This window comes from Rhododendron vialii, chromosome 8a (assembly GCF_030253575.1).
Source record: "Rhododendron vialii isolate Sample 1 chromosome 8a, ASM3025357v1".
In the NCBI taxonomy this organism is placed as follows: Eukaryota; Viridiplantae; Streptophyta; class Magnoliopsida; order Ericales; family Ericaceae; genus Rhododendron; species Rhododendron vialii.
Genome location: NC_080564.1, coordinates 26,034,383 through 26,099,869, shown reverse-complemented (window position 1 = coordinate 26,099,869; position 65,487 = coordinate 26,034,383). Strand labels below are relative to the sequence as shown.

At 36.8% G+C, this 65,487-nt stretch overlaps 9 protein-coding genes across 17 annotated transcripts in view; 6 read left to right on the top strand and 3 right to left on the bottom strand.

Annotated features, from left to right (window-relative positions):
- Positions 1 to 8,240: 8,240 nt before the first annotated feature.
- On the top strand, positions 8,241 to 12,750 carry LOC131336260 (hypersensitive-induced reaction 1 protein). Of its 2 annotated transcripts, none has more exons than XM_058372047.1 (6): positions 8,241 to 8,522; positions 9,765 to 9,958; positions 10,537 to 10,657; positions 10,790 to 10,881; positions 10,976 to 11,072; positions 12,064 to 12,750. In XM_058372047.1, the coding sequence occupies exons 2-6, from the start codon at positions 9,770 to 9,772 to the stop codon at positions 12,426 to 12,428; spliced, it is 864 nt and encodes a 287-aa protein (XP_058228030.1). In that variant the 5' UTR covers positions 8,241 to 8,522; positions 9,765 to 9,769; the 3' UTR covers positions 12,429 to 12,750. The 2 variants fall into 2 exon arrangements, with proteins under 2 accessions (XP_058228030.1, XP_058228031.1); XM_058372048.1 differs by lacking the exon at positions 8,241 to 8,522 and adding an exon at positions 8,523 to 8,613.
- Positions 12,751 to 13,025: 275 nt separating this feature from the next.
- On the bottom strand, positions 13,026 to 15,019 carry LOC131336259 (mitochondrial outer membrane protein porin of 36 kDa-like). 2 transcript variants are annotated; one of them, XM_058372045.1, is made up of 5 exons: positions 14,716 to 15,016; positions 14,394 to 14,483; positions 14,160 to 14,227; positions 13,707 to 13,915; positions 13,026 to 13,623 (listed from the first exon to the last, which is right to left on the bottom strand). In XM_058372045.1, exons 1-5 carry the CDS (start codon positions 14,762 to 14,764, stop codon positions 13,305 to 13,307), a joined length of 735 nt encoding a protein of 244 aa, XP_058228028.1. In that variant the 5' UTR covers positions 14,765 to 15,016; the 3' UTR covers positions 13,026 to 13,304. The 2 variants fall into 2 exon arrangements, with proteins under 2 accessions (XP_058228028.1, XP_058228029.1); XM_058372046.1 differs by lacking the exon at positions 14,160 to 14,227 and having other exon boundaries at positions 14,716 to 15,019.
- A 1,236-nt stretch (positions 15,020 to 16,255) lies between these two features.
- Positions 16,256 to 17,200, bottom strand: LOC131336437 (protein PXR1). Its single transcript, XM_058372284.1, has 2 exons — positions 17,057 to 17,200; positions 16,256 to 16,964 (listed from the first exon to the last, which is right to left on the bottom strand). Exon 2 carries the CDS (start codon positions 16,917 to 16,919, stop codon positions 16,560 to 16,562), a length of 360 nt encoding a protein of 119 aa, XP_058228267.1. The 5' UTR covers positions 16,920 to 16,964; positions 17,057 to 17,200; the 3' UTR covers positions 16,256 to 16,559.
- A 2,011-nt stretch (positions 17,201 to 19,211) lies between these two features.
- Positions 19,212 to 22,688, top strand: LOC131336435 (pectate lyase-like). Its single transcript, XM_058372282.1, has 4 exons — positions 19,212 to 19,568; positions 19,843 to 20,494; positions 21,443 to 21,685; positions 22,255 to 22,688. The coding sequence occupies exons 1-4, from the start codon at positions 19,363 to 19,365 to the stop codon at positions 22,471 to 22,473; spliced, it is 1,320 nt and encodes a 439-aa protein (XP_058228265.1). The 5' UTR covers positions 19,212 to 19,362; the 3' UTR covers positions 22,474 to 22,688.
- Positions 22,689 to 23,205: 517 nt separating this feature from the next.
- LOC131336433 (isochorismate synthase 2, chloroplastic) lies at positions 23,206 to 34,532 on the bottom strand. Of its 5 annotated transcripts, none has more exons than XM_058372280.1 (16): positions 34,099 to 34,532; positions 33,813 to 34,001; positions 30,417 to 30,661; positions 28,901 to 29,018; positions 28,677 to 28,793; positions 28,404 to 28,550; positions 28,171 to 28,245; positions 28,013 to 28,081; positions 27,459 to 27,577; positions 27,296 to 27,353; positions 26,656 to 26,766; positions 26,080 to 26,164; positions 25,453 to 25,550; positions 24,954 to 25,046; positions 24,659 to 24,734; positions 23,206 to 23,583 (listed from the first exon to the last, which is right to left on the bottom strand). In XM_058372280.1, exons 1-15 carry the CDS (start codon positions 34,222 to 34,224, stop codon positions 24,663 to 24,665), a joined length of 1,722 nt encoding a protein of 573 aa, XP_058228263.1. In that variant the 5' UTR covers positions 34,225 to 34,532; the 3' UTR covers positions 23,206 to 23,583; positions 24,659 to 24,662. The 5 variants fall into 5 exon arrangements, 4 of the variants coding, with proteins under 4 accessions (XP_058228263.1, XP_058228261.1, XP_058228262.1 ...); XM_058372278.1 differs by having other exon boundaries at positions 23,206 to 23,512; XM_058372279.1 differs by having other exon boundaries at positions 23,206 to 23,491.
- Positions 34,533 to 39,898: 5,366 nt separating this feature from the next.
- On the top strand, positions 39,899 to 43,913 carry LOC131298709 (E3 ubiquitin-protein ligase RZF1-like). The gene is made up of 2 exons (XM_058324185.1): positions 39,899 to 40,412; positions 43,840 to 43,913. Exons 1-2 carry the CDS (start codon positions 39,899 to 39,901, stop codon positions 43,911 to 43,913), a joined length of 588 nt encoding a protein of 195 aa, XP_058180168.1.
- On the top strand, positions 43,820 to 44,629 carry LOC131335966 (uncharacterized). The gene has a single exon (XM_058371543.1). It carries the CDS (start codon positions 43,933 to 43,935, stop codon positions 44,251 to 44,253), a length of 321 nt encoding a protein of 106 aa, XP_058227526.1. The 5' UTR covers positions 43,820 to 43,932; the 3' UTR covers positions 44,254 to 44,629.
- An 8,646-nt stretch (positions 44,630 to 53,275) lies between these two features.
- LOC131298708 (uncharacterized) lies at positions 53,276 to 54,201 on the top strand. Its single transcript, XM_058324184.1, has one exon. The coding sequence runs from the start codon at positions 53,413 to 53,415 to the stop codon at positions 54,199 to 54,201; it is 789 nt and encodes a 262-aa protein (XP_058180167.1). The 5' UTR covers positions 53,276 to 53,412.
- An 8,399-nt stretch (positions 54,202 to 62,600) lies between these two features.
- LOC131335965 (tRNase Z TRZ1) overlaps positions 62,601 to 65,487 on the top strand; it is a 4,596-nt gene continuing 1,709 nt past the window's right edge. For 2 of the 3 annotated variants that reach the window (XM_058371541.1, XM_058371539.1), the window contains exons 1-5: positions 62,604 to 62,951; positions 63,552 to 63,714; positions 63,807 to 63,877; positions 63,992 to 64,087; positions 65,061 to 65,174. In XM_058371541.1, coding sequence (XP_058227524.1) covers positions 62,697 to 62,951; positions 63,552 to 63,714; positions 63,807 to 63,877; positions 63,992 to 64,087; positions 65,061 to 65,174 — 699 coding nt within the window. In that variant the 5' untranslated portion in view covers positions 62,604 to 62,696. Of the gene's footprint in view, positions 62,952 to 63,551; positions 63,715 to 63,806; positions 63,878 to 63,991; positions 64,088 to 65,060; positions 65,175 to 65,487 lie in introns of all 3 variants that reach the window. The other variant, XM_058371542.1, reaches the window with a different exon arrangement.

Below are 65,487 nucleotides of genomic sequence, written 5' to 3'. Positions count from 1 at the left end.
GTTGTTGAAAATCATACATAACATTTCGGTAAATAGCTGTTGAAAACAAGATTATCTTTCGGTAACTACATGTCGAAAATATGTTCAACTTTCAGTAAACAACTGCCGAACATACATTTTCAGTAAATAGCTGTTGAAAAAAATATTATATTTCGATAATTGAATGCTGAAAATATATCTCAATTTCGATAACTAACTGTAGAGTATAATTGAAAATTTTTAACGGACTATGGGAGAAAATAAAGTGCTGGGAATAGCAGTGCCCTTTCTTTAGGCAACGGTCAAAGTCCGAAAAAATTATGTTAAAGAATATTAATATATTTAATTACGCATAGAAAGTTTATTAACATTAATTAGAAATATCGTAAACATGACTGTTTACTAAAAGGCAATCTTATGACCTCCGAAATAGCAAGTGGAGAGGAGTGGAGTTGGTGCTCCCATTATACTCCCATGCATATAAGTAGGGTTTGATTCCAGTAAACACCCATCTCCTCCCTAAGTTTCCTCCAAAATAGTATTAGACTGGCTAGGATATTTTTAACACTGAATGAAGTATTTTGATAAACTATGTAAAAACAAAGTACTTCATTCTGGCCATGTTCGGTTTGGGTCTCTTCTTTCTGGGCACGGTCTTCAAAAACTTTTATCCTTAATTATTACTCTAATTTCTCTTTTTATCTCTCTCCTCCCAAATCCCAATCCAAAATTCCAACCCAAACTACTGGAGTACTATTTTAGTTTAATCATAATGTAGTTTTTTTCTATCTGATTATATAGTTCTATAAATTAATATATGGGTCTTGCCCTATAAAGTAATCCAACATACATAATTACTCATCTCCCTGGCATAACATTCTCTACTATTGTACTGCTAGCGATGTGCTCGCATGTTGTTTTGTGCTCATTACTGTTTCTATTGCTCATTGGATCTCTCACAATTCACCTTAAAACTTATTTTCAACTGGCTTAAACTCTCACATTCTTTCTTCACCATTGGATCTAGAATAAGAATCAGAATTAGAATCAAATCCTTCGTTGATTATCAGTTTCTCTCTCTCTCAATATCTCACAAGATCTCACACGATTTTCTCAAGATTCTTGCCGAGAGAATCACCCTGTGGGTTAGGGAAGGAGCAACGTCAGACGTGAAATACAATGGATTTGGCAAATAAACCCCCTGCAGAAGACAATAGCAAGAAAGGAAGAAGGAAAAAGGAACACAGAGAAATCTTGAAAAGTCCAAAAATCCACTAAAGTAAATTTTTAAAAACTTGATGCAGTACATGAACAGTCTCCGTGGGCAACCACCCAAAAGTTGCGGAATGACAAAATGCCCCTTTCAATCCTCCCTCAGGACAAACCACTGAGAAGGCAACTGCTAAGGAGGCTTTTTCGGGAGAACCTAACCAGAAAGGCTTGTGGAGTTGTGGTCGCTTACATGCCAAAACAAGGCTAATTCTCCTTTAGGTAGGCAAGCATGGATTATTGTACCCGAGTCTTGAATCATGACCAAAAGAATACAAAAATAAGTACCATCTACTGTTAATATCTCTTTATATAAGACATACCTTTAGAGTATCCGAAATGGTACTAATCAAAATCAATAATCAAAATGTGCCACGTCAGCATTTGATTATCCATTTAGTCCATAATCAAACTTAACAACCTTTACCTCCACATTGGTTATTTTTGTATCCCTAACCAAAAAAAAATCCCACAATACACAATGCATATTTGTCCAATCGCAAACGAGTTTTAATCACACACCCAATCACACCAAATTATTCGTCTCGATGAGACAATTCCAATATGGTGTGTTTTTGAGTAATTGAGTTTTGAGTTTAATTGTTGAGTTTGGTTATTGAGTTTTGGTTATTGGTAAAAATTGTTAAGTTTAGTTATGGAATGGGTGGAATTTGGTTATTTACTAAAAGACTTGTAACTTTGGTTATTACAATGTGAGGTATATTTTGAGTATTGTTGTTAAATTTGCTTATTCACATCTATTTGCTTATTACAATGCGGATGCTCTTACAATCGTTATATCTATACCAATCCATATAGGGGACCCGGGTCTTCTAGTTCTTGAGGCACAACAGGCGCTATTGTTTTGCATTCCAATTGTTCGTTCTACTGGACTCGTCGAGTTTATTGCATATGTTGTTCGTTCTATTGGACTCGTCGAGTTTACTGTATATGCAAAAGAGTCATATTAATCAAACATCGGAAGCGATATGAACAAAACACATTTATATTGAGAAAATAACTTTGACGGCTACCATGAAATTGAGGTATAAATTCATGACAAATGCGACTGAATCATGTCACTTCAAATACCGATCAATGTCATTTTTCTGATGACCGAGAAACTCAAAGAGATAAATAAAATGAACACATTGAATCACCTTTTTAGATTCGGAATTACCATAACTACGGGCATTTCTATTGGGCATCACTAGTTTCATGCGTTATATGACAAAAAACAGTTAACTAAAACTTTTGCTTCTAGTGAACGCTAAGTACTTGGTTAACTCTAAAGGGGTGTTTTTGGTAGTGAAAAATTTGTAAATTTTTATTTGTGGTTGAGAAGTTGTCAGGTGTTTTCGATAGTGAATAAGTTGTTGAGATATGCCAAGTTATTGATGAGTTTGTGAGTAGAGTTATTGTAGTAAAAAAAAAATTTGTTGACAACTTTTTTATTAGTAGAAACGAAATAGTAAAATGCTGAAATTTTTTTGTTAATAAAAATAAGATGATAAAATACGTTAATTTTTTAGTGTTTTTTTAAAGGGGTGGTGCTAATGCCACGAGGCTTTCTTTTCCTGCCACGTAGGGGTGTTATTCGGTCGGTTCGGTTCGGTTCGGGGTGGATTTGCCGCACCCCGATCGGGTTCGGGGTACATAGTCCGGAGACCGATCCCGACCGGTATTAATTTCGGTTCGGTTCGGTTCGGGGTGGGTTCGGTTCGGTCGGGGCGTTCGGGGCGTTCGGTCCGCCCGAAATGGGCCTTAGTTGGGCCATTCTAAATACTAACAATAGACTACGGGCTATATTTGGGCCATTTTTTCACCCATATTTGGGCCATTTTCACATGTTTCTCACCCATATTTGGGCAATTTTCAACCTTAAGTCAATCACCCATGTTTGGGCCATTTTTTCACCCATATTTGGGCCATTGTACGGTTTGTACCTTCTTTCTTTTTTTTCAAACACCAATTGAAAAAAAAATTAACATACAACAACAGGGAGAGTATAAAAAGAAGTGCTACAATACTAACATCCATTTGTTTTTCCAACCTTCAGAAAGCTTACTGGTATCGTATGGAGTAGCCATGGGAGATATTTTTTTTTTTTTTGCTTAACTCGTTGGAATTGAAAGACCTAGGAAAATAAAAGGCACTTGAAACTTGAAAAGAAAGCATAGAAGAGTAAAAGGGTCATCTAACTAGAAACAAAATTTTCTCCTAGTTCAATAGTGCATAACCTATTTAATACCTGTGCAAGTTCCTATTTAAGTGGTCAACAAGTATGCTCAAACAATTACAACTTTCACAAGTACTCTTTCACCTTTTTTTTTCAATCGATTGGAAATATCTTCTACACTACTATATATAACTTGGAGGAGTTAAAGTAATTTAGAACAGAGAGAGTAATCGATTGGAAAATTTTGCAAAAACGTCCCCATCTTCGCCCAACTCCGCTTTATTCAAAAGGAAAAGAAAAAGCCACGGTTATTTAAGGTGTAAAATTGAGCCAATGTGTGGAACAGCATTCCCAATCCAGGCAGAAGAAATTGGATTGGTAAGTAATATCACCCCTAGGCCCCCTCTTTCAAGTCAAGTCCTAAAAACTATACTTGATCTGACCAATGAGAGTAACAAAGTAAATAAATCAAGCAATGAAATTCCAAAAAAAAAAAGTAAGAGCCAAAAGTTAATCATTCAAAATTTTGTTGGAAGTTAACAATTTAAAACAATAAGAGCCAGAAAATTAAAATAATTTATATAAATATATAAAATATATAGTTCGGTCGGTTCGGTCGGTTCGGTCCTCGGTCGGTTCGGTCGGTTCGGTCCGCATTCGGTTCGGTTCGGTTCGGTCGGTATAGATTTCCAGAAAACCGAGACCGAACCGACCTAGGTTCGGTTCGGTTCGGTCCACCCCGAACCGAAAAAAAACTCCCTTGGACCGACCGAAGACCGAACCGATCGGTCGGTTTTTTCGGTCTTTTTCGGTCCGGTCGGGTTCGTAACAGCCCGAGTAGTGCCACGATATTTTGTTTGTACTTACTATTATGCCCCTTCAAGTGTCTATCTTCTGCATTGACTATTCTCCCCTCTTAAAAAGTGCAACCCAATTATCTCTCTCTCTCTGTCTCTCTCTCTCCGTATCTCCCTCTACCAGAACCCAGGGAGCAATGACAATTTCAATTTTAGAATACTAGTTCCCGAACTTCAGTAGATGCCAATCATGCTATCGTCTCTTACAAATGACCATCTCTTCAACCCTAATCTAGCTACACATACAAGTAATAGACAGAGAATTAATGATTATATTCTTATTTTTTGCGTTTCGAAGAGTAACACTCAAAAACCTCTCCCTCAAACAATGGTAAGTCCGGTTAAAAAAAAAGAAACGAGAGGAATTCGAGGAAATGAAGAGCGGAAATCTAGATTGAGAGTTAAAATCAGAACCAGATTCTCCAATGTGCTTTCTATCTTTTCATAGATTTGTTTGATGTTGGATATTCTTTAGATAAAAGCTAGAAATTGAGTGAAGGGTGGGGAGGTGGTGCTCGATTCCACGACCGGCGACAGTCACGAGTGTGCAGAGAGTTTGGATCCAAAGGGCAAAACCAGTAATGGTGTGAAATACTCATCGACAACCAAATCTATCACGTTCCAGTCCTCTCCCTTGGCCGTAGAAGAAGAGGAGGGCTTGAATTTGAGAGGCGAAAAATAGAAAACCAAAGAGGATAATGGGCCTGGCCGCCTGGGCCTGAATTGAGAGAGAGAGAGAAGAGTAGAGGAGTCATAGGTGAACGGATGAGAGCAATAATGTCAAACTTTATTCTATGCCGTAGCGTGGCATTAACGCCACCTTTTTTAAAGGTTTTTTTAAAGTATGTTTGGATAAGTGTGACTTTGGTGTAAGCCAAGAAAAAAGTAACAAAGAGGGTCCAAATTGACGAGAGAGGAGAGAGGAGAGAGAAAGAGAAGATTGAGAGTATCATATAATGGAGAGGAGGGTTGTTTCGGGTAATGGTAATATTTTAGTATACACGTATTTTTCACCGATAATTATATAATCACATATACTTACGCAAATACTTACATTCACATTTTTTGATGGGATTCACACTTTGAAGATGTAAGAGCATGTACACAAGTCTAGCTAAATGGGGTATATCACGTAAAATAAAGAAGGAAACCCGCAAAACCCCTCTACACCAGCATAGGCAAACACAAAGGCAAAATAGATTTGCTTCAATTGCTCGGTAATTCTACCAAGGTATTGTTTACCGCTATTCTTTATTTTATTATTTCTCTCTCTCTCTCTCTCTCTCTCTCTCTCTCTCTCTCTCTCTCTCTCTCTCTCTCTCTCTCTCGGCGTCTTCCAAGCCCAGAAAATGTTCATCCTTTCACTGCCATATCCAGTTCCCGATCTTGGCCCAAACCAAGCAAACTGCCTCCGACATTGATTACATCGCCAACCGCCTCCTCAAGACCACCGGCAAGGCCGCGTGGATCGCCGGCACCACCTTCCTCATCCTCGTCGTCCCCCTTATCATTGAGATGGACCACGAGCAGCAGCCCTGAGAAATCAATTAACTCATCGAGATGGATCGAAGAGAGAGAGAGAGACAGTGGTCCTATACTTCTCCCTCTTTCTTCCCTCTTTTCTTTTACCTCGAGGCCTCTCTCCTTTTTCTAAATACAGTGTGAGCTCGTCAATGGCAGAAGCGTGAGATTACAACCGATGGTAGTGGCGGTGGTTGAGGAGAGAGAGAGAGAGGGAGGATGAGGTTTTGGATCCGGCGACCTCGCTCTGGACGGAGGTCTGCAATTGTATTACAGTATTTTCTAATATTTAATGGATAGAGAGGAAATTATAAAGAGGTTGTTGTGGTGTGAAAGTAAAAAATGGGTAGGTAAATAGATAAGTACCTTTTTGAGTAGGTAAAATTGTTATCCTTGATGTACATGCTCTAATGTATGTGAGCCTCAATGTGAATGCAAATGAATTTGTGTAAATATTAGTGTAAGTGTTTTTGTGATTATAAAATGATTGATTTTCACTACCACACATTTTAACACCAACACTAAACCACCACACATTTTAACACCAACACTAAACCACGTAACACACACTTTACACAATTTTTGGTCGTATGACGAACACTTTTAACACAAAATTAAGGGCAAATTTCACTGACCTCCCTTGAGGTTTTTGAAATATCACTGCCCTCCCCTACTTTTTCTGACATTATCAAGACTCCCCCTTCTGTTAACTTATCGTTAGGTGCCTTGACAGAAATGGATGAGTCATGCTGATGTCATGTTATATGACCTTCAAACTACCACAAATGCCCTTCCAGCTTAGCCTTTCTTATTCTTCTTTTTTATTGCCCATTTAGTCTTTCTTGTTAATATAGAACCCATTGTGTTTGTTTACTATTTTCTACACTACTATTGACTCCTTTTTCTTTCAACTACTATTGACCTTCGGCTACTATATAAAAAAGTTTCAAAAGCAGATAAGGTTTACAAGAAAAAATGGCGATTCAAATTTTAGGGAGAAATCCTACCCCGATCTACAACTACTTCTAGAATTTGCTAAGGCGGGGTAATGAAAAAAAATTGAGCATTTATCAAAGAAGGGGTTTGTGTATTAAGGGAGAACTATTTTTTTTTATAAGCAAGGGGAGCACTGTTTGGTGTTGTGCACTAGCACAGAACACGTGTGGGTGCGCCCATTATCGGAACCCTCTTCGGTTTGTTTATTTGATCTAAGCCATCTGATAGCTAGTTTTCGTCTCTCCGAATAGATATTTTGTGTAAAAATGACTTTGACCAGATAACGAGAACACATTAGTCTTAAAAATTTATTTGATCTAAGCCATCTGGTATCCGATCTAAATTTTTAAATAGAATACCTACTTGGCAAAACAATTTAAGCTTGTAGCTCAATTGGCATCTCCTGGTTCCCTTGGGAGACCATGTTCGAGTCCCGTCGTGGGTGTTTGGGGGTTCAAGGTTATGGACAGTCTCTGAACTCTTTGTGGAATAACTTACTAACCCCCTGCTAACCCTCCCGATGTAAACAAGGCAAAAAATAAAAAAGGTCAAATAATCAAACGTTGGATGGGCCTGAGTGCACAACACATATAGTGTATCGCGCACATAAGAGACATTATTCTTGTGTATTAACATTGTTGTAAGGCCTAGTTTCCCCAAAAAAGCCTGTATTATTTTGTCTTTATTCAATTTTTTTATATTTGTTAGCTTTGTATCAAACTTTTGTAAAATATTAGTTTGCCTCGACAAGAGGAATCAAAAAAGCAAAAAATTATAACTTTTACACATTTTAGCACTTACTTTTAGTCCAGCTAAAAGTGTAAATCTTGGATATTTCTAAAATAAATTGGGTAAAAGTCATGATTTTTAGTTTTTGGATTGCTCTTGTCGAGATAAATTAATAATTTACACACAAAAATTGACGCAAAACAAAAAAATGTGATAAAAATTTGAATAAGGAAAAAAAAAGAGAAGGAAACTAGGCCTAAATTAATCCAACATTAGAAGCTAGAAGTTTTTTTGATTATCGATTATAGCATAAGAATTTGATGTGCTTGAGCAAAATTTTTCCATTGTTCTTATCCTTAGAAGAATAGACCCACCACGAGGGGGAAAAAAGCATGAGCCAAGCCATGAGCAAATTGGATCTGTGATGCACATTGGTATACAATGGTATGGTATTAGGATTCTTGCTGGATTTACACGACAGAGAGATGGAATGGCAAGGTTATCTTTGTCATTTTTTCCACAAAAGCTAACACCGTTCGTGAACAAGTTAACACTTAACAGGAGGGGGAGTCCTGGTAATGTCAGAAAAAATAGGGAAGGGCAGTGATATTTCAGAAATCTCAAAGGAGGTTTCTGCTAGTGACAGAAACCTCAGGGGAGGTTAGTGAAATTTGCCCCAAAATTAAAACTCTCCCACTAGAGATGCCCCTAAGAGCACAAAGCACAGTCAATCACATCAGGCAACTCATGTGCTCCAAGTTCCGCCTTTGAGTCTTTGACTCTCTGCTAGGCCAGAAACTTGCTTTCTTGCTGGTCAGCTATTATCCAAAACAATTTTAAAAATATAATTTTGAGCAATAACTAGGTATTAACTGTTTGGATGTTTCCTAGGAACGGGTTAACTGGGTTCTTGTATAAACCTCCTGGCGCATCAATTTGATTCACCAACTCAGCGCCAACTGTTTTCCCTTGCCTCTATTTTTGATTGGATTGTAAGTCTCTCTCTCTCTCTCTCTCTCTCTCTCTCTCTCACACACACACACACCCACGCACGCACGCACGCATAGTAGCTTGTGGAATTGGGTAATGTTCTTGTTCTGAACTTTGGGTTTTTGGTTGACAAAAAGAAGGCTGGTTTTCTTTTGATTCATACTTTTTGTTTTGATTTTTGTTTTTGTTTTGAATTCTGTTCGTGGGTTTCATCTTTCTTGCTTGGAGTTTTAAAAATTTCGTTCTTTCCCTTTACACATTGCTTACATCACATGTGTGTTTTATACGTAATTTAAAGTCTTTGTTCCAATAGCTTATTGCATACAAAGGTTGCTGGGTTTCACTAAGTCAACTGGGGTTAGAGAGCATCTCTAACCTTCACCCATACTAAAAAAAGCTTCATGTCATTCGAAGCAATGTAAATTTGAGAGAGAGAAATAGGCCTTTTAAAATTGGAGAAAACTTTTGAGTCTCATTTCGAACGAGTATAAGTTTGACTAAAACTCAATTTGGTATGGTACCTGTTTGAGTTAAGGATTGGAGTGAATTTTTTAGGATTTGTTAGGGCTGGAGATGCTCTTATGTGTTGGTGATACCATTTGGAAGAAAAAACACAAATTTTGTGTTCAAACAGAGCTTAACTACGCTCTAATGGCGCATAGACAACAATAATTCTTCACCCCTTTCTCAACTGATGTCCTCTTTCTTACAAGCTTAGTTTTTTTTCTCTAAAACTAACTAATATGCTCCCTGACAGTCCATGTAACAACTTGTAACAATCCCTTCACCAATCAAAAGGGCTACTAAGTCCGATCCTCACCATATGCTAGAACTATTTACTAATCACCGAGTGTGTAATGATCGTCTCCCTTTGTTTACTCATATTCTCCAATATCTTGCCAATTATTAGTTCGAGTCTTGCCATAGGTAAGATCCCCTCACTAAGCTACGACCTCTGATATATGGGGAAGAAAAACAATAGCCTGTGTTTATATGGGGTTTTGGAAAGGTGAGTACTAATGTAGTAATTGTATGTTTTCAGCCTATACTGTTTTTTCCATCTCAAGAGACTATTTTGCAACAAATTCTCCGTTCCTTGGAATTGTATTTTTGCCAGTTATGTTAGATCAATGTTCTGTCCACGATGCAATTACTGAATCTCATAATCTCAGAAAGTAGATGGTTTGTAAGCTTCACAAGTTCCTCAACAAAATGTTGACATCGTGTTTTAATGACTTCTTTAGAGATCATGGGCAATATATTCTGTTGCGTACAAGTCGATCAATCCACAGTTGCTATTAAGGAGAAATTTGGCAAATTTGAGGATGTGCTTGAGCCAGGATGCCATTGCCTACCTTGGCCCCTGGGAAGCCAGCTGGCTGGTCATCTCTCCCTTCGGGTGCAGCAGTTAGATGTTCGTTGTGAGACCAAGACAAAGGTCCATCTCCTTCCCCAACCGTGAACTGGAACTGTGCCAATTTTCTTTATAAAGTGACTCTTTAATATGACGTTATCTGTTTTTGTTGACTGCAAACATGTTGAAACTAAATACTACTCCATAAACTTTGTTTCATCTTTCTATATGGGAATGTCCCAAAAATGCTTGTCCACTTATAAAAGTCAAAGCATAAAACTTTGTAGTTTTCCAACGCTCTCCCATACAACTTGTTATGAAATTTTTTTTCCTGTTTAAATGGAGATGAATATGTAATACTGGAAAATGGAAATCAATAGCTTTTAATTTCGGAATGAGACTAAATTAGGTGAAACTTGGGATGTATGCTTTCTATCGCATGTTTGTAACCACGCTCTTGTCAATTATCCTTGCTTCTTTCCTCTCTTTTTTTTTTTCTGTTGTTCAAGGAAAGCATCAAGCATCTTCTCATCAAGTATGATTCGCACGGATGATGGTTGTATTACCAATGTTGTAATTTCATGGCCACGTGAGTTAATGTTAAGTGTGCCTATGCACTATACGACTTATATGATTGGTTTTTATTGAAATTTCTTCTATAGGACAATGTATTTGTCAATGTCGTAGCATCGATCCAGTACCGTGCCCTTGCTGACAAGGCAAGTGATGCTTTCTACAAACTCACCAACACAAAAAGCCAAATCCAATCCTATGTTTTTGATGGTACGTACCTAAATGCTTGAAACTGTAGACATGATCATACTTAGTTCCCAACATATGTTGCTCTTTGTGTTAATAGTCTACAAATACAAACCTTTATAACAAGTTCTCAGTTTATCTTCCTCATCTATGCAGTAATTAGGGCAAGTGTTCCGAAGCTCAATTTGGATGACGTTTTTGAGCAGAAAAATGACATTGCCAAAGCGGTTGAAGATGAACTTGAGAAGGTAATGTATTTGATTACTTAGGTAGTGAACTATATTTTGGAGCTTGTGTCCCAAACTTCATTGTAATGCCCTTTGCCTTGATAATTTCTCACAGGCAATGTCTGCATATGGATATGAGATTGTCCAGACACTGATTGTTGATATAGAACCAGATGAGCATGTCAAGCGGGCAATGAACGAAATTAATGCTGGTAAATATACAATAAACCTGTTCTAGCTTTGCCAACTATAGAAACTGATACTATTTTCCCAGTCTTATGGCGTGTAGAATTCTCAGTTGTAGCTACCATCCGGTGGCCAATAGTCCTGCCAATAATTTGAGCACATTGCCTCATATAATATTTTGAACCACGGTTCCTTGTAATTAATGCTTCTAAGTCTAAATGAGTCGCCTTTTTCTACAGTTAAATTGTTTGAAGCTAGTTAACCAGTGAAAATCTAGCAACCAGCCTTTCTTGAATACCTCTGCTTGTTCGTGTTGTGGAACTCAATTTTATGTATCCAAATTACAGTTGTTACTATAAGTCAAGAGAAAAAAGGGTTAAAAATAAAGGCACAATTGGTACTATGGTGTGTTTTTGTTGTATTTAATGACCTGTGCATACTAGTTACAACTACTAGGGTGTGTTTGTATTCATTTTCTTCTTTCATAACAAAATAAATTACCCCTTTAGTGGGAAAACCCAAGATATCTCTGGACTAGGACACGATCGAGTAGCACATTTAGACTTCAATAGAATATGTCCGCGCTGAGAGTATTTGTCACGGTTCTTGTAAGAACTTCAGATCCAACCAAAAAGGTGAAGCTTTTAGGTGGAGATGTCCTTCAAGTATATAAAGTGATCTACCCTTTCATACCCGAGTAAGACGGAATTATATTCTCTAACACCCCTTTTCATTTGTAGCCGCTGTTTAGGTCCGTCACGTGGAGCAACTTTTTGGTGTACTATCGTGTAGGCTTTCTCTTGGGGCTGTTATTGTGGGGTGTGTGTCTTTCGAATATAAGATGGAAATGGCCCTGTCAAGAAAGCATGGAGAAGTCTTAGGTCCAATCCAAGAGCTTAAGACTTCATTTCTATTCTTATCTATTATCTAGATGTCTCTAAGCCAAGTATATCAGTTCAATATTTATCGAGCAAAGGTTTTAATCATTATCACTTCCAATTACCTGTAATACTCCAGCTGCAAGGATGAGGTTGGCAGCTAATGAGAAGGCAGAGGCTGAGAAGATTCTACAAATCAAGCGTGCTGAAGGTGAGGCTGAGTCAAAGTACCTTTCAGGGTTGGGTATTGCTCGCCAACGTCAAGCTATAGTGGACGGTTTGAGAGACAGTGTGCTAGGCTTCTCGGTCAATGTTCCAGGAACAACTGCAAAGGATGTCATGGACATGGTCCTAGTCACCCAGTACTTTGACACTATGAAGGAAATTGGTGCTGCTTCCAAGTCCTCTGCTATTTTCATACCCCATGGACCCGGTGCAGTTCGTGAGGTGGCCAATCAGATCCGCGATGGACTTCTTCAAACTTCTCAGCCCTCATTTTCTTAGTCTGCAAAAGCCTTCTAAGAGAAGTTGGGTTCAAGAAAAGGATTTGTTTGTCAAGTCGTTGGACTTGTTTCTGCTTTGATTTCAGGTGATGATCATATGTTCATGTCCATAACTGTAGATAAGACCTTAAAAGGTTGTCAAGAGTGCTAAATGGCAACGTTGCTTATTTTTATTTTCATTTTTTCTGCTTCTGCTTCACTGCAAATGTAGTGCATTTTATGTTATTGCTGTTGTATTTGTCTTTGTCAAAGGAAACTCTCTTTGAAGCACCAGTTGCTATTGCCTTATAGGCACTGTCGTCAAAAACATGAAATTTCTCTCTTATCTGTATTCGGAAACTGCTTCTTTCTTTAGCCTTTCATAATTTTTGCCTGGAAAAGACTGAAATACTATGCTAAGCTTAATTGGTATAATGACTGTTGAAGGTTATCATAGGTATTAGGTTGTGCGGTTTATCAAGGGTGACGATTGGTTTAGGGTTTTACCCAGCCAACCAACCTCTAGGTTGTAAACCAACCTCTAGGTTGCAAGTTCGAGTGTGAGGACAATCCCTCTATGCGTCTAATAGACCCATTAATGGGTACTAACTGGTCGTACTTTGTGACGCAATACGTATCTTAAACATATTATTGTTGAGGAAAAAAATGTTCAAACATAGATGGGACACTAACCATAGACAGAGATAGGGGGTTTTTGACCATCCCTCATCACACATCCTCATATAACTTAACAGATAATACTTCTGCTGCCCACAAATACTTAAATGACACTATTTGGAAGGCTAACCATAAGCGGCAATACGTTAGGTCATGGTCTTATGTATTAGTACTACTTTCCACCATGTTGGAAATGACTCTCTCTTTTTGTGGTTTTGATCTAAGGGCGGAAAGCCAAGGACATCCCAAGTTTAGAAATCGTTGTCACGCTGTTCACGCTGTGTTGCGTATCCACATCTCCAGCAATGGTTAAGAAGAATGAGGGAAACAACTGCTGTTGAATTAAGGCACCTAGTTTCCCATTGCTGCTGGCTCGAGCTTTCACCAATGTGACGGGGAATATCGCATGTTGGGCACCAAATGTGAGTGTAGACTCATTCCTTGAAAATTGATGATCAAGCTCCACCGCGATAGCTGTTTTGGTTAGGGGACTGATTGAGCTATAGCATGAGGCCCTCAACTTGTCACCCATGTCGTTCCTGCATCATCAGTTTGTGAACGTAGTTAGAGTATCAACCACGCTTAGTACAAAGAACTACGGAAGGTTTATCTTAGTAATTACAAGGTTAAGGAAGCGTTAAGGATGGCAATGTTGAAGCTTAGACCGGCGTTATAGTTGTCGAGTTGACGGGTTGCAGGAATGAAGGAGAGGTCAGCACCGATGGAGAGAAGACTGTTTCCTGTTACAACTGAGAAATTTAACAAGGAATTTTCTGCCAAACGGATGCCTGCGGTAATTCCAGCATAGTCATGCGAGTATTGCAGCTCCACCTATTTATTATCCAAATCGCAATATGGCATTACAAGGAAAGAAAGAAGTCTCATTTAAGAATGATAACAAAACAACTAGTAGATGTATGGAAGTGTAAATCAGATATCAAGTTCCAGTTACCAGTCAAATCAAAAGGTTTACTTTCATAGAATTCTATCTCCCCAGGATTCGAAAACGTGGTGTCCTACCGGTGAAACAAAACGACTGTGTGTGGATAGCAAGAAATTGGCAGAATTTTCTCACCTCGTTTTGGTAATGGTAAGGTATGATGAACCTTAAAGCTGTCCTGAGTCCGGGCAAAATGTTGCTAACTGCCACAATTGTGCACGTTGATGAATTATATGAACTTTTAAATCATCAAGACAGACAAGAACAACCTTTTTTTGGATGCATTTCTGTTTGCTACCAACACAAGGGAGTTCAACAGTGGCAAAAGTAACATCAAGCTATTAAGAAAGACTAAGGAGAGATTATTACTTTGGCCGGCCAGGTCAAGACTCCAGGCAAGATTTCCGTAGTTATAGTGAATTGGTGGTTGTTGAGTATAATAATCCTTGTAGAGAAGATCTGGCAAAAATAACCAAGCATCATCATCATCATCCTCATCGAGAGAGAGAGAGAGAGAGAGAGAGAGAGAGAGAGAGAGAGAGATGGGCAACAACTTTCATTTGGTTGCCAAGAAAAAGATCTACCCAACTGAGTCCTTTTAATTCCTCTTCTTTTATGAGCAACAGCAACCAAATGGAATGGCAACAAAAGAGTTGAATGTTTTTGAAGAACAAAAGATGGCATTACGTACCTCTGGCTTTTTTCCCGATGTCATTGTAGATTCCCGGGCATTTGCTCATCTCAATTTTGAGCTAGGTTAACGGATGTCCAAACGTTTCGCTAGGTTTACATTTTTGTAAGTCCAAAATGCAAGGAAATTTAAGTACGTTGGAATGAAGGAGAAGAAATAAAGGAGGAAGTTTCCTCACTAGCTTTCCATTGGAACTTGCAGATAAACCTCTCGACAATAATTCGTATCAAGCCTATTATTATTATTAATGATATAAAAGACAGAGATGAGGCTTTCCTCCAACTCGGTTGGTCGCAGGCAGAGGTGGATCTACACTTGTGGTTCCACCATGGTCAATTGAACACTCCCAAATATTATTATTATTTTTTGCTTAGAATACATGTAAAAATTATTTTGGGTTAACCTTACTTTGAACACCCAACCCAAATGTCAATGAACACCCCCCCATTCAAAACCAATTAAAAACTCAACCACAACCCAATTACAGTCCATCAATCTAGGTAATTCAATACATTTGAACACCCAGCACATTATCTCAAATAAAACTCACAATCATAATGAAAAAAATTAAAAAAAGAAAGAGAAAAAAAAGAATCTATAGGGTTAAGAATTATGCTGTGCGTTCTCTCTCCATCTTTATTGTCGATAGTCTAAATGTGTTAATTTTGCATTCATGACAATAAGTTTTTTTTGGTTTAGTTAGCTTATTTAATTACGGACGACAAAAGTTTTAAAAAAATTCAATTACGTTGCAAAACCCTGTTAACTTCTTGAATTATATTCCTTTGAATTTAAAGACTACGACAAAAAATCTCATCATGTCATCCTAAAAAATAATATATTTTCGAGAAGGTTAGCCCTAATATACTCGCTACAATTTCTTTTAAAAGGGTTTTAGTAGATTAATATGCTCGTTAAAAGTTGACACAAAATATGAGAACTCGTCTAGGACAACTGTAAAATTTTACCTCCTCCATTCTCGAAACACTGTCTAGTACGCAACACGACAACTTTCAAAAAAAAATTAAATTTCTGAAAAAAAAAATATTGTAATATATTTCTCAGTTATATTTTTCAGTTCTCATTTCGCCTCATAGTTAATTCTTTTAAAAATAGAAGTTGTGGTTTTTGACCGCACTATTTATACTAATTGATGAGATTTTGTACATATATCATTGGTTAATAAAACAACTAGTAGAATTAAGTAATTTCTGAACACCCTATCACAAATTTCTAAGCCGTTACTGGTCGCAGTTCACAGTTCGGTTGCCTCCATACGTGGTGCTTTAGAGCTATCCATCTGTCCTAGTGTCATGCAGAGAAAATAATCAAAATTTGAAAAAGATATGTGGGACTTTAGCTTCGATCCCTGATAGCTGCATACTTTGAACTTAGCTGCATACTCTGAACTTTGCACGGTGTGTTGGGCCACTGCGCGCAGCACAACCAAGGGAGACTCTCCCAAAGTGTAGGCTATGGAAGAGTCTCCCGTGGGTTACGCCTTTTTTTACTTTAGTACTAACAATAATCGATATCGTTGATACAGAAAATGGACACACGGAGGACCTCAAAAGAATTCGCATTGAGCAGCAAGAAATTCCTACAATCTGATTTGGAGAAACACGTACCATCGTTCATGAACAGGGAATTCATCTGTCGAAAATGTTGGTCAAGCTTGTTAAAAACTCTTCCCTTCCATGAAATCTGATGTGCTAATTAACATGAAGCATTCAGAAAAGTTCATACATTTACACTAGAGACTAGACATTGTTTGTTTTCATCCTCATTGCTATTTGATTGCACAATGCTACTGTAATCTTCTGCACTTATTCCGAAGGCTATCCTCAAGGGGCTGCTCCACTTGGATTCGCCGCATTCTTCTCAGCTTCGCTAATCATTTTCAAAATCTCGTCTCTCTTCACCGCCATGGCCTGCATCTTGGCATCCATCTTTTCCAGCTTCTGCTTCAGCTTCGCAGGATCCGTCTTATCTTCAGGATTCTTCTTCTTCTTCTCCTCCTTTTCACCACCTTCCTTATCCTTACACTCTTTATCTTTCTTCTTCTTGTCCTTTCCTTTCTCTTCCCCTTTCCCTCCTTCTTTCTCACCCACGTCTGCAAGCTTCTCCTTCTTCTCGTGCTTTTCCTTCTTTTCGACTTTGGTTGCACCGCCATTCTTCTCCTCGTGATCTGCTGTCTCTCCCATGCCTGAACCTGAACGTATTGGCTTAATTTACTCTAAGTCTGATTCCTACAAAACGACGGTTGTGTAAAAACATCGACGAAAGATATAAGAAAAGAAATTGAAAAGGCAAAAGAATCAGATGAAAAAAGACCAGAAACCTGGAATCTCACAATTGTTTGGGCAATTGCATTTCAAACTCAAGAACAGTTTAAATACCAATTTTGTTGGTTAGCCTCTTATTTCTCTAGTCCTCACATACCAAAATGAATTAATCCAAAAGCAATGGCCAGGGCTACAATTTGTTTTAGCTAGAAACGTGATCATCCACACGTAAGATCTCAATTCAAGGAGCCTCTTATATTTAGCAACCAATTTTCTTAATCCAAAAATTCTGCATCTTTAAGTCGCGGCGGTTACGATAGAGATTTATTATCTGGATGCTGTTTATTCATTGTGAAAATATGACTCCAACTCATCATTTCTAAGAAGGAGTTGATCCTGCCTCACCTTCCAGTACGACTACCTTGTTACGACTTCACTTCGGTCACTAGCCCGGCCTGCCTTCAGCATCCCCGTCCGACGCACGATTATGCTATTTACTGGAATAATGTTACGGTCCTTGAGAGTCTTTCCACTAATAGAGACTAATGTCGGAGAGTTTCAAACCATACACCAGAAGTGAAACCAAACCATACAAATTAACGATCTTATGACTATAAACTAATTTTACCTTAGAATCTTATTCCATGCTTAAGTCGACAGTGAAGCTTAGTCTGAAAGATGGTGTTTACTGTTTAGTAAAATAAATTGATTTGCAAGAATAGGAAACCCGTGTATTTTCACTCTCCTGCGACCAACATTTTTTGGATTTTATTTTTTGCCAGATGATAGAATGTTAGTATTTGTTAGATTATTCTGAGGACCGAACTCTTGTCCATAGGAGTCAAACTCTAGACCTAGCGCTACACGACCAATGGACCAAACCCCAAGGCATACATTTTGCAGATTGAAGCAATGGAAAACTAGTCCGTGAGGGGGGGGGGGGGGAGGGGAAGAAACAGCAATGGAAAAATAGACTGCAGAGATGAAAAAGGAAATTAGACCAAGTAATATACGAAAGAAAACCATTACTTATCATTTGGTTTCCTTTTCAAGTTTCAGTGCTTTCCTCTTTTGCATTGTTAGGATTTTCAATTTTCAAATAGCTTTTCTTGTTCAGTCTTGCATTCTCAAGCCCAGGGCCGGCCCAACCCCAAGGCCCAAGAGGCCTGAGCCTTGGGCATCCCAAAAAGGCCAAATTTTAGCGGCACTCCACTAATTTTTTGATTTGGGCTTGAGTAGAAGTCTTTTTTGACCCTATAAAAGGAAAAAACAGGCCCATTCCAATTAAAAACCTGCTGGCTGCTGCGGCCCACATGGATCCAGCCCAAAAAATGCTCGATGGCCTTTTTGTAATTAAGAAATCTAAATTGTCTTTAATTCAAACTCTTTCTCAGTTTCTCTAACAGTCTTACAGCCAAACAAACAAAAAAATATAAACGAAGAAAAAAGGGAAAAAATGAAGAACGAACGGACGATCGATAATCGATTCTCTCACAGTTTTGCCAAAGACGATCGTCGATCGATTCTCTCACGATCGATTCACGTCTGTTGGTGAAATCACTTTTTCACCAAACAAAGGGGGAACTGCAGTCTGCCGATTGCCGAACTGGGAAGGGGCCGAAGGGCACTGAGTCAAGCCTAAGCACTAACTAAGCTCATTTTCAAGCCTAACTCCCGCTTTGGCTATTACCCCTGCATATATGAAATGGGAGACTCTGCATGGGTGTTGGTCCTATCCATTGCCGAGCATGGATGACCCGGATGGGACCAACACCCATGCTACCTCTTAGGGCTACATATATGCCCTATATCTATTGTAAAAATATAGTAAGCTTTTAATAATTTAATAAATAAATTGGCAACCCCATGAAGCCCAAACCCCATATACGCAGTACAGTAAGATTCTTGGTTGAACTTTCAATTTTCTGCACCTCTTGTTTAAAAATTCTGGTTCGGGCACAAGTAGGCATATATCTGAATACATTGCAGATACAATTTAACTATAACTAACATGAGCAGCAACACTAACTAGAAAATACCAATCCCAAAATAGGTGTCCCAATTAGCATGCAAATTAAAGGGAAGGAAATAAATGGAAACATGTGACCGTTAAATGGGCAGTGGTTCCCCACTCTTCCCTCCCTACTTCCCATTTTTCTCATTTCCATTGTTGGATTCAGATTTTTCTTCTTGCAGTATTTATACTAATCTCCACTGTCCTCAAACATTTTAATTTCCAGCACAAAAAGGCAAAATTGCCTAGAAACAACATGGTGACTGCCCTCCTGCACCTGTAGAGGTTGGTTTTATGGATTAGCTAGTTGTATACGTCTTGAGAAATAGAACAAAAACATCTTCCAAAATGGAAACAAAAACAATGGAAGCTGTTAAGCTCAGGGGGTTGTTTTTAGTTTTAGTTTTCGTAACGGTTTCAACCATTGAAGCCCATATCGTCAATTTCGATGAGGTCTGGAAGCAGCGCTCCGAGGAAGCCAAGAAGGCCGCTCACCGGGCCTATCACCCCAATCCTTTGAAAGTCACAGATCATTTCAACAAGCATGTCCACAAGTCTCTCTCTCTCTCTCTCTCTCTCTCTCTCTCTCTCTCTCTCTCTCTCTCTGTGTGTGTAGCATGGCCATTATTGCAAGTGATCTAGCTTGCTAGCCTTGACAACGGTTATGCATGGTGAAAGGAGTAATGCAATACAAACAGAAAAAAGAACATGAAAACAAAAAATATGGACCTACCTCTTTGTCACATCATTTTTTATGGCAGATTTGTTGCATAGTAATTCGGAAAGATTAGCTTTTTGCTAATGAAAGTGCATGTGTTTATGTTGAAGAATGACGGAGGGCGACAACAGCACAAGAAGGGAATTGCGCAGATACAAAGGCCCATGCATTGCCACGAACCCGATAGATCGGTGTTGGAGGTGCCGAAAGAACTGGGAGCATCACCGCATGAAGCTAGCGGATTGTGCCCTGGGATTCGGCCGCCACACCACGGGAGGCAAGGGAGGGAAGATTTACGTAGTAACCGACCCCTCTGACAATGACCTAGTAAACCCAAAACCGGGAACGCTGCGGTTCGCAGTGATTCAACCGGAGCCACTCTGGATCATATTCGCGCGTAGCATGGTGATCAGGCTAAGCGAAGAGCTTATATTTACAAGTGACAAGACCATCGATGGACGTGGAGCCAACGTACACATAACCGGCGGTGCTGGGTTCACTTTGCAGTTCGTGAGGAATATCATCATCCATGGCCTTCGAATCCATGGCATCAAAGCTGGAAATGGTGGAATGATAAGAGACTCGGTGAGCCACTACGGTTACCGTTCGAAAAGCGATGGCGACGGTATTTCAATCTTCGGATCCTCACACATTTGGATTGATCACGTCTCCATGTTGAATTGCGATGATGGGCTGATAGATGCTGTTGAGGGTTCCACAGCCATAACCATCTCCAATTGCCATTTCACCAACCACAATGAGGTAGTATCCGCAATAACTTCGTCCTCAATTTAATTGCGGGAATCTTATTGGGAATCTTGACGGGAATGAGAATGCGATTGTGTCCATAGTTTTCATGGTTGTGATTGAAAAAGAGAACCGATTTCCATCGGTTATTTAAGCTGGTACCACATTCTGAAGTTTAAGTGAAATATGATCCTAACTCAACCCCTCCTGCAATAAGCAACTTTTAGTTTTTGGTCCTTCAATAGGAAATTTCTGAGATTCCAGTAACTTTCCCACGCTACTGTTTTTACCTAACAAAAAACTTGTGATGAAAAATACTTTGCAGGAATCTAGTTTCGAAACTAGTCCTCTACACCGCAAAAAGTTACTACTAACTTAACTGTCTTGTAGAGTTCCATAATCAAATGAATGGAGCCTTACGGTTATCCCACACTCCTGAAAAAATGTGAACAGTTGTAGAGTTAGAAAAGTAGTTTGACCTAAAACGCGATCAATTTGGATGGCAAAAATCCTGAGGGAAATAAGAATGTGACGTTGTGTCTATATGATTGTTAAATTTGGAGCCAACTAGAATCTGAATATGACCCTTGATGAGAGATTTAACCTGGAATCATTTTTGCAAACCAAGTAGGAATTTGATCCTTCTCCTCTCACGTGATAATCTCTGGTATCAGGCTTAATCCATAGGAAACAAAATATTGACTTTAATAAATTTCCCCAGAATAATGTATAGATAAGATTTCCAAAGTAATCGAAACATTACTATGAGATTACCTCAGGAATTAAATTACACTATTAGGTGTTTGATTTGCTAATAATCTAAGGCCCCGTTCCAGAAACCTTCTCAAAAAATAAGCAGCTTACAGACATCGAAACACAGCCTTAGGAATTACATAAGGCCAGTGTGAATGTGAGTGAATTTGAATGCGATAGCTGCAAGGAAGTGACAATGCACATGTGCAGGTGATGCTGTTTGGTGCTAGTGATCTCTACTCGGGGGATTCCATAATGCAGATAACAGTGGCTTTCAACCACTTTGGTAAGGGACTAATACAAAGGATGCCAAGGGTCCGGTGGGGGTTCGTCCACGTGGTGAACAACGACTACACTCATTGGCTCATGTACGCCATAGGTGGGAGCCATAACCCTACCATCATTAGCCAGGGTAACCGCTTCATCGCACAATCCAGCCTATTCACTAAAGAGGCAAGTTTTTCCACATCAAATGCTATTTTTGCTCTGTTTGTTTCGACTCAAATGTTTTACATCAAACAATATTTTCATGTTACAGTATAAACTTTGGTATTCCTCTTGTTTTTCGGGTCTGGTTTGGCTGACACCTCAACAAAAGTAGTCAACTGAACAAAAATAAAACACTCCAAAATAACCGAACTGGAAAGAAGCAAAAATTTTCGAAGAGAACTCATCAAATTTGTACTTTTGTAAGCTAATCAAGATGTATTTAGTATATCTACCCGCTTAAGAAACTCAATGGAACTGAGTTGCTGTTTCAAGAAGTTCAACTACAAATCAATTGCACTGGGTTGTAGACTTCCAGACATTTACTCTGTAGCTTGTTTTACCAATATTGATGAAAGATATTTTTCCAAAAAAATTCCTCTTCATTTTTTTGTACTTCAAACTCTGGAAAATACTCGATATATTTCTGGCAAAAACATATTTACATCGAGACAAACAGAGGTTATATGTACAATACCTAATGCATATGAAAAGTGAACTGTATTGAAGAGTTTCCCTGTGTAAATGTTGAGCAGGTGACAAAAAGAGACTACGCACCTGAGAGCGTGTGGAAGAATTGGTTGTGGCGATCGGAGGGAGACCTTATGATGAAGGGAGCCTTTTTCATTCAATCTGGAAACCCAAAGCAGAGCTACCCCAAGAAAGATTTGATTTCCCCCAAGCCAGGATCCTATGTCCCCAGGCTCACACGCTTTTCTGGTGCTCTTAGCTGCATGCCAAATAGACAGTGCTGATGCATTTGTATGTATGTACCTAAGTATGTAGGCCTGAAATGAAGCTCAATCTGAAACACTAGTGAAAATAGGGTCCATCATAGAAAGATATATAAGAAAAATGTCAAATAGATTATGATTTTCTCTCTATGGCTGTGGGAGATAGAGAGGAAAGACAGCCTGACATTCTTTTATTTTTTTGAGAATATTAAATTGATCAATTTTGGTTTCTGCCATGCACCTTTGGATACTAACTCTGAAAATAGAAGGTCATTCTTCGGTCATGATGATTGATCTGAATGAAACGGGGAACACCCGTTGTTGCATTGTTAGATAACTTCAGCAATAACAGCATCAGTACATCAGCAGAAAGGCTTACAAGTTACAACACCAGTAAAAAGGATGAAGAACTTGTAAATGTTCTGTGTTTCTGTCTGAAGCTCGAAACCTCAAAATGGATACAGATCTTGAAGAATAATAGTAACAAAGTTAAAAAAAAAAGAAAAGAAAAAGAGAAATAGATAGGTAACTTGCTTGTTACACCAGAACTGAGCACTGTACCTGAAAAATCGGGTCAAGGCGGGGAACAACTGACAAATGCATTTGATTTTGGATTTTTCCATGTTTCTGCTGTGAGTTTAAAATACTGTGACGTCACGGTATGGTTAATCATTATGCAAGGAAAATACAGGTCCTTACCCATTCATTGAATATCAGGATCCAGACATAAAAGAAGGATGGATAATCACAACAGCACAAAAAATAATTTTTTCACATATGAGCATATCAATCAGATCCCAAATATCAAATGTTTTGATTTTCATACAACCATGAAAACAAAAGAGAAATCTTGATGAATGAAGAATCTGTACAAGCCAATTATCAATGAAGATGGTGAAAAGACAAGGTTGGTGGTTTTGCTCCAAAAGTAACAATTCAAGATCTCTAACTTGATGCTGAAATTGTAGAAGACACATCTGATTGAACGGGCTAGGATAATCTCTATCTTCAAGAATCTCATCATGTCTCCAGCATGCATCTGTTGCCATATAACCATCACCTTCAAATTGTCAAACAACACTAACATTAACCTTCTAGCTTTGCTACTTGGGCTTTGGTTAAGCGAGGGCTCTGTGAAATCAACATAATTACATAACCACAATAGGGCCCTAAGGATATTATGAAAGTTCCACTTGAGGCAAATTATTGCTTGCTCTGGGGCATTGCTCCACAGTCAACACCAATTACTAATTGAGACGCCCCATGTTGGGGAAAACACAAACACACAGAAAAGGGTCTCACAGTGTGCACAGTTACATTCCAATAGCCGCACCAAGTGGTAATACCTCGAGAGCATCCAATAAATTTAGCCAGTGGAGATGTTATCGAGATTAAATTGAGCTGCTAGTATATGGCACAATAAAATCTGGAAACCAAATTAGAGACTTGTCTACTTAGGCTGGTTTTAATACTAGTTTTCTGGAGCTGCAATAAATGAAGCTTTATAAGAGTCCCCAACTGGTCTCCAGACCCTTGTCCAACCTACTACCAAAATGCCCTTGTTTTGGGGTCAGTGGGAGGTCTAGGAAAAAAATTTGTTAAGACTTGCATGTTTGACCCATGAATTATTCCTACCAACTTCAAGTTTAGAAACATCCAAAATAAAAATGACAAAAATGGGAATATAACTGCAAAATCTTTTTCATCATAAGAAGATTTTCGTGAATCAGTATTGCATGTGCTAGAGACTTTGGGCTGCGATTCTTGTATGGTGGGCATGTCGTAGGTTTTTCTAGCGACAGGGGAAGAGCTTATTCAAGAATGGTAGAGTGGGGAGAAGAAGAAGGAAGTCATGTATTTTGGTTCCACTATGCTTGATGTGGCTTATTAAGAGAGAGCAGAACAAAAGGTATTTTTGATCGGAAGGAGAGGTAGCTGTTCAAAATTAGGAGTCTTCTCCTTTCTATTTTGTATGGTTGGGAGCCGAGGGAGGGCAATCCATCCCTTAACCAATTCCTTGGCATGATAGAGGATTTTTGGGGTTTAGAGTAGTGTATAAGCCCATTTACTTTACATGTTTCTTTGTGGTGTTTGATGTTAGGGCCTTTATGTTCTTAGCATTCTTTTGTAAATGGGAGGCATCCCCTTGATACATTTTCTATAGATCTATTACTCATCAACAGAAAATATTTTACGAACCAAGTACCTCTTCAGTTGATAATAGTGACACTGCCCTTTGTTGTTATTTGGAGAGGAACCTCGAGTTTCATCAACTTCATGAACTGCAGGTCACAGCAAAAGCATAGGAAAATTTCTTTACCACCTCTTCGTATTCCGATAAGAATCATAAGATGCATGGTGATAGACACTTAACACCATACTTCACACAACCCCAAATCCATACAAACATACCAAAAGCTGGGTTACAATTGTAAATTCTAGCATGTTTAAATATGCCGACATATGCATAACTGTCAATGCGCACACCCACACCCACAAACCTGAGATGTCTTCAGTTCCAGTTCCTCCCATTCTAAAGACGAATTACTTCCATCAACTATGCCCGTTCCAGCATATATCAATGCACCAAGACCCTATTCAATTAGTCACAATCATTATCTCTGGAGTGGAATCACTATCTTCGAGGGCAGTGAGAGAAACTTTTAAACAAAAATAAATCCACAAAGTATAACCCCATAACTGTTACTTGTTCCTGCCAATCTTTCAAACAGTTCTTTCCGTAGAGAGCTAGAACAATGACAATTTTTCACACAGGTCTTTCGATAGAGAGCTAGAAAAATGACAATTTTTCAAACAGTTCCTTCAAAGGAGAGAGAGAGAGAGAGAGAGAGAGAGAGAGAGAGAGAGAGAGAGAGAGAGAGAGAGAGAGAGAAGCAGAAATTGTTTTTTGAGCATACTGTCAAAGATCGGTTTTTTTATGACACCTTATATAGATTTTGGGAAAGAACTGTGCATGCAATAAGTCAATAAGTAGCTTACCCTTTCCACCAAGGCTGACCTTATCCCAACCGCGAACTCACTTTCTCCTCCTCCAAACCAACCTACCGGCCCAGCATACATTCCTCGGTCAAACATTTCTGAACGACATAATTGAAAGATGCTTCACTTAGAAAGGGTGCGATCAAAAGAATACCCCTCTCAGGACTACTCAAGTCAAAATTACCTTGATCAACATTATACCTCAATAACAAACAGCAGAGGTAATATGATGTCGCAGAAAAGGTATCCAATAATCAGTAGCCGAACAAAAGACCATAAGTTCAAACTTTCAAAGAAGCATTGAACAAGTATTAAAACTCCATGTTATTATCATTTCCATCAGCATAAGCTCAGTTTAGACAAAGCTGTGAAACCATGCTTTACAGAATACTATAGATCTTGATATATTTTCCATGCAGGCAAGATTACGTCGTACTCTTTTTTTGTTTTTATAAGTTTTAAGTTTGTACTTGCTTAGGTCATGGATTCGTATATGCAACAATTATCAAGTAAAATTATTCAATTGCAGAGTCTCATCCAAAAAACTTCATTTCATGGATGCCTAAAAGAAATCTGCCGAAAACAAATATATTGCTGAACGGGAATAATGTTGAAATACATAATTACCAGTTTCCGCAATAAGAATCCGTGCCTCTTCTGTAGGAAACCCACAAACTGCTGGAGTTGGATGAAGTGAAGACAGAACCTTAAACTGGTTACAAATCATGTAAGACGGAACCATCAGACATTCAATGTCATCAAATGAAACATCCTAAATCAGAAATTCAAATAATCTTGACATGTACTCTCTCAGTGCCTAATTGTTATTCCATTACCAAAAGACGTGCCACTTTTCGAATCCAAAAATGAAACACTTACGTGCAGTGTTTTAAACTTTTTTTTGGCACCAAATAAAAGCACTAATTGAGTTGTTGATCCGGTCTCAAACAATTCAAAAAATATAGAAAAAAGTGCCTTATTTTCTTATTCGAAAAGTGGCTCGACTTTTCATAAGGACAATCAATTAGGAAGGGAGGGAGTATAAAGCACGCATAAGACATGAGCATTCAAAAAAAAAAATTGAGCTTAGCAAGGAGATCAGATGGTTAAGAAAAAGAAACCTGATCCAGAAACTTGTACACAGAGAATTCTGATCTGAATTAACCTAAAAGTAGAACTTAGTTACTTGATAGAGAACTTTACCTCATCATCTTCACTTCGCAGCCTCCCTGTCAATGGGGCATAGAGATGTTGGACTCTAGGGAGCTTTCGAATTGCCTTCTTTGCTTCAAGCGATACCCTGACGCATACAGCCTACAAAGCAGAATAGAGGCAATAAATGAGACTCTTCTGGAATTGTTCATGTTTAGTTTTTTTATTTTTACTCTTTTACTAGGGGACAAGTTTTTTTAAGTGTAGCTGCCACTAATTGCACTAGGTTGCAAGCTACGTATTCTGTCACATTGTACAGCAATTACTGGCAGGTTGTACTTTGATTGAAGAGAGGGCAAGCCAGTGCAGCTTTCTCACAAGAAGCCATGCTCCTGCCACCAGATCACTGCATTGACGATGCTCTTGTGCATCAACTTCTAATTAAGTATACAGTAGCACTAAGGGGATGCTTAGATGTCACCCACAGACAAAAAGCACTAGAAGCACCGTGGTGTGAGGGGAAGTGAAAAAGACTTCTCTTTTTCACCGAAGTAGTGACACCATATCACAAACTGGACTAGATGCAACTTCGAGTAGAAAAACTAAGAAAAACAACAGAAATTGCATCAATGTATGTGCTCTAAAAAAAGAATTGTTCGACTTTTGTTAATACATATCCGAGGTTACTTGCCTCTAGCTTTCTTCTGATGCATTCTCGTACTATAGTGAACTCCTGGTGGTCCTTAGCACTGCAAAGTTAAGAGGAAAAAAGATGAGGGAAAAGAGATGATAACATTCTCAAACCAAATACAGTGAAGAATACTACATCTTTACATTTGAGTAACAAAACAAACCTGGAAAGCAGATCATTTTCTATCTGAAGATCCATAGCCTCAGATCTACCCCTAGCTCGTGTTCCAGCTAAAGCCTCGCTACAGATGTCATACCCTTTCTGATGAAATAGTTGCTCTGGCTATTCGCATAATTTACATGAGTGATTAACAGGATTTGAGATTTCATCAAACAAAAATTTAAGAAAGTTGTAACTTAGCTCAGTAACTTTAGATGCATTTAAGGAACAAGACATTTTTACGCTTTTATCAGAAATAACATGTACAATAGACTAAATGAAAGAACGTGAAAAACAATACAATAGGTACTAGTTTTCTGCAAGGCCTTCTAAGAAAAATACATCACTTCGTATATATAAGGCATGGCTGAAACAATCATATCTTTTCAAGCCTGAAGTTTTGGAACATGCAATACTTTTTGCATTTTGGGCAATGAAAACAAGCTGCTTCTGGTACCGACACTGGGGAAGAGGTTATCAAAGTAACACATAATACAAAGCATGCAAAGGGAAAATAAAAGCTTTCTCATTTAGCAGAAACACATGAATCATACATACGGTGTTTCCAATAAATGCCGGTGCATCAGGAGGTTGAAGACAAAATTGATAAGAATTTCCACCTTCAACCTGAAAATAGTAGGTGAATTTGTATTTTATCTGATCTTAAAATGTATTTGTGCAAGAATTGGCTTAAGCAAAATAGTATAAGTGACCACCTGTAAACAAGCCAACCACGCTAAAGGATCGATATCTGTGGAAGTCACAACCCTGGTACTGCGTGCAAGAACAACCTAAATTTTCAGAACAAAGTTGAAGCAAGGAAAAGATAAGTACTCACAAGAAATAACAAACAAGATGCACAATATAAAATAATTGGAGATGATAGCACAAAACAATCATGATGCAGATGGAGCAATACAGCTGAGGAAGAAATAGAGTAATTAATAACCTTAATGAGTGGTGAGTTCTTTCTGTTTATCATCTGTAGAGATCTATTAACAGCAACATCCCAATACACCTTACTGGGAATGTAATTGTTGCTGAGGATGTAAGTATAAGGAACTTCTTTCTGTAATCTCGTAACCATTGAGGAAACCTGCATATCCAGTAGCGAGATGCTGAAAAAAAAACCTTACGTTTTTCTCTGACAGGGGAAGAAAAGAAGAAGACGAAAACAAGAGGGAAAGAGACAAAGAGATCAGCAAATCGTGCTAGTAGGGACCTGTTGCAAAGTGGACTGAAGTGCTGTTATTGATTCCCCATACTTCCATGAAAGAGCCGTGTCCCATGCAACAGTTGTAGCAAGCATCGAACTTCCTTCAAGCTCATCAAGCTCAACCTGTCATTAATTCCTAGCAAGGGGTGTTTATATGATAAAGATAAACATGTACTTGTATACATAGGAAAGGCTATAGCTAGTCCACGAAAGGAAAGTTATCTATTTACCTGAGGAACAATAAAGTAGAATGAACCAAAAGACCTCCATTCGGATGATATCTCAGCCTGTGCATCAAAGCGGATAGCCCCATAAGCTCGAATCAAAGGGCATTTCTTTGAGAGGAACCTGTAGTTACAATAATAGAAAAAATTAGGAATCTAGCTTTATCAACAAATTTGAAATTGCAGATAACTGCCTAACGTCTAATCAATTCTGAAGCTGCCGAGAATGTCTGCCGCACAAACTTTCATCATTAAAGGCTATCCCAAAGTGTTGAATTCGTATTTATATATTTTTGTCAGAGTAGCTCTATTAGCCGTGTCAACTGGTTTCACATTTATGTTCAATCTCCCAATTGCTTCTTTAAGATATCTATTACGAATTCTATTTTGAAAGCACAACGCACAATGTTGTGCTACGTCACCGATTGCTGCAGTTGTCTTACTGTGAAGAAGAATACGACATATACGTTAAACTGTAACCTATTCGTAAAATATGTAAAGCTAGAGTTGAAAATCTGCAAAAAGAACCCTTGTTGGGAATGCCTGGGGGGCAGGATGAGTTCGCCTCCATAACCCACTCTTTCCAAACCAGATTTCATGGATTCTAGTTGAGGCCTACAACAATGATCCGAATTGATCATCTTGTAAGGTTTACATAGAAGCACATTTCTGCAACAAATCAACTTGATCAGACATCAATATGTAACAGAACATATCTCATTTTGTTTGAGTAAAGGAGCGGTTTAAGTTTAAATAACCGCCCATTTCATCTGAAAGTAGCTAATTTGTTCACATGCTTACTACTGTCCGATCAAGTTATTTTTCATCTACGGAACCTACAAGATGAACTGTGTGGGCCCGAGGGCGGGATAGAGCCCACAAACAGAGGTTTGGAGGGGTCACATCCCGGGGTGTGGAGGGGGCAGCCTACAAACCCCTCCACCTAACAAGGAAGTTTGACCACTTGCAAGAGTACGGTCAGGCTCTATAACAACATTAAAAATGATCCTCAAGCTTTTAAGGCTATGGAGTCTGGAAGTGAACCTATTTCCCATTACGATACTAACATCGTGAACATATCTCGAGCACCATGTGATGTGTGATCAATAAATTGGTAGAATGTGCCCTATTTGTTATGTTATGACCACATTATACATTTGTTATGTTACGACCACATTATACAACTGCATTGATGACACGTCGCAGTGGTATTCAAAATGTGTTCACCAAATGTGGTTACCGTAGCATTGTTCTTCCCATTAAAAGGTGCAAATGGTTACCGTAGCATTGTTCTTCTCAATCGTTTTAGGTCTCAAAATCCTTATGCACGGTCTCCAATAAATTTTATCTATCTATGTCTCTCCACTCATTATCCAAAAACCTCCCTCAAACCCAAAACCGAACATACGGAAACAGTAATTGCGACAGTTGCACATAGAAATCAGAAAACATAATTCGACGATACGAATATAAACAGCAACGAAGGACGAGTAGAGATTGGGAACAGTTTTGTACGGTATACCTCTTTATGGACCGCCAATCGTCAAGGGAAAAGGGATGGGAATGACGAAAGTAGACCGCAGAGCCGACACCAGCTACGCTGATCAACCTATGCTCGACCGAAGGACTCCGGTTATTTCCGTTGGTATAATCGATGAAGCGATCGGAATATTGACTTGGATTTCGGCCGGAGAAAAAGCAGCGAGGAAGAAGCTCCTTCTGTGCGTGAAGCCAATCGATTGCTTCAATTTGCTGCTGAATCGGTACCTGTTTTTAATTGATGATCAAAGAGGTTAAATTGGCAACGAATTTCCAGTCTACGTTTTGGCCTTTAGGGTTTGAGGCGTGATTTTGCGCGGGAAAGGGGATGCATCTGGTTACATTCTGGTAGTTGGGGAAAATTATTCAATGCAACTACAACTTTTATGGTGCCCCCAAGCCTTTTCTCCACTGTACAATTGTTTGATTTCTGCCACAAAATGTGTGAAATCCACATGGATATATGATAAAGATAAAAAAAATTCAAAGCCTTTTCTCCACTGTACAATTGTTTGAGTTCTGCCACAAAATGTGTGAAATCCACATGGATATATGATAAAGATAAAAAAAAATTCAAAAGCAACAAAAAAACTAATATGATAAAAAAAAATTTAAAGCACGGCCATGTGACGCTCCACAAATATGGAAGAATTACTCGGTGGTTGGAGATTTGTCATCAGACCACTAGATTTTAACGTAATTGTACGGCACCCCACTAAAAAATTACTAGAATCCATCAAAGAATTAAATTTTGAACTCCATGATGAATTTGTTTTTAAAATTCAATGTGTCTGATTTACGCACATCTCATTTAATCCATGGAATCTAATCCAATCATCAACTAGTGGGAAATCTGATTAATGACAAGGCAAAGTCACATACTACTATTTTGAACCTAAAATATTAGTAGTGAGAGCAAAGTCCTAACCTTCACTACCAAGCCAATCCTTTCAGTTCTCCACACGAGGAGGTATGTAGAAGAAAAAGAAAAAACTTTTTTTTGAAAAAATACTTTATTTAGCTACGTGTATGTAAAAAGGCGTCGTTAATGCCAAAACTTTTTCTCGCTCTCTCTTTTGTTAGCGGCCCAATTTTTATTGTATAAGAGACTTGTACCACATGTAATGTATAAAACTTTTATACTCTACAGTTTTGGCATTATCATTTTCTTACATAAAAAATTGTTTATTTGCCCATTTTTAGTTGATGTATGTAAGATAAATGATGTAATACTCCAAATGTGAGGAAAGTAAGTACTTATTCCCACATTGGTTGAAAGCTAGAGTTTGACTTGATATATTTAACACCAACCTAGCTAGAACTACATGTCACCTTATTATTAAGTATACTTTTAATGTTGTTTGCGCTGAAAGGAGATTGATGGTTAGCCTCGTTGGGTTGTTACAAATGACTTGTCTAGAAATTCGTGAAAAATGAGTTTTAGGTTCCGTTCTGTTGAGAAAAATAAATATAAGTACTTATTTTTTCAATTAAAGGTAATGTGTTGTGAGAATGACCTATCTCGTAAAACAAAACAAAAATACTCCCTCCGTTCCAAATTAATAGTCCATTTCGGTCTCCAATGCATTTTTTAAATTGTTAATATCTTTCAATCTATAATAAATTTTATGTGCAATATGGATCTCATATGATAGATCTCAATTAGTTCTATTATACGAAGTTTTTAAAATTTTTAAAGACATTGTAGATTGAAAGATATATTAACATTTTAAAGTTGTATTGGAGACCGAACCGGACTATTAATTTAAAACGGAGGGAGTAGTTTTTAAGAAATAAGAACCTTAACTAACAGAAAAGTTATGCAAGCAATTTTTTGTATTTGCAGTGGATAATTAACTACTAAATTTTAAGGACACCGCAAGTGACCCATGAATTTGAAGCTTAATTGATAAGAAAATGTATTTGCATAGTAGCAATAGGGGTAGTTTTCCATACAGTAAAGATTGCGGTACAGCAAAATGCTGTACAGCAGCGTGTACAGATGGATTTTGCGTCCGTCTCGGTTCCAGCAAAGATGATCAGAGCCGCTCATGTTGTTCAAAACATATTGTTTATAGTCCCTTTAAAAAATCATCTCAATCCGATATCGGTAAAGACGTTTACGAATCATCCAACTTTGCTTCAAAATATAGGTGATTTTTTGAAGCAAAGTTGGATGATTCGTAAATGCCTTTACCGATATCGGATTGAGATGATTTTTTATAGGGACCGTAAACAATATGTTTTGAACAAAATGAGTAATTTCGATCATCTTTACGGGATCCAAGACAGACGCAAAACCCATCTGTATACGCTGTTGTACAACATTTTGTTATACCATTAGCACTGCTCTTTTCCATATCCATAGTAATAAAAGTAATAAAGCACTTTTAAAACGGCCTAGTTGCTTCCCAAAATGTTATAAATTGTAGTACTAACTTTTTTGGGTGGAGAAAAAAAAAACCTTAAAGGACAAGAATGGACTTTTTGGTACAAATTTTAGCTTCAGCTAAATATGGGAAACTCCCCCTTAGAGCAAGTACACTAGATAAGCAAAAATACATTTTTTGTTATTTTATCTAAGAGAAACATAAAAAATAGTCTATACCAAATGAGCTAAAAGATGAGCTAAAATGCATTTGTGAATAGTTGTTCTCTATTTTTACCTATGCACTATTTATGCTCCTTTCTTTTTTTATTATTTTTTTTCTCTCTCTCCCCCTCCTTTCTTCTCTCTTTAAACAATAAAGATAATAAAAAAATGAGTGAAAAATATATTTTTTAATTGAAATTAGGTGAAATAGATAATATTGATGTAGTGTTGAGAGAGATGTGAATAGGTAAAATGAAAAAATGCACTGTTGATCAGTATTTTTATATTTTCATTGGTGTACATGCTGTTATATTCTTTTTTAAAATCTAATTGCTGCCCGTTTAGTCAAGTGATTGTGATAAAGTAACAAGTGTTTCTTCACAAGGTCATAAGTTTCATTTTTATGGAGGCCAAACATTTCAAACTTTGGAGCTATTGTGGGTTATGCTCGATCGTTACTTTCAGGGTTCCGAAATTAATCGAGGTGCACACAAACTGGTCTGGACTTCTGGTTATCAAAAAAGAAATCTAATCGCATTAAAATATTTGATGAAATATTTCTACTGCATAAGGATAGGATAGCGGATAGCCCATCTGGGACATGGGAAGGGTGACATTGGTTGACATTGCAATGGAGGATAAGAAATAGGATTCGCATTTTCTGCCAACCAACCACGTGGCATCTCCCCCCGTTTCCTTCTCCAGTGAGAAAGCTGAATCCTAATTGCCTGAGAGTTTACAGACATAAATAATGGATAAATAAATTTGATTGGTTTTTGAGCTCACCTCAAGCCGGATAATTCCAGAGTCAAAAGGCGGCGGTTCGGATTTCATCTCCGAAATGGCCGAGTTGAGGCGGTCCATCCCCAATGCCGGTGTCAAGACTGGCGGAAAAGTCCGCGTTTCGATGGTTCCAATGGGAGCACTCGGCTCACTTTGGCAACCATTCATCGACATTGAACAGAATTGATGTCTCTGCATTCCAAATTCCCACACAACACATGTTGTCAATGCCGAATAGATATTGTGCATCGAAAAAAATTGGTACAAAGACAGAGATAGATAAGCTTACTTGATTGGAGAATTGGACTTGTGATTGTCTGCTGGAAAAAGATGAGGGACTACTAGATATGGTGCACTTCATTGATTCGGGGTCCATGAAGCGTGGATTCATGCAGCGCCCTGCTGTGGCAGCCATGAGAGAGAGAGAGAGAGAGAGAGAGAGAGAGAGAGTGTTAGTTTCAGTTGAATTATATTTGCAAATGAATTATGCCAGGCAATAATGTAGCATATGTGTATAAAGGTTGTATATGTTCAGCTCCATGAACTGATTGGCTGCTGAAGTGACACGTTAAAAACAGAGTGATTGGGTGTGAGTTCAACCCAAGCAAAATTCTGTCATTGATGATTGAAGCATGGGCTAGATAGGAGTATCGTGCAAGTAGCCTCTCCAATACTCTGCACTGGAGTTCTGGAACTCGTACCCATGTTCGGGTGCATTCTTAACCATTGGGGACAACGTGAAAATTATACGTTATTTAATGACTGAAAATATACCAGAACATGGATAGTACTAGCTAGTGATTTGAAGTTACGAAAGAAATACTAGTTGTAAAAATTTGCTAGGCCATGGCAACTGACAAGCATCATCGCACACAACTAAAGTAAATGTAATTACACCATATGGGCATGTTTGATTTGAGGACTATTTTGCTCTGGATTGGACTAAACCCATTTAGTCTGGGTTAAGTGGCGTAGTCAGGAATATGTATTACAAGAGGCACCATAAAACCAAAAACTCCAGTGACAACCAACTTCTAACAACATTCCATTGAACCACGACCTTATTGTTGTTGGCGATGCAAAGATGGCTGGTGTGCTTGTTGTTACATCATGAGAAATGAATGAGAGTTTTCAGGTTTTAGAGTACTATTTTAATTCACCCACCTAAATAGAGGGTGAAATTACTAGCGTTTCATAAATTTGATGTTGAATTTGTACATTGATGATCAAAAATATTTATTTTGTGAGGCTTGTTTTGTAACAATTCAAGCAAGTTATTCTTATTTTTATAAATATCAGATTGACTAACATGTGTCTTGATTTAAAATTTTGGGCCAAAATTCAAACAAAAAATTTGATTGTGGATTAAGCACTTATGAATATCTAATTAAGGTACTTTTTTACATAAATTATTAAAATATTAAGACGTAAAAAAATGACTTTGACAATAAAATTGGAACTTAGAATGGTCCTTATGGATCCTAAATAAAGTAGATACTGTTCATCCTAATTTCAGTTATTTAACAAAATAACCTTGATGGTGTTAGTACTTGTGTGAGCTAGTTGGTTGAACTATATGAAAAGAAACTTCTTTGATTCAAGTAAAACTAAGGCTCTGTTTGGTAAAGTTATCAATTTTTTATTTTTCGTTTATGAAAAATAAGAAATGAGTTTTTGTTTATTTATTAAAAATAAAAACAAAAAACATATTTGGTGACTATAATAATTTTGTTTATTTATTTTTTGGGCTACCGAAAGAATTTTCAAAACAAATAAAAAAGCAATTTTTGTGTTTCTAAAATTTCTGTAAACTAGTGGAATTGATTGTGTATTTTATAAATAAAAGTAGTAACACAAACATGTTTATGGTGTCTGTTTCAAAAAATATCGAAAACAAAAACAAAATATTGAAAATTAAAAAAAAAATTCGAAAGAGCCTTAGCTAGTGTCCCACTTAACTTTTAGAGAAATAAGTTAGTTTTATCTTTATTTGAATTTTTTCTCATTTGGTAGATTATTGATTTTTCTCGATGAGAGAAATTGGAAAAGTATAAATTTTTTACTTTTATCCAAATATTTTGGGAAATAACCACTTTTTAGCAAAAAAAGAAAAAAAAAATTTGCTAAAAAATGGTTATTTTCCAAAATATTTGGATAAAAGTATTTTTTTTTTTTACTTTTTTGATTTGGCTTGCCGAGACGAATCAATAATCTACCAAAGTTGATGCAAAGCTAAAAAACGCAAAAAAAAAAAAGAAGAAGAAGAAGAAGAAGGAGTAAACTACCAATTTAAAAAAACCCTAAACTATCTAAAAAGTGCTAAAAGTTAAAGAAGAACGGGAAACTACCAATTTAAAAAAACCCTAAACTATCCACACACAAAAAAAACTCAAACTCAAATTTTAAAAAGGTGCAGTGGGGGACGTGCCTTCGGTGGTCCTAGAGTGGCTCCGCCGTGTCCAGGTTGGACGTTGTTGCTTGCTGGAATTGTCAAGTAATAAATCCTAGCAGACTCGTTTAGACAGGTTGTTAGCAAAAGTCGAGTCCCTACAGTAACTTAAAATGCAAAACGACATCATTTTGGGGTAAGTTACACACGCACACGTGACCAAGGCAGGAATCCACCACTGCACCACTTATCATTTCGTTGATAATATTGCAAAATTTAATATAGTATATATTACTATTTTCTTAAATAATTTTTAAAGCAATCTATGTATAATATACAATGAGCTTCTAATAAGGACCTTAAATGCGGACCTTAGGTGCGGATCGCATAGTTCGGAGCCTCACATTAGTAATTAATCGGAGCCGTTCAATTTGTTTAAAAAATATTTTTAAGCGTACTTGCAAAAATTCAACTCAAATGAATATCGATAAGTGCTTGATCCAAATAGTTTTTTCATAAAAAAAAAAGTTTCTGTCAAGTTTTATGAAAAATTGTTTGGATGAAGCACTTATCGATATTCGTTTAAGCTGATTTTTTGCAAGTACCCTTAAAAACATGTTTTAAACAAATTGAACGGCACTGATTATTAGTGTGCGGATTCGAACTATGAGGTCCGCACTGTAGGAAAGTAAGAATCCCTTACTAGGAGGGGACTGGTATAATATATATCCATATGTAGTATTTATTTAAAATATATTGAAATTTTTGAAATTTAAAAAAAAGTAATTAGTTTTACATTTGGCAACGAAATAGGAATTTTGTCACTAAAAGGTACCATTTGGCGACGAAATTCAATTTTGATCGCTCTATTTCGTCGCCAATAGATACCTTTAGCGACGAAATATGGGTTTCCTCGCCAAATAGATCTAATTTGGCAACGAAATACCATTTCCTCGCCATATTTCATTGCTAATTTATAAAAGTGTTTTTTGTTGTATTACCCTCATTTCTTGTTTCTCTACTGAGGCCAAAGCACTGAATAATTTTTCTGGCACCACGTTTTTCACTTTTCCTGCCTTGACTGCGGGTGGCTTCACTGACGTAAAACTTGCTCTCAAAACGATCTTGTTTTGAGGGGCTGGCTGCAATCTGCAGCCATTTTAAGTCACTGTAGGGACCCAGCTTCATTACCAGGGGCAGAACTGGCATGTGTCACCCCAGTTCCAAATTGTTTTCGACATAACAAACAAGAGAGCCTTACCAGCTTGGGTGACATACCCAGTTCCAAAAAGAAACAACATTATGTAGGTCGTGACGTACAAAACAACAAAGCCCTGCACAAAGCCCCTTCGATCTCTCGCTCGACGATCCCAAACGACTGCCGGAGGCCGACAACTTTGACGTGTGGTTCGACTTCGACGTACTTCTATTCCGAAAGGCTAGTCCGACATATGGTCCATCAAAGAATCAACGATATGTGGATAGGACCGATACTCCGAACTCAAGTTAGCCCGAGGGTAAGTCTCTGTCTCTCTGTGGAAAAATGAACGCGGAGCAGGAGAATGGCGCTTGGCAATTGCTTTTATCCGTTTAATGCCAGAGTGATCAATGGCTATTCTTTGAGTTTGTGACTATTCTTTATTTGTATAGTTTTTGTTTATTTAAAAGCCACATGTCACTGATTCTTTTGGAGAATCTTGCTGCAAGACAAATAGACGATAGCATGGTTGTTAAGAACTTACAATACGAGATATGTATATGACGATTCGTATCGTCTTCTTAGAAAAATTAATATACTTATCCCATTTCGTATCATTTTTTAAAGAAATCCTACTATAATATGATGAATCTTGTAATATAATTGTGCATCCGGTTTGTATATTAATTTTTGCTAACATTTCTTACGATATACGCGATATGTATCCCGATTTAAAAAGAACAATAGGTTATTCTCCTACCGGAATTAGTGTATATTCGCCGGCCACTTGCACTGATCATGTCCATTGATCTCAATCCTTAATTATTGGAGTATTGTCTTTTTTATGAATGTTTATATAGGAAAAAAACACTCATAGAAAAAGGTTATGCACCGAGCCAACCATGAGCGGTGATAGTTTGACCTTTTAGAGATTGTTCCTTTGCGCTCACTATCGCTAGCTTGCAATAATATTTCTTCTTCGTATCCCCTGTTTATTTATTTATACTAGCTAAGGGTGAAGGGGGATACTCCTTCATTCCCCTGACATGTGTTCATTTGTTTTATTGTGACGCTTGTCAAGGGAGAAAGTTTCATGCAACGACTTAATTTCCTCCTTTAATTACTTTGTACGCATTGATTATGTCTTTGTGTTAGGTTTTTTCTCGTTAAAAGAGAAAGTGAGAAATCCTTGGATCGATCTCCCTTGAAATGTGTGAATTTAATTTGTTGTGGTGTTTGTCTAAGGGAGAAAGTGTGATGCCGGCTCCCCCTTTTAATTACTTCGTATCGTTATTATTGATTACGTGATTATTGGTTAGTGCTTTTGGTACCATCTCCGAGTTCAAAACTTTGTTTCGGCGCCACTGGAGATTAGGGAGTCCAAGCTCAGGGGTGGTATTAATATGGAGACTAATTATAATTAAAGGGCTGTCTGGCCTAGCATTTCATTTTACATTTTCCTCCTTTTCATTCTAGTTCTTTATTTTCTTCTGCCCTTTATTAGATGATGATGATTACACATGGATCTTTATTTGCTTATTATATTTCTTTCCAAAGCTTTTAAAAACTGAATGCTCAGTTTTGTTTTATTTCTCTTAAAAATACTGTAAATGATAAGAAGGATAAATTGAACAGTTGAATGCCAAGTTGCATCTATAAATTGAACAGTGAAATTTGGCTTGGCTTTGCCTTTTAAAAAGTAATCTAGCTGCCGATCCGCTAGACCCAACTTTTTTTTAATTTGCATTGCTAGGCCTAATTTGTGACTGAATCGTCTCCGTTTAACATGTGAACTCTCCATCTTGATTGGAGTCTGTCCTTCTCTAACCCGGTTTAGCCTAAATGGTGTTCCAATTCAGCCCACTAAAAATTCTAAGCCTTCTGGAGTTATAGTTTTAATCTATTTGTGACTCTTTAAAAAATATTTCCTGATATTATCGTTCTGAAATTCCAAGTTGAATTCCTATGTATCCCTATCCCTATATAAAACAAGAAAAAGAACTCTCTTCCAAATTGTTTGCCCCTTCGTGAAATTCGTGCATTTTTTACATCTATTTAAAGATCTCATTGAGAAAAAAAATTGGTATAATTTTTTTTTTTTCAAAAAACAAATCGCATAAGTATATATGATTCTTAATGTGCAACATACACGGTTTCCAAAATAAGTGAGCAATTTAAGAATACAGCCTAGCAATGAAATAACAAACAACTCTCTTCCGAGAATAATTTACCATCAATGTTATCTTTCCTCTAATTGATGAAAATAGTATGTGTCTTACCATAAACTAATTCCATTATTATCAAAAAGTGCATTAGTCCAGTGGACCCTTCACTATTTTCACCAATGAGAGAAAGGTTACATTTACCTTCCTTGAATTCCTTCGACGACGGCCAACAAAACAATTCTTTCTCTCTCTCTCTAACGGCTGCTGACTTGTTTCTTTCTTATTTCACCTTCTATAGTAACCAAAAAATTTCTCCTCTGAGACACACAAATATAAGATGATAAGAAAACAAGCTCCACTGCCCCACGGACAACTAAAATCACATGACACGACGAGGCCAACACTGAAACCCTTGCTCAGCTTCTTCTCTATCGCCGGAATCAACCTAGACAATCAGACCGTAAACGACATATCCTATTGCGCTAGGGCTTTGAGTTCACAGTCAATCCGTCGCGCCTCTCACTGTCTCGTTGTGCCCGGAATCGAGCTCCTGATTCTGTTGGATCCCAAGGCGGTGTGGGAAGAAGTTAACACGGTCAGGCCGGTGCCCGCAACAGATGCTTGTATTGAGGCGTTGGAGAAATTGGTTCTTGGTGATGGTGGTTCGGGTTCGGTGGACCAGTGCGCAGTTTGTTTTGAAGATTTTTGCCATGGGTCCGAAGTTGCCCGAATGCCGTGCTCGCATGTGTATCACGGTGGCTGTATCGTCGAGTGGCTGAAGACGAGTAATTTGTGCCCACTATGCCAACTAGCTGAAGGATTTGAATGCTTAATTAGTGACAGAGCTGGGGGTACTCAAAAAAGGACGCGAAACCGCTAGGCCCCGTTCCGGTTTATCTTTCTTTGTAAAAGTTCTTTTTTTTTTTTAATTTTTAAATTCAAATATAATAAAAATAAAAAATAATTTTTTGATTTTTTTTTGCATAGTATAAAGATCTTAATAAAATCTATCAAACAAGATCCATAATAGTAAAAAAATTATTTGCATAAATACATAATTTTTGAGAAATTATCTTTTTTTTCAAAAAATACTTTTTCCGGAAACCGGAACACTTAATTAGTAAATTATTTGTGGTTCCCACACAAAAAATACACACATATTTGTGGATCTCACACATTGAATGTGTGGTTTGTGTAGGTACCCACGTGAATATGAATGTGTTTGTTTAAGTATTTGTTATTATAAAAGAATTCCAATAATCGGGTCTCCGTTCAATAATTAACTTGAGGAACCCCATTTTTGTCCCACCAATTAACGCACGATACATCAGCAATTGCCTTTAAGGCTTTGGACCAAAGCCTGCCTGGCCTATTATAAACTACTGTGATTAACTCTGATAAAAATAAAAAATAAAAACTACTGTGATTAACAAAAAATTACTGTGGTAAGTTTAACTTGCGTTTGCTTTTTAATGTACTCTATTACTGCGGTAAGTTTAACAAATATTGCGGCTATTTTTAACTAGGGTTGGTCATTGCATTACTTTCCTAGTATGTTTTTTGAACGGTATTCACCTTGTTTGATCCTCATGTTTTGAAAGGTTATTTTTATGTAATGAGTGAAAAGAGAAAAAAAGAAAAATGTATTGAAAAACGTGTAGAGAAGAAAATGAAATGAGAGGAGAGGAGATGGGAACCAAGCAAGGTGAATGATTACACTTACAAACACTTAGGCTATGTTTGGTAGCACTTATATTTTCTGTTTTCTGTTTTTATTTTAAGAATTTTTAAAAAATAAGAATGAAAATATGTTTGATGCACTACTTTCATTTCAAAATAGTGGACGTTGAAAATAATGTAAACAACTTTCACTATTTTGAAAATTTGAGAAAGTATCCAAGCCTTACAGAAAGTATCAAAGCCTTACTTTACCTTCTTTTATAAAATCGGAAAAACCGGCTGCCAAAGAACCAAAACCTTCGGCGCTTACTTTTTTTACCTCTTTTTACCTTCTCCTTGTCTTTTCCCAAACCCTCCACAGTTCATCAGACTTCAGATTGAGACGTTCAAGCGGTCATCGAAGATCGAAGGTTCTCTCTCTCTCTCTCTCTCTCTCTCGAGGTTTGTTTCTCTCTCCTCCCTCTCCTGCTCTCTCTCTCTCTCTCTCTCTCTCTCTCTCTCTCTCTCTATATATATATATATATATATATATATGTGTGTGTGTGTGTGTGTGTGTGTGTGTGTAGGTCTCGATTTGTGCATGGATAAGATAAAGAAAACTGTGTTTGTGTTTCTAGGGTTTTGAACTATGTAAGAGGGATTTGGCTTCTGTGAATTTTCGGTTCATAGGTGGTTTGAAAACCTTTTCTCCGTAGTTTTAGAATTCTTCCCATCTGGTTTTATTTTCTTTTTCTATTGATAGATTTCTGTTTGTAGTTTGCTCGAAATCAACTTTTTACATCAATAGATCAAAAGCTGGAATGCATTATAGATGCAAAAAAGTCGCTCCAAACTTGAACACTGCACTATGTATTTTCCTTACTTGCTTTTATGAAACTATGGGAGTGATTGGAGTTTCTACTGGATATGTATCATTGCAATTTGAATTTGCAGTTAGTCCAAGCTATTTGATTGGTTTGATTCAATTTGACATGGCAGAGTATAGAATTTTTTTCTAACGTGATTGCAAAGGCTAGGATGATTCTCTCTCTCTCTCTCTCTCTCTCTCTCTCTCTCTCTCTCTCTCTCTCTCTCTCTCTCTCTCTCTCTCTCTCTCCTGTATTGTTTGGGAACTAGGGGAGAAATTGCAAGAGAGACCATTTTAGAAAAAGTAAAAACTGGTTTCAGAAATTGATTTTTTTTTTTGAAAACAAGTTGACACTAACATGTTTTCCGCTTTCACTTTTTTTTTAAGGAAAGTAGAAACTGATTTCAGCAAATAGAAAACAGGAAGTAGAAAAGTGGCAGTGTTACCAAACGTAGCCTTAACTTTCCAACATTTACCCTTTAAACTTTTTTAAAAAGTTACTTTTTTTTTTTGAAAAAGCATGGGCAAAAAGGACATTTAGTTCATTAAAAAGTCAAATGGACAAACATTTTGGGACATGGAAAAGTCAAAAAGTGGACGAACAAATCGGGATAGAGGGAGTTCCTTATTAAAGTCCAGCTATTCCAATGCCCATTCAATCACAGGGTGATCCTCCTGTTCGGAGATGAGATTGCATTTGCATTTTATATTTAAGTCTACTTATAGGCTCTTTTTCAAGAAGTACAGCCTGGATTCCTACTCTTCCTTGGTTTATCTAGCGCTCCACGTTTCAGATCCAAGAGAAGTATAGCTTGCCTTCCCTTCCCATCAACACTTCACTGCTTCCCGAAGTCCCCCTTCTTATGGTTTATCAAGACCTCCAAGTGTCACAGCTTCCTTTTTCTTCCTGAGGATCCGAACCACTTCGAACAAGGCTCTGCTGTGACAATTTGCTCCTCTGGGAGGCCTCAATCGTCCTCAGGTCCCCCAGAAGAGACCTCCCAGGGGGTCACGCATTCTTGTCCCCTCCCATCCCAGAAGTAAGGCAAGCACACAGGATTTTGGGAGCCTAACTCGCCTCCCCTAGCTCCATTAACTCAGCCCAATGCCTGAAATGTCAACAATAGAACACCCGCCTTCTAAAGTGCTTTTTTCCAAGTCAGCCTTTTTTTTGGGTACTTCGGAAATTTATTTTAACTTACTGCCTGAATGGAAGTCCTTTGTCTTTTGTTCAATTTTGCTTGGTTATGGAATAAAAAAGTGCTATTTACTTGTTCCTAAAGGCGTGTGATATCCACTCTCCCACAACCAGAGTTTCATTCTATTAGTTGAATTGTCGACTTTGCTTGAGGGACTTAAGTCTGAGTGCCCTCCTACACAACTTTTTTGCCACTATATTAAGAAATTAATTCATGGTTATTCTTTTTAATATGTCCTATGCTTTTTCTTCCTTCAAACTTAAGTTATTGGACATGTTAAATTAAAGTCAATCAGTGCGTGTGATGAGATCCAGTCCTTGTACAATTTGGTCCAATGATTGTTGTGCAAGATTTTTGTAATTATGGTTTCACAGTGCTCAGAAGTTTGGTTGTGTAGCTTGTTCTGCAGTTGTCTAGTTGCAAATACTGTGCTACAGTTGTGCTTGTTTATCTAGTTGATATGTGTCTTCTTAATTCGTGTTAGCGACGTTGAGTTCTTGGTAACTGGACATAGGAAACTGCTATATCTAACTCTCCTTTCTGGTTTTTCAGGTGCAGCCAAGGAAGGTAACATCTGGCGACCATCTTTTTCTCTTATTCCAAGTCTGACATTAGCCATTTCATAAGTGGTGAAGGGAAAGATAAATGGATGCTTCTCACAAAGATAAAGAGGATCAGCAAGCACCAAACTCTCCAGCTGTTGGGTGGACAGGGATGATAGAACAACAATATCGGAGAATTAAAGAAAATGCAGAAGCTTACCCGTATGTATGGGGTTCCTACATTGTTGTGTACGGGGGGTTTAGCCTCTGGTTTGCCTACAGATTTAGGAAGCTCCGCAGGACAGAGGACAGAGTTCGAGTTCTTCAAGATAGGCTCCGTTATCTTGTCGAATCGAAGGAGTCAACAAGCTCTGTGGCAGCTCAAAAGGCACCACCACCCCAGCCTGCTGATAAAGGCTGCTAATAGTATGCAGATTGCTTTGACAGACAGATTTTGATGCCCTTTTTGCCGGTAACTGACTTAGCTATTCCATTCGATTAGTTGATATATGTTCCAGTTGACATAGTCTGCTGTCCAGACTGAGGATAATTGTCAATTTTTTTTGGTGTAGTGCTTTGTATATCATACTCTTCCCCTTGTTACACAAAACAGAACAACCTTTACTTCATAATATGGAATTTTTTTCTGGAGGAGTTATAGAGGAGTTTGGACAAAAGGATCAGTGTAGTTTGTTGTTACTACCGATTGACAATTACTGAATTCAGCCTTAAAAAGGTTGTCCCTTTGGTTATATTTGATGATGTATCCAATACAACTTGCAAGACTGGTTGGAGTAAAATTTGTAGGTAGCTGGATTTTCCCTTTTCATTATTTTTCTTACTTGGTTGCTTGTGCTTATGCATTTCGTACATCTTGTATGTGCTGGAGTCCTACCAATTCCACCACTGGAAGAACCATATTTAGCTTTTTCAATGACAACGACTGGGACTGTGGGTGTAAATTGTTCTTCCGGTGGCAGGATTTGGGTGCAATGTTTCTCACACGAGGTTCAATAGAAAAGATATATCCTACCTAGATTTTGAACTGTCGATCAGTTTTGCTTCTTTAGATGGTGAAAAAATTGAGGAACTGTTGTAAAACTTGACAATTCACAGGTCTTCTAAACAAATGTTTTGCCTTAGGCTATTCCATATCTTAGGTCTGTGGTGATATGTGTGCAAAATGCTACATTTCTCACACAGTATTATTTACCAGATGTGAACCAAAGAAAATTACTTTTTGCTTGTTATGGTAGTAGATTGATGAATTATTCATGCTTGCTTTGTGGCATGATTTATCTATTCTTTACCAGAAGAGGAATTAGTATTGACTTGATGTTCTGTGGTATGAATGGCTCTACCTGTGGCTTAGAGTGGGGCAAAATTCGTCTAATTTTAGGATATTGAAGTCTGTAACTTAGAGAGATGATATTTGGTGGCAAATAGCACGTTTATTCCTGAAGATGCTTACATTTCTCTTATTAAAAACTGCGAATGATGCAAAGTCAATTCAGCATACCTAATTGCAATTACGATGGGTTGCCCGCGTGGATCAATTCTCACCTTTTGTGTTGAAAGTTTTATGGCATGGCATAGAAGAGCTACAGATGCACATGCACATGATGTAGGTCTTTTTCTTGGTTATGATGTTCGATAAAATCTGTAGTATTTTAGATGGAGGTGTACAGAAACTAATAGTGTCACCTCTAACAATTTCTAAAAAATCAGTTAATGTTTCGAACAGTTTGAGAGCTTACTGCTTAGGTTTAGTTTGTTCCTTCTCGAATTACACACTGTTGATTGATATCTCTGCCATCTTATTACTTTCTGGCATGTAGTAGTAGGCACCTTGACGATTTTTGAACCTTCGAAATTAATTTCTATACCTGGATCGCAATTTAACACATTTCAATGTGCCAGTTATGGAATAACTGCAATTGCACCATTTTCTCACCGTCTGGCATTTGACAATTTGCCAATGGGCATCCAACCTGTTACGTTGTAAAGTCAACTTTAAAGCATTAAGCTTTGTTCCTCACATTTGAGCTCTTGGAGATGCTCTTATCAGTCGCCTTAGGTATCCACCTGACCAACGTGAAGCACTTGGTACCGATTACCTAAAAGAGGTCACTGATGCCGCAGACAGACAAGGACCAGGGAAGTTCGTTGTCCTAAACCTTCGGTTTGATAAGGTATAGCTTGATGCTTTTGTCAATGTTGCAGATCTGAGTTCATTTTGTACTCGAGTAAAAATGAGGTAATGAACTTAGACGTCCTGCTTGATTTGCTTAGGTAATTTGGCTGTCAAGAACTTAAGATGATTAATATATGCCTGCTCTAGTGAAGCCGACTATGCAACTGTGTTTTGTTGTGTACTCTATGTAGTCTTTATCTGTCAATGAATAAACACATCTCTGCAAATTCCAGGGATCGCAATTTTTAATGCTTAACCTATGCTACTTGAAAATGCTAATATCCTAGTGATTTGTGGATTCTAAGACGTGTTCCAAAACATGGCTTGAATTTAGTTCCCTTTCTGATTTGGATCTAGAGGGAACCACGGGAACCACCGTTAGTGCTTGACCAGCTGGTATTGGCCGGGAGGCACTTTGATAAGTAAGTTCTTTCTCAAAGAGCAATTTTGTTCACTCTCAGCAAAGGTATGCTCATTCTGTGTCCCAATTTGTTGATCGAAATCGTTTAGTTTTTCCAGATTCATTTGTTAGGAGATCATGATAAAAAAAAAAATAAGCTCAATCAAATATCAGTCATAAGTGCTTCATCTAGGAGTTTATTTATTTTCATTCAAATTCTTGACTGAAATATTGAAATGTTAGATCGAGTACTTTACTTACCAATATCTGATTGGGTAAAATTTTCGTTTAGTCTCCTAACAAATGAATCCAAATAAAATGAATGGTTCCGATTATCGTAGTAAGACACGAAATGAGCATACCATCGCGAGGGTGAACAAAATAAATGTTATTTTGAATGGTGCTTCCTCCGTCCCAATTTATTTGCTTAACTTTTGCTTTTTGAGCCGTCCCAAATTGTTTGCAACTTTCCCAAATTAGAAATCACCAAAAGCCAAAGTTTTAATTTTACCCCTTTGTATCACAACTAATTAAAGTTAGTATTTGTGCGTTTGGTAACCTTTTCAGTTTTTTGTTTTTAAGAAACTAGAAGTATGAACAGGTTTATATTTGAGATGTAGGTTTTTGGTTGTGATGCCGCTTTATTCCCCCTCCTGTTTAATCTTTGTAACTTTCTGTTAGGAGATTAATAAAATTCTTTTGCCAATCAAAAAAAAAAAAATATATATATATATATATATTTGTGTTTCTCAAAAAAAAAAAAAAACTAGGGAAAACACTTTTTTTTTTTTTTTGTTTTCATAATTTATAAAAACTCTAAAAAAATTTATGAAAAATAAAAAAAAAGTAGAAACTTGTACCAAACAAGTTTCCTTCATTAGTTTAAAACAAAAATTAAAAAACTAAAAACAAAAAAGTTACCAAACACCCCATTAGTATTGTAAATGGTACTTTTGGAAATCTAAAGACTTTTCAACCCAAAGTCTTCAAGTCAATAAATTGGAGAATTTTCGTAATGAACAAACCAATTGGGACGGTGGGAGTATTTAGTATACAAACGGTTTTAATTCATTTTTGTGATCGCTGAGCAAGAATCTTGAAGCTGCCGCTCCTTGTGACACAAGCAAAAACCAACCAAGGGCAGAAGTAGATAGTGAGAGAGGTGGGCTGCAGCCCATGTGAAGCTCAGAAGTAGGAAAAACCAAGAGGAGAAATACATGTAAAATTTTAGCACATAATTTTTTTTTAGCCCAACTCATTCTAATTTTAGCCCACTGCCAACAACCCATTTTGTACTAATAAAATGGAGGGCGATCTTATTGCAAATTCTATGATTATTTTCATTGAAAAGAATTTGTTGAAGATATTAACTCAGATTTGATAATAAATAATTTATATTCTTTGAAACAACATAAGGCACAACTTCAATAGTGTACATTTTTTTGTATTTTTCTTTTGTTTATTTTTTAACATTTACGTATTTATGTACAAATTTACTGGACATTAATTATGAAACTCTTATTTATATATATACTAGCGGATGCCCGTGCCTGAAGGCACGGCGCAACGTATTCTTAACCCAAAATTGAATAGAATTAGAGAAGTAATAGATGACAATAGGTACCCCATTTTGTTAAATTTCAAGTGAGCCCGTCTACGTTAGAGCACAATCGAAGTCTAAGAAAAATCAAGCTCAACGTAACAATTTATTAACTCCAACACGTGCAATAAGACCACATGCGCGCCCCTGCACGTTTTATAGCTAGGCACAACACAAACAAAGATGCCAAAAGCCCCAAATTACGTTGGTAGAGAGGAGACTCAAGTAACCCATAGCAGCTATATCAACTACAACTTCCTAACAATCATCAATAAAGTAACATATTCATGTCATCAAATTGTTGGGGGTAACATATTCATATCTCTTTGAGGCATTGTTAGTATTGAGTACTCTTTGCAACTCCCTGCAGATGGGCAGTGGGGCTCTCAGGATTAGTTGAGGTGCTCGAAAATTGGCATGGACATCTGAGTTATCAAAAAGGAAGCACATGAAAGGAAAATAAAAATGTTCTTTTTTTTACTCCCATTAACAAATAACATCTTGGACTACAAAAAAAACTTCAAGTCCTTGTCCTTGATTGACCGAAACCGACAATGGGTCAGAATTATAATCAGAACTCCAACTATATTTGTAACGTCCCAATTCGGGTCGTCACAATATTAATCATAATTTAGCGAATCAAAATCTGACGGACAACCGGTCTCACAAATTTCTAATCCCACAATTAACTCATAATAAGTAGTAAAGCCTTCATTGTGGATAAGTAAGATTTGTATTAACAAAGAACTGAAAGACATGTACAATTACGCAGGTCATATACCAAGCCATACACATTTATGAATATAAAAATCAATATCATCACAAACCAAACCACTAATTCAATTAATAGTAATACTGTCATGACTATAGAAAAGCTCCAAAAACAGTATCATGAATTTCGTGATTGCCCATGCCTAAAGGCACGACACAATACGCCGATTAAAAAAAAGGCGCGACACAACATTTTTTATTACAACTTTAAAAAAATTATCCATGGAGAGAAACAGTGTACTACTCCAGATAACATGACTCCAAATTGCCTCAAAACATCTAACCTAGAGAGAGGGAGAGAACATGTACAAACATTAGAATAATGAAAAAAATAAAAAGATTTGATTACCTTTTGTTCTGACAAAGCAAAAGTAATGACCCTCTCTCTTTCTCCAATTAAGGTAGAAAGGAAGTTGATTTCTTCTTTTCTTAGAAAAGCTTATGAATTAGATTATTAAGGAAAACGTAGATTCATTGTCGAAGAAAAATGTATGTGAATGCTACCCCGTTTAAAGAAACAACAATTATCAACTTTAAAAAACAAAGAATGTTTCCTCTGAGTGTATGAATCAAAAAATGTTTGTTTCCTTTTTAAATGTAGAAAAATCAACCTAAAAGGAAATTATTGAGTTGGATGTAGGAAATTTAAATAGGAAAATATTGTTAAGGAAACAACGTAAAATCAATCAATTGAAAAGATTTACCGGTCATAAGGTTAGGGGAGTTTAGATTAGGAAGTATCCTCTCGATCAAACGGCTACAACTAACATGAAATGTTGATCGGACGGTTGTAGAGGATGTTGAATTTATATGTATAGACAAAAATCGCTTTATTTTATAATATAGATATATAGATATATATATATATATATATATTTGAATTGGCCCTGGACAAATTAGATTCTCGGCTCCGTCCTTGGCCCAGAACATTAATTTTGAATTGACCGCTGCTGACGTGTTTCTTTCCTATTTCACCTTGTATTTTTTTCTTTCTTGCTTACCGAGTAACCAAAAAATTTCTCTTCTGAGACGCACAAATATCCTTTTGCCTATCTCTATAAAACGTTCCCAAGCAAAAATCAAACTCATCTCTCTCTCTCTCTCTCTCTCTCTCTCTCTCTCATGCAGATTAGATTTTGGAAAAACTAGTACAGTAGTTTATTAGAATTTTAATTTATTTTTTTGTTAGAATTTGGGATTATTTGAGTTACTAGTATGGAGTTATTTAATTTTCTAATTTTGATTTAGTCAATTATCTAATTTATGTTTTCTTGTTCTACGAGAATTAGGATTGCTTCCTAATATTTTTGTTTTCTTTATATTCTAGGGTTTCTACTATTATAAATAATTGTTGTAAGAGCCTCAGGGCAAGGATGTTGTTTTTTGATTGATTAATGAAAAATTGAGAGATTTCTCATAATTGTGTGTTCGTAGAGATAATACTTTTAATTCATATTTGTTCGTGATTGTTCTTATTGCACGTTTCTTCTTTTTCGACACGCCTCCATGCCTTCTTCGTTGAAGATGCCAACAACTACAGATCATTCCAACACCATACAGTCCATACTGGCCCAGTACCATCGTGTATTCTCTTCGTTCAAGATGCCAACAACTAGAGATTATTCCTACACCATGCGGTCCATACTAGCCCGATACCGTCCTATACATGACGATCAATCGCTGCCGTTCGATGATCTGTTTCACGTTGATTTACGCATTTGGTATACACGACGTGATCAACATGCATTGCCTATAAAACATGATAAAGAAAACATTCCCGCATTGCCTATAAACATGATAAAGAAAACATTCCCACTGCCCCACGGACAACTAAAATCACGTGACACGGCGAGGTCAGCACTGAAACCCTTGTTGAGCTTCCTCTCTTCTGCAGGAATCAACGTAACCGATCAGACCGTAAACGACATATCTGATTGAGCTATGGCGCCTTTTAGTCTAGTTCCCACTGGTCGTGGCCCTCACAGTCTTGTTGTGCCCAGAATGCTGCTCGTGTTCATTGACGCATTTAACACAGTCAGGTCTCCGGGGCCCGCGATTGATAGTTGCATTGAGAGGCTGGAGAGATTGCTTCTTCGTGATGGTGGTTCGGGTTCGATGGACCGGTGCGCGATTTGTTTAGAAGATGTTGGCCGTGTGGGCAAAGTTGCCCTAATGCCGTGCTTGCATGGGTATCACGATGACTGTATCGTCGAGTGGTTGAAGAAGAGTGATTTGTGCCCGCTATGCCGATACCAGTTGCCAACATTTAATTTTTTGTTGCAGATTAATGTTTTGTCGTCACTAAATTAGTACTGTAGTTTTTAGCGACAACATCCATATTTCGTCACAAAAGTACAAGTTTTTCCAGTGGTAACAATTTTGTACTGTCCCTAAATACGTATATTAGTGACAAAAATTAATGTTGTCGCTAAATATATGTCCTAGCTCCTTATAATCCTAATTTTTCTTTTTGCACCCACAGCCAACCCGTATCGTCTCAAAGCCCACCTCAGGGCTCGGCAACTTGGTATGAAGTTATGAACCCTTGATCACGTACTTTTTGCATAGAAACAATCGTGCAAATAACTTTACCATCAGCACACCCACATGTACACTCAACCACGTACCCATGCTAAGACGCCGTTTCAGATTAGGTTCTCTTTAGAAAAGTACTTTTTCTGGTAATGAACAGTACAAAAAGTAACATCCGTTCCACTTTTTCAAAGTTCCTCTTTTTTAAAAAGGTATAATTGTTGTATTGTACTGACCATATTGTCCTTCCACTTCACTGTAGTTTGGGTTGCCGACAAAATGGGGGAGGGCAATATTGTCATTTCACGCTGGAGGCTGTGGGGAACAGAGCCCAAAATGTCATCGTTTTGGACTTCTTAAAAAATAGGAAGTTTCACAAATTTGGAACGAGGCTTGTTTTTGGGAAAAAAAGAAATACTTTTTCCAAAGCTGGAACAGTCAATAAGTGTATGAACCCCACGAATGAGTGTAATGCTAATTATTCTTAGAGTGTAAATTCTGTCCGGATGAGCTGGAAAAGGAGGTTTTCCGCCACCCTTGTGGGCCCTCTTTGTGCAATTTTTTTGGATAATTTAAACCGTGCAACTTGTAAAGTTTGTAAAATAATATATCCATGCAAAAATTTAGCTTGTTCGGGCATCGATGGGTATGTCAAAAGTTGAGTTTTTAAAGGAAAAAATGAACGATTGTGGACAGTTTAACTTAAAAAATAGTTGATAGATCTATGCCGTCCATTTTTTATCGGCAACGGTAGGCCTAACTGTTGACTAAATCCTCTCCATTTAACGGATGGACTCTCCATCTTAATTTTGGTCGGTCCTTTTCGTCGTGATTGGGCCTAAATGGTGTTCCAGTTCGGCCCAGTGAAAATTCTAAGTCTTCTGAAGGTATAATTTTAATCTATTTGTGTAACTCTTTCGAAATACTTCATGATATAAACGTTTTGAAATTCAAAGTTGAATTCCTGTGTATCCCTGTCCCAATATATAACAAGATCAAGATCTAATTATAGATCAAAAATCACAAAACAAAACCAGGCCAGATAAATTTCCGATCAAAATAAATGTTGTTATTTTGAATAGTACTACATCCGTCTCAATTTATTTGTTTAACTTTTGCTTTTTGAGCCGTTCCAAATTGTTTGCAACTTTCCCAAATTAGAAACCACCAAAAGCTAAAGTTTCTATTTTATCCCTTTGTATCACAACTAATTAAAGTTAGTATTTTAGTGTTGTAAAAGGTATTTTAGAAAATCTAAAGATTTTTTAATCCAAAGTCTTCAAATCAGTAAATTGGAAGAATTCTCGTAATGAGCAAATAAATTGGAACGGTAAGAGTTTTTAATATACAAACAGTTTTAATTTATTTTTGTCACCGCTGAACAATAATTTTTGAAGCCGCCCTGCTTGTGACATAAGCAAAAACCAACCAAGGGTGGAAGTAGATAGTGGTGAGAGAGGTGGGCAGCCCATGTGAAGCCAGAAGAAGTAAAAAAAAAATACATGTAAAATTTTAGCACATCTCATTTTTTTATTTTTTTTAGCCCAACTCATTCTAGTAATCAAAAAATTTCTCCTCTAAGACACACGACACAAATATCCTTTTGCATGCCTATCTCTATAAAACGTTCCCAAGCAAAAATCATACTCATCTCTCTCTCTCTCTCTCTCTCTCTTCACCTATGTATTCTCTTCTGATGCAGATTAAATTTTTGAAAAACTAGTAGTTTATTAGTATTTTATTTTTTTTGTTAGGTTTTTTATAATTTGGGATTACTAATGTGGAGTAATTTAATTTTCTAGTTTAGATTGAGTCAGCTTCCTATTTTATGTTTCCTTGTTCTCCACGAATTAGGATTGCTTCCTAGTATTTTTGTTTCTTTTTTATTCTAGGGTTGCTACTGTTATAAATAATTGTTGTAAGAGTCTTAGGCACAAGGAGGTTGTTTTTTGATTGATTAATGAAAATTTGAGAGGTTTCTCATAATTGTGTGTTCGTAAAGGGAATACCTTTAATTCATATTTGTTCGTGATTGTTCTTGTTACTCGTTTTTGTCTTTTTCAACACACCCCTCCCTTCATTCAAGATGCCAACAAGTACAGATTATTCCTACAACATACAGTCCATACTGGCCCGATACCATCGCGTATTCTCTTCGTTCAAGATGCCAACAACTAAAGATTATTCCTATCACATACGGTTCATACTTGTCCGATACCGTCCTATACATGAAGATCAATCGTTGTCGTTCGACGATCCATTTCACGTTGATTTACGCATTTGGTATACACGACGTGATCAACATGCAGTGCCTATAAACATGATAATGAAAGAAGCCCCACTGCACCACGGGCAACTAAAATCACATGACACGGCGAGGCTAGCACTGACACCCTTGTTGAGCATCCTCTCTACTACGGGAATCGACGTAAATGATCAGACCGTAAACGACATATCTGATTGCGCTATGGCTTTGAGTTCAGTTTCCATCAGTTGCGGCCCTGACCACGGTCTCCTTGTGCCCGGAATCCAGCTCCTGTTCATCGACGCAACTAACACGGTCGGCCCGGGGCCCTCAATCGACAGTTGCATAGAGGTGTTGGAGAGATTGGTTCTTGTTCATGACGGTGGTTGGGGTTCGATGGACTGGTGCGCGATCTGTTTAGAAGATGTTGGTTGTGCGGGCAAAGTTGCCCAAATGCCGTGCTCGCATGTGTATCACGGTGACTGTATCATCGAGTGGTTGAAGATGAGTGATTTGTGCCCGCTATGCCGATACCAGATGCCAGCATTTAATTTTTTTTGTCGCAGATTAATGTTTTGCCGTACTAAATTATCAGTTTTTAGCGACAACATCTATATTTCGTCACTATAGATACTAGATTTTCCTGTGCGCAGAAATTGTTGCAGTCCCTAAATACATATATTAGTGACAAAAGATTAATGTTGTCGCTAAATATAAGACCTCCTTATAATCCTAATTTTTTGTAGAGTAAATTGATTAAGGGTCGTAGTCTCTAGTCCTACTTATGTATCCATCCTATAGTCTTTTTTGTTTTTTTTTGTCATTCGTTAAACCCAATCTACTCTATCTTAGGGGACTTGGGAATGGGGATGAGTGCTTACGGAAATTGAACCCTGGCCATGTGCATAAGAGTATAAGGGAGGCACCAACTGCACTCCACTTCACTTGCGTATCCATCCTATAGTCAAACTAGTGAATTATGAATCATGATCACATCATGAGATTCAAAAAACATCCCAAAACAAGACAATTTTTTATTGGATATTTTCGCACCCATAGCCAACCCGCACCGTCTCAAAGCCAACGAGTTTTATTGGATTTTTTTAGCAGTTTAAATTTTTTTAGCATTTTAAGTGGATTTGTTTTGCAGCTTTATTGGATTTTTTTTATCAATTTATTGGATTTTTTTTGGATGAGGTGGACGGGTGAAAATTATAAGAAGTAAAAAATACAATAAGATAGAAAAAACGACACCACATGATTGACAAGGCCATTTAAACAAGAGAAAAAAACAACTCTTTAGATGTTTAAAACCAAGTCTAAAATTATTCCATTCCTGCAAAACCAAGTCTAAAAGCAAAATCATACGGAAAAGAATCCAATATACACACACACCTCCAATACGAATTTTTGTGGTTCGCTTTGTGGCCCAGTATATTAATTTTGCTGTTTATTTATGAATTTTTGTGGTTATTTTTATGACTTTTTGTAGTGTTGTTTATGAATTTTTGTGGTGGTGTTTATGAATTTTGTATAAAAAAGACAGCGCAAGTTTAAAAAAAAAAAAAAGTGGTTTAAAATCATGAATTTTTATGGCAATTTTTGTGGCATGGTTTATGAACTTTTGCGTCCAATCTATAAATTTGATGGTGTCCAATTACAATTTTTTGTGGCTCAAAATACAAAGAAAATGTGAAATTCTTGAGTAGTCTACTTTCTCGCTCTTCAATTTGTAAAATAAGAACTCTTTGGTTAATGGAATTCTAAAAAAAAACTTTTTCTTGCATCCTCTGTTTATTCTTTTTTTTGAATAAAAGATTTTCTCTCTGTAATTTTTTTAATAGTTAAGGTGTTGAAAACCTGTAAGAATTAGTACAAGAGATCACCCTAGAGACGCCTTCTCGGTGTTTATCCTAGCCTTCTCCAAATCATACCAAATTTCAAAAGTTCAACGACAATGATGTGGTATTTTTTTTTAACACGGAATGTGGAATTTTTAATAAATACAAAAATATAATGCACTGGATTGGGTCGATACCGCGCGATTTGAGAAAATTTAACTCACAGTTAACCTAACTCACCACCATACATCTTATCACCGGCCAACTTAATCCATATATACTCCCCAACCGCCGATGGCATTGAAGGTTGGTTCGGGTTGTGTACTTGAGTCACAGGTTCATCTCCACCCGACTAGAACCTAGTCGTTCAAGATGCATGGGTTAGTCTAGACCAACGAGGTGACATAAAAATTTGATCAAAATTTACTTAGAATTAAGAAAAAATAACTAAAAAGACCGCGCCAAAAAATCAAAAAAAAAAAATTTGTGGCTATAGGGGGCCTCGGGGCTCACCAACTTGGTATGAACGGCCCTGATCTCGTACTTTTGCCTAGAAAACAATCATGTAAAAAAATAAGCTTGAACAAATGATTGTTCTTGTAACCTGATTTTTTTTCCTTCGTTTTTTGTTCTTCTTTTTTGAATTTTTGTTAGATTTGCATTACATTTCATAGATTAATCATCCATCTCGACGAGATAAGTCTAAAAAGTAAAAAAAATATGACCAAAAGCGAAGAAAAAATTCACAAAAAACGAAAAAAGTATCAAATAGCTGGTTTTTTTTTAAATATCTAAAATGTCGTCTTATATGAATTTTTTTCAATATCAGTCCATACTTTTATGCTTTTTCAATTTGTCTCATCGAGACAAACGATTAACTCTAAAAATTACAACGAAAAGCTAAATGAATAATTACACAAAATAAAAAATACTGAAATATAAGTTTTGGATAAATAAATTTACAAAAACGCAATCAAATGGACATTTTATATTCATAATCTTATACATAGTCATTCATCATATAAAACAATATGCAAACTATTCAAACTCCAAGGAATTTGGCCAAGTGATTGTGAGAAAGTAATAAGTGCTGGTCATAGACTCATAGGTTCCATTTCTCACGGAGGCCAAATATTCCAAATCTTGGGGCCACTGCAAGTTATGTCCGGTCATTACTTTCAAGACCAAGGAATTAGTCGAGGTGCGCACAAGCTGACCCAGATATTCGGTTATTAAAAAAAATGCGGACTATTCATTTGTGTACACGAATTCGATTAAGCAAAATTTCCTCCTCAATATTTAAAAGGTAAATGATGTGAATGGCTATGATGCTCACAAGTGGTTTGAAAGCATCAAACTCCCAAATTGTACTTGTACCGCCCCACTATTTTCTAAAAATAAACTAAAAAAGACACTGTATTTTAAACACTTCTAGGCTCCTATTTTCTCCATAAATAAATTACATTACCAAAATAAACTTAAGCCGCATTCTAAATAATCTTCTAGATGCTCCAAAATAATCAATTCTTCCAAGACCTCTCCGAAATAAATCCTTATATGCTCCGATTCAATTTTCACTAATTCGGCTCCATACCTGAAAAAGAAATTATTCGGAAAGTATACGATACAACAGAATAACAAAGCTCATAAGTGGAATCAATAAACGATAATCGACCACCAAGTCGAAGCAACAATCACATCACAAGGACCTCATACCATGTCCTTCTCAGTACATGACCAGTGACCCTCCCCCAATACCTTCCTCACCGAGTCATCCTCGACCCATTCTGGCTATTGGATAGGCTATTGGTGCATGAGTTTACTCGATCTCTGTGCTAAACAATTCTATAGTACTCATCCAGTAATATCATATTCGATACCAATTATTCCACTTTCCAATGATATCCACAAGATTGAACAAATTTCACGAGAAAATCAAAAGGAGTACAAAATTGAGAGTGAAGAAAGGATTCCGGAAGTGGGAAACATATCGTATACTCCTTGGATTACCTCAAATATGACCGGCCGTTTTGTCCACGAATCGACGCCTTAGAAATATTTTTCCATACTAATATCCACCCTTCAAAACATCACTAACTATTTATAAACTTTCAAGATTTTTCCCTCTTCTCTTTTTTCCCTTCTATTCTCTCCTTCTATTCTCTCTGGTGTGTTTTGTGGTATGTGGAGTGGAGGGGAGGGGTGAAGCCTATTTATACCCATGGAAGAAGAATCTAGATCATATCTAGAAAAATCTAATCAAATCTAGATCATATCTAAACAAAATCTTAGAATATCTAATAATATCCAAACAAATCTTAATGTATCTAAGTATATCTTGGGATATCCAATCATATCTTATCCTAATTCAATGTAATCTTATCTTAGATTTTTAGGATTATGAAGTAGGGCTAGGGTTCTATAATAGTTGGGTACAATGATACCAAAGTTCAAGATATGAAAAAAAAATCCTATGATATCAAAGGGTTTTTAATGTCTAGCTCCTAGAGTTAAATTATAATACAATCACTTCAATAAATGATAAAATAATTTTTAGTAAAAGAATTATAATAAAATGTTTAAAAATTTGACGTGAAAATTCGGGTCATTACAGTACTAGCATCCTTTTGATCATTGCAATTAAAAAGTGAAATGTAGACCGTTGATTTGCAAATATGTTGTCGGGTAATAGCCCTTGGTTCTCTTCCCATTACCTCTTTCTTGTTTTCTGCAAAGCATTTTTCCTTTTTTGTATAGATCGTTTTTCCCCCCAAGTAAAACTACTGGAGTATTATGCAGAGTAAAACAACAAAGACGCATTATTGCACGTTTCCATTTCAAAGATCTTTTTTATTTTTTATTTTGACATGGATGGTGGCCGTACGTACGTGGGATGCTAATGTTTTGATTTAGCATGGTATATATTTTTGGAGCTAATTAAAAGATTCATTCTATAATAATAAATTTTTGCTAAAAGTCTATTAAAGGGTAAATAATTCAGATATTACATTAGAGGAGATTTTTATTTCTTATTATATAGCCAACCTTTTTTATGAGTACTGCTATATACACCGACCATTTTTGGACCGAAACCGTACCGACGGCCGCGCGCGGCCGTCTCCGGCCACCGGTATATACACGAAAAATAGGGTGTTTAGATCAAGCACCCTACACACATCGGATGACGTTGATTCCCGCGCTGGGCCCCTCGGTTTTTTTTTTTAAAATTTTTGGACGGCTCGGATCGGCCGTCCGGTGGCCGGAGACGGCCGCGCGCGGCCGTCGGTACGGTTTCGGTCCAAAAATGGTCGGTACACATAGGATTTTCGCTTTTTTATAATCCCATTTTTCGGTTTTCCCTTCATTAAGAATTGCAAGTGCAAACATACCCGAAATCTTTCATAAACTATCAAGTAAGATTCATATTGCATTTTGTTTAGATTCATATTAAAAGATGTAAGCGATTGAAAGCTGGAGCGATTATCATAAATCGTGCTAACTTTATGTGGTAAATGTGGTTTCAACATATAGTCATTGTTACCTTTCAACAAAGTAAAAAATTATAAAGACGTGGTTAGTGTTGTGAACAAGTGTTAGCCCATGATAAAAAATTCAACTTTTGTTGTATCTGTACCCTTATTCTATGGTAAGTATGGGGGGGAGGTGACCTGCTTCCCTCCTCCCCCGGGCTCTCTCCTCCTTTTCCCTCGACCCTCTTTCCTGTGACTGTCCTGTTTTCTTCTTCCGGCGCACCACCGTCGCTGCTCTTCCCTCCTTTGGGTTTGGTGGCGGCAGGAGGCGGCGGGTGGTGGTTGGTGGCTTATTGGGTGGCGACTTTATTTGTTTGTTTCGATCTGTGTAGCTTGTGTTGTGGCTGTAGTGGTGGCGCTATTGGTGGCAGGCGGTGGAGCAGTTGCTTGGGTTTGGGGGTTTGGGTTGTATTAGGTGTTTTGGGTTTTGCGTTTTGAGTTGTTTTTGGTTTGGGTTGGTTTCTTACCAACATGGGCCGTTTAAGTGTTTTTCTCTTGGTTTGGGCTCAGCCTGTTAGGCCCTAATCAGTTTTCCTCCATGTGGTTAAGAGATGATGATGGTTAGGCTGATGTATCCACTCTCCTTTTTGGCTTTGTACTTTGTGTCTGAGTTAATAAAATTCTCTTTTTGGTGATAAAAAAAAGTATGACATTAATGACGTGTAGATATACATTTATGTATCATCTTAAATGCTCTGTATCATGGTATGGTTTCTACCACATTAAATTTACTTCGTATCTACTTGTATTACTTTTTGTTAAGTTAAATAATTGTGTAATAGCTTTATATTTAATGAAAATAAAGAATTAAATGAATGAGACATTTCAATTTAGTGGTTCATTAGTGATTACTCCTACATTTGTCAAGTAATCAATGTTAACCACTGAGACTGTTACACCTTCATTTTCCAAGTATTAAGTGTTAATTGCCAAGTAATAAATTTTGAAATTTACTAATTGTGTCGTTTGAAGGATTGAAATAGATAAATCAATGGCTAAATAATTAATTAGTCTACTTTAGCCAATTGTATTAATTTCACTAATCACTATCAATCACGATCTTTATTGACTATCACATCTGCTAAATATGATCTCAATCGATTCGAATCGTTGAATCAATTGGTTGAACTTATAATCAGATCAATTAATTGCAAATGAATCAATCCTCATTGATTGATCACTTTCAAGTATATCAGCGTAACACTATTTGTTGTTAGATTTGCAAATTATGTCATATTGATCAATGTAAACTATATTAATTGAATTGAATAGTTTAAATTCATTAAATACTATCATTAATTCAATTGAAAATCCTACAAAATCATTCAATATTTGTTAAGCAAAAAATAATTATTGTTGATTTTTGTCGTAACAATTAACTTATAGCGTTAGTTTATGGTATATAAAACTAAATTTGTAAGTTATCAAAATATTAAATGAATGTTTTATTTTCACAATAATATATCTAAAAGCAAGTCAATTAAATATATTTATAATAGATGGTATTTAAAAAATATTATTAAAAAATTTATAAATATTATTTTGAGAATTACGGAAATATTTATATAATTTTTTATTATCAATAAATTGTTTTAATTATATTTTAAGAACAAATTAAAAATTTTAGCTAGATTTATAATCAAATACAATTTTTAAGGTTACTCACCCCCAAATTGTTAGCAAAAAGACAAAAAGTATGGTATATATAGCTTAAAGTGGTGTGCATATGCTTTATTTTCACAATAATATATCTAAAAGCAAGTCAATTAAATATATTTATAATAGATGGTATTTAAAAAATATTATTAAAAAATTTATAAATATTATTTTGAGAATTATGGAAATATTTATATAATTTTTTATTATCAATAAATTGTTTTAATTATATTTTAAGAACAAATTAAAAATTTTAGCTAGATTTATAATCGAATACAATTTTTAAGGTTACTCACCCCCAAATTGTTAGCAAAAAGACAAAAAGTATGATATATATAGCTTAAAGTGGTGTGCATATGCTTTATTTTCACAATAATATATCTAAAAGCAAGTCAATTAAATATATTTATAATAGATGGTATTTAAAAAATATTATTAAAAAATTTATAAATATTATTTTGAGAATTACGGAAATATTTATATAATTTTTTATTATCAATAAATTGTTTTAATTATATTTTAAGAACAAATTAAAAATTTTAGCTAGATTTATAATCGAATACAATTTTTAAGGTTACTCACCCCCAAATTGTTAGCAAAAAGACAAAAAGTATGATATATATAACTTAAAGTGGTGTGCATATATGAATCCCAAAAGTCTAAAATGTATTCTGCCAAAAAAAATTAAATTTACCTTGCTTTTTTTTTTTTTATCAATGGTAACTTGTTACCTGAGTAACAAGTTTTAGTAAGTGTTATAATACTCTGTAGAGTAGTAATTTTGGAGAAAAAATTGGTGACTTCCTTCCCTCATATTATGAATTTGGAAAAAAAATCATGTACTCAAAAAAAAAAAAAACAGATGTGTTCTTGAATTTGTAAAAGAATGCAAAGTTCTTCATGTACTCAACCACAAGGAGAGTAACGAAAAAGAATAAAATAAAAATGAAAAAAAAAAGTGAAATACTTTTATCCGGCGACAATGAGTTGAATTGTAAATGATCGAAAGATATGAGCTTCACTTTTGGAAGGAAAGAAAAAGAAAGAGTTTGTGGTTGAAGAAAATGAGATATAGAGCAGACGAAAAAAATAAGAAAAAAATACCATTTGAAACACGCGTGTATATAAATTTTAGAACTAGTTAACTTATGTGGTGTGAGATCCACAAATTTTGATTATTGAAAAAGGTTGCTAGTTTTGGTTATTTAAAACCCAAAATTTGATTATTTATAAGAATGTTGTTAAATTTGATTATACCATTATGAGCTATCTTTTACCCAAATATTGTTAAATTTAAAAATAATTTGCTTTTGATTATGTCACTGTGGATGACCTTAATAAATGGTATATAAAACAAGTGGTAAATAATCCTACGGTTTTTTGGTCAAAAGTTCACAAAATCATCTAATTTTTAACAAAATCACTTTACTTTTTGTTAATAGTTTTGATCCAAAGGGCTATGATTTAACCATTTTTGATTATATAGTCCATATTTATTGAGAGTATGATGCTCCCATATTACTTGGGAGCATCATAGAAGTTTTGGTGAAGCAATTCATATCATAATGGTATGTGCCGGGTAGGAAAATTAATTTAGTAGTTTTGTAGTACCGTCACGTGGTGTTAACTTTTATCCATCAAATATTTGTGTGAGACCCCGTGTTAAGTATATGAACCCTACAAAAATATGTAATGTATTGAAACACTATGTAACGGTGTCCCAAAATTACCAAATAACTACTCGCTGGGTAGAGCCCAAAAGGAAATGAAACAAAAAATTCAATCAAGAGGGCGGGTACCAAGTGGTCGTGCCCACGTGGTTTCCAAATAGCTCATCCTGATCGTCCAAAAGTATACTGAACGGTCCAGATTGAAACACCTCCTCTCCTCTCACTCCATCACTCTCTCTCCTCTTTCTTTCTTTTAAATTTGAGCCATTCAAAATCAAAATAGACAGCCTGGATGCTGAGCAGGCGAAAAAAAAATCAAAAGTGCTACTCTCTCTCTCTCCTATAATTATTTCTCTCTATGTGCGACCTAGGGCTTTCCATCCGTCCCTCCGATCACTGCCCTCCCGTGTATACTTCTTGGTGTTGGAATGGAGATGAAGACAAAGAGTTCAGATTCAGCAGAGAAACAAGGTCACGTTGACTCAACGGGCTCAATGTCGGAGAAGAAGAAGAGAAAGGGAATGACGATAGAAGGGTACCCCATTGACGGTCTTTCAATTGCAGGGCACGAGACTTGCATTATCCTCCCCACCCTTAACCTGGCCTTCGATATCGGCCGATGCCCTCAACGCGCCGTTTCCCAACAATTCCTCTTCATCTCCCACGGTCACATGGATCACATTGTAAGCTCCTTTGCTTTCCCGGTTCTATTGTCCTCGTGTCCCTTCACTTCTCCAGAAATTAGTGCAGGAAACTATTCCCGCAAGAATAAAGTTAAAAAAAGTATTCTCTTTTATGCGGTCAATATTATAGGGCTGCAAGTCAAGCCGGGCTTTTGTGTGTTCCAGCTCGGCTCGTTTACAAAACGAGCCAAAAACACGAGCTCAAGCTCAGGCTTGACTTTAAACGACCCGAGCCTAATTTATTTACTAAACGAGCCTATGTAAACGTGCAGACACTACTTTTTCGAGCTGTGCCGAGCTTTGGAATCTAAGAATCTAATAGGTTGAAAGAATCTCGAGCGGAGAGATTCTCTGAAGATTTAATGTTGTATGATTATTACTCATTGTCAGTAGAAAACAAAAAAAACCCTCTTAACCTTTTGTTCTTGATGCAATGTAGAATCTAATAGGTTCCTTCCCTGATATAGTCTTGCGAATGGAGGTTAATGGCTGTTTTGTTCTGTTTGTCTTATTGATGTAATGATGCACCAATCTGCTAGGTTGTACTTGGGTCAAGTATTATGCAAGTTTCATTTCTTCATCTTGCTTGTTATTCTGCAGGGAGGTCTGCCGATGTATGTGGCAACTCGGGGCTTGTACAGAATGGCACCCCCAACGATTATAGTGCCAACAGTTATAAAAGAGTGTGTGGAAAAACTCTTTGAGGCACACAGAGCAATGGATCACTCAGAGCTGAAGCATAATCTAATTGGCTTGAATGTTGGTAGCATTCTATAAACTAGAGTAAACATAGCCTTCTGTGCTCCCTTCTTCTGGAGCCTCTTGGCCTTAACTTTAGACATGTTATATTTGCAGGAGAAGAGTTTCAATTGAGGAAGGATCTTAAAGTGAGAGCATTTAGGACTTACCATGGCATACCAAGCCAGGTGACATATTGATGTTTCTTCGTTTTCTATTCTAGTTATGCCACCTAGGGATGACATTAATTGTAACCCTCATTAGTTGACATGTAGTAACTGATGGTGCACATGTTTTGACAGGGCTATATAGTTTACTCTTTAAGACATAAACTGAAGCAGGAGTACGTTGGTCTCCCAGGAAGTGAGATTAAAAACTTGAAGTCATCAGGTGTGGAGGTTCGTCTTGATCATGGTAGTTTTATGCACGTTGGAATATAGTTGTCGAGATTTTACAAAAACTTATCCATTATTCGAGGAAACTTTACGTTTATTTTTTTGTTCTTTCCTCGTTTGAATCTTAGAGATGTATAGAAATAATAGGATTTGGGAAAGTTGTTGCCACATGCTATGAAGTAGCAGAGATTTTTTACCAAAAAAGGTTCTTTCGGTTGTTCAGAAATCCTGCTCATCTCAGTCATGTTATTAGTTCTTGTGTAGTATATTGCAACAGTTAACCCGCTTTCAACCAAGGCTTAAATCTTATCAGCATAATTTGTCAATTTCTTTGACCCATTTTTGGTCCTTGGATAATCTGAGAAAGTAGGGGAGTATGATTAGAATTTGTTTGTAGTTAGATTTTTGGTTCTTTCTTCATTTTCCCTACTTTCACCGTTTCAAGAGCAATATGGGAAGAACTTTGATGTTATGACCTGATTTTTGTTTGTTGCCGTCTCTCCTTGATATAGTGTTTGATAGTCTTAACTAGCTCAAATATATTGCTGCCCCAGTCTATGGCTTGTAAAATATTCTCTCCTTTAGAGCTGATAATCTGACGAAGAGTTTTTTATTTTTGCTTTATAAATCATTAGCAGCAATAGTTGGATCCTTTACCCACTCTTAATGTTACATGATGCGCCAGCAAAATGGAGGTTACAATTTAGGATGCTTAAGCAGTTGTTTACTTATACGGGGAACACATAAGATAATTCCTTTTCTCTATGTACTCCCAAACATAGATAACTACAGATGTATAGTCGCTGGATGTTTGGTAGCACTGGCTTTTATAACTAGTCCAATCTTGTTCAGCATATTACACAGCTGTGGTGTTAAACTTTTTGTTTCCTGAAGTACCTTTTCCTTCTGTTTGGTTTTGGTTTTTCCTGTTTGGGGGACTTATTTTCTTCATGCAATTGTGGGTTTGCATTTGCAGATTACAGACACTGTAACAATGCCTGAAATTGCTTTCACGGGAGATACCATGTCTGATTTCATTGTTGATGACAACAATATTGATGTCTTGAGGGCAAAGATTCTCATTATGGAGGTATAGCTCATTGCTGTTATGGGTCACTTATCTGCTATGAAGCACAGATACTTCTAGGTGGGAGTCATATCCATATTGTATCAGTATCGGATACCGATTCTCCTCCTATACTCAAGGATATGTATCCCTGAAGTATCCACAATATAAACAAATTATTTTTATTTTTGAAGTATCGCATACTTTTTGGATACTTTAAGACACGTATCCGAACTATTATGATATGAAGATTGTGACACTTTTTGCATAGTGGAGTAGTAGAGTAAAATTATTAGGAATATTGAAAATGCCAGATTTGTAGCACTTAACTTACTTT

Bases quoted from the DNA above. Each gene is read 5' to 3' on its own strand.
- LOC131336260 (XM_058372047.1), top strand. From the start codon at position 9,770: ATGGGCAATATATTCTGTTGCGTACAAGTCGATCAATCCACAGTTGCT. The intron at 10,658-10,789 runs GTACGTACCTAA...TCATCTATGCAG, and splicing joins CCAATCCTATGTTTTTGATG to TAATTAGGGCAAGTGTTCCG. The intron at 11,073-12,063 runs GTAAATATACAA...GTAATACTCCAG, and splicing joins AATGAACGAAATTAATGCTG to CTGCAAGGATGAGGTTGGCA.
- LOC131336259 (XM_058372045.1), bottom strand. From the start codon at position 14,764: ATGAGCAAATGCCCGGGAATCTACAATGACATCGGGAAAAAAGCCAGA. The intron at 14,484-14,715 runs GTACGTAATGCC...TATTTTTGCCAG, and splicing joins CATCGGGAAAAAAGCCAGAG to ATCTTCTCTACAAGGATTAT. The intron at 13,916-14,159 runs GTGAGAAAATTC...GATAATAAATAG, and splicing joins CTTACCATTACCAAAACGAG to GTGGAGCTGCAATACTCGCA.
- LOC131336437 (XM_058372284.1), bottom strand. From the start codon at position 16,919: ATGGGAGAGACAGCAGATCACGAGGAGAAGAATGGCGGTGCAACCAAA.
- LOC131336435 (XM_058372282.1), top strand. From the start codon at position 19,363: ATGGAAACAAAAACAATGGAAGCTGTTAAGCTCAGGGGGTTGTTTTTA. The intron at 20,495-21,442 runs GTAGTATCCGCA...GCACATGTGCAG, and splicing joins ATTTCACCAACCACAATGAG to GTGATGCTGTTTGGTGCTAG. The intron at 21,686-22,254 runs GCAAGTTTTTCC...AATGTTGAGCAG, and splicing joins CCAGCCTATTCACTAAAGAG to GTGACAAAAAGAGACTACGC.
- LOC131336433 (XM_058372280.1), bottom strand. From the start codon at position 34,224: ATGGCTGCCACAGCAGGGCGCTGCATGAATCCACGCTTCATGGACCCC. The intron at 30,662-33,812 runs GTGAGCTCAAAA...AATTAAAAACAG, and splicing joins CTGGAATTATCCGGCTTGAG to GTACCGATTCAGCAGCAAAT. The intron at 27,354-27,458 runs GTTTGTTTTGTT...TTAACTTTGCAG, and splicing joins GAAAATGATCTGCTTTCCAG to TGCTAAGGACCACCAGGAGT.
- LOC131298709 (XM_058324185.1), top strand. From the start codon at position 39,899: ATGATAAGAAAACAAGCTCCACTGCCCCACGGACAACTAAAATCACAT. The intron at 40,413-43,839 runs GTACTCAAAAAA...CTGGTTTTTCAG, and splicing joins AATTAGTGACAGAGCTGGGG to GTGCAGCCAAGGAAGGTAAC.
- LOC131335966 (XM_058371543.1), top strand. From the start codon at position 43,933: ATGGATGCTTCTCACAAAGATAAAGAGGATCAGCAAGCACCAAACTCT.
- LOC131298708 (XM_058324184.1), top strand. From the start codon at position 53,413: ATGCCAACAAGTACAGATTATTCCTACAACATACAGTCCATACTGGCC.